The sequence below is a fragment of the Coffea eugenioides genome, chromosome 4 (assembly GCF_003713205.1).
Source record: "Coffea eugenioides isolate CCC68of chromosome 4, Ceug_1.0, whole genome shotgun sequence".
In the NCBI taxonomy this organism is placed as follows: domain Eukaryota; kingdom Viridiplantae; phylum Streptophyta; class Magnoliopsida; order Gentianales; family Rubiaceae; genus Coffea; species Coffea eugenioides.
Genome location: NC_040038.1, coordinates 38840300 through 38912388, shown reverse-complemented (window position 1 = coordinate 38912388; position 72089 = coordinate 38840300). Strand labels below are relative to the sequence as shown.

The window sequence follows — 72089 nt, the reverse complement described above, 5'->3', positions numbered from 1 at the left end:
AACTATAATTAATCCTAATAATACGACATATGTTTGAAAATTTAAGTATTGTGTATTGGTAATTGCTCTTTTTAAATTCTTCAAGTCCCTAATATTTTAAGGATTAATCTGTTTTACACTAATAATATATACACTAAAGGACTTTAATAAATAAAGGGCTTTAATTCATATCACATATGTAAAATTTAGAACTTAAATTCGAGTCACAAATCCCAAATATATAAAGGACTTTAATTCACGTCACATGCATAAAATTTAGAAGTTAAATTTAAATTAAGATTAATTGTCATGCATTTAACCCATAGTCTTTACACTGTCGACGTAAACAAAATAAATTATGTATTAAATCGTTTTCAAATCTCATCTTATCGTATCTAAATTTCGTCCATCCAAATAAAACTAGTATTTTGATTGCTTAAAATACTATTTGGGCAATAAAGTTACTCGTTTTCTTTTTGTTGCTTTCCTACTATTGTCAAGCAGATCATATGCTGGGACCAAAGGAGTATTATTTGATTGTCCAATATTCCATTGTCATGTGCAGATGGATCTGTTCAATCTTTATCACTTGCATGCCTTTTCCATTTGCTAAATACCAAGTTTGATGAGCAGATTAGCACGTGGGGCCGGTGCATTTATGACTCTCATAATATTTTTGGGGCAAATTCCATCATTGCTCTCAATTACATGATTCTAGTACATTTCTTTTTGCCCTCGAATATCTATTTTGCAAAACGTTATTATTTATTTATTTATTTCACAATTTTACAAAAATAAATATCATACATATGTTTAGAGAATAATATTCGTATGTAATTGGTCATCACTGTTCTCTAGCAGTAGTAAATTCTTCAAATCTCTAATGTTCTAACTGAATTCAGGTGTCACGATAAATTTTAGCTAAGGACTATACTTCCTTCTCGTTACCATTTAGATTTGTCTAACGATTGTCCACTGCCGGTTAGATAGGACTCAAGTGCTAAGTGTCATTTTTTTTAGGGTTAAAAACAAAAAAACCCCTTGTGGCATACTTAATGCACAGAAAAGCCTCCCATGATTTTAAAATATACAAAACGATATCTCATGTTTTGAACTAAATTGTAAACTAACAGAATTCGTTAAATTTAACGAAAATGACGATTTCGGCCGTTAAACTTACCGAATTCTGTTAAGTTTACCGTTAAATTTATCAGATTCCGTCAAATTTTCCGTTAAGTTTACCAAATTTCATTAAATTTAACGAATTCTATTAGTTTACAATTTAGTTCAAAACATGAGGTATCGTTTTGTATGCTTTGAAACCACGGGAAATTTTTCTGTATATTAGGTATACCACAAGGGGCTATTTTGCTTTTAACCCTTTTTTTTAAGGAAAAAAAAAAGCAAAATTAAATAAAGTAACTATAATAAATGTGAATACGTGCACAAATATGATAAGTTAAATGTAACTTAGCTATTCTACTGACCCTATTTCATTGGTGTAATTTGACCTATTGACAAAGGTTACTATGAATTTTGATTGACACAATTGGGAGTCTAGTAGTGAAAAGTTTGTAAATCACATGGCATGTTCATAAGTGGGATAAAGTTCTTCTGCATGGAGTCGTGGAGGACAGATTGGATAAAACAATAGCAGCCACAATTGTCGAGCAAGAATTAGGACTTTTGGATTTGTGGATTTCTAGAATCTGCAAAGTGACAATCAAATAGGGCATGCGGTGACATCTTGTGAGCTTTATGGCTCTGCGAAAACGACTTCAATTTAATCTATAAAAGTTAACTGTAGAAAGAACTACATAATGTAAAACAGAGCCATACTATGTACTTTAGTGCTCTAAAATGTTATTGATCATAGCATTCTAGATCTACTAGCTTTCAATGAGCTTAGAGGGGATAGTTAAGGCATGAGAATGACAAGCTTCATGCAAATGAGATGGAGGAATTAAAATAGGGAAAATCATTCAATGAGTTTAGAGGGGATAGCTAAAGCTTGAGAATGACAAGATTCATGAAAATGAGATGGAGGAATAAAAATAGGGAAAATCATTCAAAGTGCCTCTCACATCTTATTAAATAAATTTTGTCACTATTCACTTTTAAAAAAATAACTTTATATCCCTTATAAAATCAAATCAGTAAAATTTAGTTCACCTAGTTAGATCCTATTTGTTGTTAAACAAATGACCTGATTTATATTCATTTTTGTCCCAAAAAAGCAGAATCTTACCCAAACTATATTCACTTTTCCTCTGAAAATGTAGAATCTGGCTCAATTCATATTCATTTTCATCACTAAAAAAAGTTGAATATGACCTTTTTGTACATAAAAAATAATCGTATGTCAGTCACACGATGATATCATGCTAAAAGATAGTCGAAAACTTAAGTTGTGATCAAATTTTATAAGTTAAATTTGTAAGGGATGTAGAGTTAACAATTTAAAATTAAAAGATGAAAAAATTCATTTAACGAAATATGATGGATATTTTGAATGATTTTCCTGTAAAAATAAGCAGCAAGTCAAATGAGTTAGCTTAGCTTATCTTAGCCTGGGAACGCGGAAACTTTTTTGTTCAATCATTGAAGCACTATTCTGAAATCGGCGGATTATTTTTTGTCAATCAATTTTCAGTGGGTTATTTGAAATAAAGAAATTTTATACACGAAGACCTAATTAGCATCCTTTTCAAGAATTAAGCTGCATCGTTCTGTTTGCTACACGTGCTTCTAATTATTTATTATTATTACACATTTTTTCTCAATTTTATTAACTTAATAAATGAGGTATTCGAGGAATTTCTAATTTGGGTTAGTTACCTTTTTTCACTTGAATTTTGTGAATAATTACACTTTAGCACCTTGAATTTTAAAGCATAAATTTTACACCTCACGGACACTAGTTAATGTTAAAAAAATAAAAATAAAAATTAACTTCGTAAAATAAAAAATGGTCATAACAACGATATTCCCCTCGAGTTGTTGTAGGACGTACAACTTCATCTATTTTCTAGCGCAATAAGTTAATATGAAGACAAAAGCTAACTAGATTAAGCCTATGTTTTGTAGGTAGTCAAACTTAAACATAAACAAAATATATTTTAGGGTGATTAAGTCAATTTTATATGTATATTTTATTCTATTCTAGTGTCTAAAAATTAATTGTACCAAACACTGGAAATTAAGGGCGTAAACGAATCTAATCAAGCCGAACATTCTAGTATTCAAATTTGTTTTATTATTTTAATGAGTTTAAAATTTTGTTCAAGTTGATTTGTTTATTTGCCGAATTGAATTTGAAAGAATTTTTTATTAAATTTGAATGTTATTGAATTTAAAATACTGTTCAAATTTGGTTTGACTAGTTAGTGAATCAAGTTCGAACGAACTTTTATCAAGCCAAATTCAATTCAAGTATCGAGTAGATTGGTTCATTTTTCAACTCTATTGAAAATGGGATGGACATTCCATTCTGACATGCATACCAAACATTGGAATGAAAATTTTTTTTCCTGTATCATTTTGACTAGAAAGGCATTTTGAGTGAAAATTTTTTCCCACTCTTGGCATTCCGATATACCAAATGAGGGGATAGTTCAACGAGTGATAAGAATAAAAAAAATAAAAGGAAAAATGCATCAATTTCCCCCTCATATTCAGATGATGTTGAATATAAGTTTCTTACGTTCAAAAAGAGCAGTTTAGCCTCTAAAAAAAATAAAAGAAAAAAACTTTCTCTTTTAATCCCTGATCAACTTTTTTGCCATATTTTGATCAGAATAAGCCGCACACATTACATGCTATAGATTTAAAGGTATAATTAGCAACTTACATTACTGCTTATCCAAACCAAATTTAAGCTCCCAAATTAACCATTCTGGCTTTCTCCCCCAATTAGTGAAATTTGATAAACTTTAATCTACACCAGAGAAGATCAATTAAGGAAGAAAACAAAATGTTGAATTCACCATGTCTAATCCATATGTTAAAACAAATATGCACTAATCGTGCTTATTGTAATCTTATTTTTACAAGAAGAATTATCCATTCAGTCAAGAAACCCGTAAGCATACTTGAAAAGACTTACATTAATCTGGTATTGGTTCATGACTCCTCTTCATTATCACCTTCGACTCTCCCCAAAAATAGGTCTATTTCCTTTTTATTTTTTATTTTTCCTGGTGTATTACTTTCTTTATAATATAAGTGGGAGGATTACAATCTATGACATATCACTTACACTGTCTCCCTCGTACTATCTAATCCATCGCTTTCCCTCCTATTGTATTACTTAAATTGCCGTACTTTGGTCAAAACTTTTACTCCTCCAGTAAGCAGAAATATTAGGGTTTATGAAAGAGACGAATTGAGGAAGTTGCATTCGGTCCTTCGTTTTTGTTCTTATTGATGGTTGATAATTGCTTGTGAAGCATTCGTGATAAATTAGGTTAGAAATTATGTGAATTAACAATTTTACACTTTGAAAGATGATCAAGGACGAAAGGGGATAATGTTGATTCGTAGAGGATTAAAATGTTTTATTTTGAATGCGAGAGGCTAAATTTTAGTAATAGCCAAATGTGAAGAAAATTGGTGTCACTGTCCCAAGATAAAATATCTATTTCTATATACTTCAGATAAGTGACGTTAATTATGATATATTGTCTTAAAAGAAATAATACCAGAAGAGCTAGCATTAACTGAAGAACTGCATGTAATTTCACTTATGTTCCTTTTTCTTTATGTTTTTGCTCTTTGAAAAACTATATGAGTTTTCTAGCAATAACTTTTTGGAAAAACTATATAGGGTTTTGAACAATTTTTCCTTTTTGATATTTTGTATGAACTACATTTTAACTTTATTGCTGGTATATACCATAAAATAAATTTATAAAATATTAAATGCAAAAGGAAGAAAAGGTTAAGGGAAAATCGTTCAAAACGTTTCTCGCATTTTACAAGATGACTTTTTTCGTCCCTCACTTTTAAAAGTGCAATTTTACGTCCCTTATAAATTCACATTGACCAAATTTGGTTCTTACCTAGATTTCTGACAATTTTTTTGTCGGAATCCACCACGTGACTTGTATGCGATCATTTTTTAAGGGCAAAATTGTCAAATTAAAATTTTACATAATCTGATTCATAGTCCCTCATATTTCACAAAATAAATTTTTTTTGTCCCTAACATTTTACAAAATGAATTGTTTCGTTCCTCACATTTCAAAAAATGAATTTTTTCATCCCTCACATTTTTCAAAATGAATTTTTTCATCCCTCATTGATCATGTGTACGAATAGCTTTTTTTTCTATAAACCCACGTATATGTCTATTTGATTTTACCTAAATAATATGAATAACATATAATTTATCTCTATTGGATTTCATCTAAACATGCTAATTGTAGTTATACACATGCTATTCAATAGATATATATAGGGGTTTAAAACTAATAATTTTGTTTGAAACCCATGTATATATTTATATGATTTCACCATTTGAACCTATTCAATATTTGTGACCTTTCTCTTTTGGTAATAATTTATTTATTGAGTTGTATAATAAGGTCATCTAATTAATGGGTCCTAACTCGAATTCTATAATTGTACTAACAATTTCAGTTTAAATCTGAAATTTCTACTCAGACACTTTTATAACCAACAATTGAATTACTTGCAATGTGATTGTTTTAAAATTTAAAAGTGCCAATCACTTATTTCTTTTTTCATACTTTTCTTTTGTTTACTTTTTCTATCCAAATTTAATTCGATATAAACACTCGATAATATTTAGGATCAAATGTCATCTTTATTTTCAAATTTCGAGTAAAAGAAAATAAATATAAGTGAAAAACTAACAATTTTTTTAAACCCATGTATATATCTATTTGATTTCACTTAAGCAGTACGAATAGTATGTAATATATCTCTATTTGATTTCATATGCTATTAATACTGTTTAGGTGAAATCAAATAGATATATACATGAATTTAAAAAAATTATTCACACACATAATCAATAAAAGATGAAAATATTCATTTTGAAAAATGTGAAGGATGAAAAAATTCATTTTGTGAAATGTAAGGGACAAAAAAATTTATTTTATGAAATGTGAGGGATTATGAATCGAATTATATAAAATTTGATTTGACAATTTTGCCCTTAAAATATGATCACGTGCAAGGCACGTGGTGAATTCCTACCAAAAACTAGTCGGAAACCTAGGTAGGGACCAAATTTGATCAATATCAATTTGTAAGGGACATAAAATTACATTTTTATGAGGGACGAAAAAAGTTATTTTGCAAAATGTGAGGGACGTTTTGAACGATTTCCCAAAGGTTAATTACACTAGACACCATTGATAAAGTGTTATTACCCTCAAGGTTTAGGAGGCAAATTGTAAGCTACTTTATACCTTTTTTCAAGTAATATGTCCCTTCACTATCCTCTTATTCCAAATTTAGTATCAATTTGGACTTATGATGGCTTATTAAAAAGTACTTCAACTAATAGAATTTCTTTTATCAAAAAACTTATTAAATGTTTAATTATATTGCTTGGGTACATACTTGCATAATTGCTTTTTCTGTTTGATAATGTGTAATTTTAAATTTTTGAAATATATTTATTTCTTCAATTAGTTCAAAATTTATAATAAAATGGTTAAAGTTAATTTATTATTTTGTGAAAGATAAAAGTTGTTATGAAATCCTTAATATCAAGTCTGTGCTAAAAGTCTTTAGTGGCCAAAATTTTTACTCCTAAATTTAAAGAAATAACACTCACCAAATATCTTAAAAAGTCCTTTTGTTCCCTAAAAGTGGTTTTTTTTTTTTTTAAAGCAAAAGCACCACAATCCCAAACAGAATTAATAGCACCATAATATTTATATTGGCACAGTTCTAAGCTAAGAAACCAAATCACCATCTTGTTGAAATATCTCATCCAGTTACCTATCTTTGCATTTCACCCCATCTTAATATGCTCTATTGCCGTCTCATCAACAGGAATATTTGGGCAAGTTATTTATGGCTAATGGTGTAAAAAGGAAAAATGATTATGAGAGTGTCAAACCATAAAAATTTTGAAAGTCTTGTAGCAATTACTTTTTAATATATATATATATATATACATATATATATAACAACTAGATATTGTCAATTAGTACACATATATCTTTCTCTTTTTTTTTTCTCTTTTCGTCCCCATTGCCACCCTTAAGTTTGAGCTCAAATTTATATAGTTGTTTGAGCTCGAGTAGCACTGATAATGATTGAGGTCGAACTTGAGTATAGTGCTATTCGAGCTCGACTCAACTCGATAGTACTTCTAGTAGGCACATATCTTTCTCTTTTTTTTTTTTTTTTTTTTCCTTTTTTCCCTAATAAAATACTACTATATTTGGCCATAAATGGTGAGGAGATAGATCGATCTAACACCTTTAAATTAAGCCCCACGTATTGGTACAAGATCTAACACCTTGCAGTAGGGACAAATTCTAATCTTACCTTTAATGTGATGTCTTTGTCTATGATCAAGTTTTTCCTTACCTACTCTCTACCATTTAAAATGTTGCAGTGGATTTTTTATGCCAACAAATTGATGTTACTTAAATTATACTTATATGATACTTGGATAATCGCCAGATGTAAATGCACATAACCTTGATTATCATTGGTAACATAAAACACTATATGCCTCATTTGTTAGAGTAACGCATACTAGTTCTTTGTTGAGAAAGGTTGGCAGCATAATACCTAACAAGAATTTTAAAAAAAAAATTCAAGTCAATTCATTACTTTATCTGCTCCAACTGTGCTAGCATAGCTTACCATCTTCAACCTACTTTAAAGTTGCTAGGGCAATGAGTTTGTGACTTATTCTTGCTATTAATTTGTCGGGGAAAAAAATGAGATTGTGACCAAAAAGCCTGAATATTATGCTTGTCCAAGTTTGAGTTATTGAACCCATTACTGTGACGACCCGAAAAATTATTTTGTATTTTATTTTATTTCTTTGAATGCATTTTCTTTACTTTACATTATTGCCTTAATTTTCTTGATATTTTTATAAGTAAGTCAAGTTTTTAAAATCATTTTCCTTGTATAAGTTAGTTCATGTTAAGTTTGAATTACATTATGGATGTGGGACCCGCTAATACGGTAAGTGCGATAAATTTTTGAAAATTAAAAGGAGTTTTGTACAAAGGAATATTATTTTATAAGGTGTTAAGGGATAATTAGAGATTGACAAGATATTTTAGTGATTAGAAGACAACAAGATGAGGATTAATCTTGGCTAAACACTTGTCACAAAATTCTTGGATCTTTGACTTTGACTAAAGACTTTCTTACCTCTTTAATTAATCAAAAATTTGACCAAAAACACTTCACTTTCTTACTCCTCTTGGCCGGCCATATTGAGAGAAAAAGGGGAAGGAAAGGCTTCAACTTCAACCTCCATTTCTTGCTTGAATCTTGAGTTTCAACATAAACTTGCAAACTACTCCATAGAAAGTAATAACTAAGGAAGATTAAGGGTTTCGGTGGAAAGATTTTGGAAAGAGAAGCTCTTGGTTTCCATTTCTTCTTAGGGTTTAAGGTAACTACATCAAGAAGCCTTCTTTTCTTTTATTACTTGCATATCAGGAGATTTAGAGTTTGATTTTGGTAGTTTACTTGGAAAATTTCATGGTTTAAGTGGTGGTTGACAAATTTCAACTTTTGTGAAAAATTTCAGCCTTGGTATGATGGTTTGAGTTTGGCTATGATTTGGTAGCTTTGCCATGTGAATTTTCTAGCTTTTATAAGTTTTTTTGGCTTACTTATAGAAAATTTCAACTTGTGATTATGAATTTCAGCTTAGGGTTTAATTTTCTAGCTTAAGTAGGTGAGAGTTATATGCTATTGATATGCTTGACTTAGTGAGTTGTTGGCCTGGTATGTATATGCTTGGTTTGAAGTTGTTTTGTGATGAGAATGAAGCCTTGAATTGGCTGGAAAAATTGGTAAACACAAAGGAAGTGCTGCTGAAAATTTTTCACAGGAAACCTTGAGCAGTTTTGGAAAAATCTATTATATCTTGGTGTAGAAAAGTCAGAATTGAGTTCCGTTTATTGCATTTGAAACTAAATTTAGAGTATTTTGTACCGTGAAAATTTTAGAATTTTTCTCAATTCTTATGAATATTTGTGATTTTCCAAATTTGATTGAATTCCATTCCTGTTCTGTCTTTCTACTGGATAAAGCAGCCTCTTGAGGTTGGAATTTAACTGACTTGTGGACAAAATCTTATAAAGGTGTCTTCTGGGAAATTGTAACCCTTTGAGTCTATTTTCCAACGGCATAAAGTTTATAAATTTTGGACTTAGGAAACTTGAGTTATAATTTTTCAAATAGCGCCGCGCAAAACTGAAAAAATTCTGTTTTCCTAAAACTGTTCTTACTTTCATTTCCAACTTTAAAATTAGAGTTGGTAAACTATTTTGAGTTTGGTTTACGGGTGGAAATGAGATTTAAATGAAAGGAAATAAAGTTTTGGAACCTTAATTTCTTCATGTATTTTAGTTTTATATTGCTAGTCTTTTAATACAGTATGTGGCCACAAGACTCAAGAGTGTTCAAGAGAACCAATCAGGGTTAAAATGAAGGGTTGCAATTGATTGGTGAGTGTTTTAAGTGCATGAAAATATTTATGTAGAATGTCTCCTTGCTTGAATGACATGCTTGTTTGGTTAAAATAATTGCTCTTGAATTGATGACTTTTGGGACGAGGATGTACTTTATCATACTCGATTCTTTGTAGTTAACTTCTTGATATTGATATGAAATGAATTGTTTTACTTGTACTTGACTTGTTGGTCTCTCGGGTGATTATCCCACCAACTTTCTTGCGTGCTTGGGACACGTGTTACATGCTCATTGTTCCTCAAAATTGCTAGGTACTTAATTTATCGTCTCATAGGCAAGTGTGTACTTTATCGCACTTGATCTAGTTCGACTAAACATTTGATATTCTATTAAAACATGCACTGGCCATTTTGTTATAACTGAAATATGGCTAGAATCCGGCCACTTTCTTACCTGATTTCCGGGCGAATTTGAGGCAATGAGACTTAAAATTTCTTTCGCCTTCCTTGTCAATCTGGCCTTGAATCCGGCCAATATTTGATTTCTTGTGGCCGGATTTGCTAAGAAAATTTCTGATTTCTGCAGTTTTCCTCCAATTTTCTTGTTTGATCAGGTTTTCGTAACCACTCGATTTTCAACTATTTGGACTTGAAATACTTGAAATGCTTGAAACATGATATACTGAGTTTATTTATGACTTGAGCATGTTTAGACGAGTGTGTTCTTACGTACACTCAATTGATCTGACTTGACTAAACACTTGATATCTCATTTATGCATAAACAAGTGACTTGATTTGTATGTGACATGTATATTGATTTGAAATAATTGAAATGTTTAAGAATGTGAATTGTTGAACATTACTTGTGACTTGATCATGGTTAGGTGAGTGTGTCCTTATTCGCATTAGACTTCCATGAACTTAAATCCATTGATCCTGTATGTGGACTTGCATATTTATGTGCATAATTGTAGACTGGCTGCATTTCTCTTGTGACGGTTGAACTGTAGACCAGTTGCATTTCTCTTGTGGCGGTTGAATAGTAGACCGGCTACATCCTTCTTGTGACGGTTGAATTGTAGACCAGTTACATTTCTCTTGTAGTGGTTGAACTGGGCCTTGGACCTTATCCGAGACGTCGGATAAGTGAAATTTAGAGTTACTCATGTGTATGCGTGAATGTAGGTTGGTAACGGCTGAACTGAGCCCTCATTAGATCTCTTACTTTAGACCAGTCTTAGAGCGGTCGGGTAAGTTGGGCAATCTTGGGGAAAGGACAAATGCCTAACCTGTTTACTTTTGACTGGAATTCATCACTTGCATACTAATATTAATACGGAGCGTTAAGTCAACTAACGTCTCCAATTATTATTGCGTAAGCATTGGATAACAGCCAACGACTCCACTACTGAATACTGAATATTTGGGGCCATAAGTCAGATCCTAAATTACTAAATATCTAGGACTATAAGTCCAACTCAGGGCTAGTTGGTAGAATCGAGTCGGCAAGGGTTTGATCGAGGAGATCGACGAACTTTGGGTACTTTTTTGGTGTTCGGACACTGTAAGGTGTATGTTTGGTGAACGAAAATTGGTATAAAGTAGTGATCTATGGACATTAAAATTCATGGTTGACGAAGAGTCAATAGACCTTGATCAAGTTGCAGTGGAACTTGCTCCTAAGAGCGATCTATGGCTCCGTTTGAATTGCTTGTTTTTGGGGGGTGTTTTTGAAAAACTTTACTGTTGCAGTTTTTTAAAAACACTCATTGTCGTTTGGATTGTTGTTTTTGAAAAACTCCGATTTTTAAAAAAACACATGCGTTTGGATTGAACTGTTTTTGAAAAACAGCTACACACAAATTATTTGAAGGGTCCAAATGTGCAATTGGCCAATACCTTCAGATCATTGCAAATGTTGGACAGCTCAAAAATGTCCCCTCCCGCAATTGGGAAAAATGCCAAAGGTTGACCATAACACCCGTCAAAAATATGCCGAGAACTTAACTCGTTCATGACTTATTCGTACGCATCCATTCACAAACACATGAACTAAACCGGTCAACTGAATACTTATTGAGGTTGCAGAGCAAAGTACTAGTCAGCAAATATAATACAGAATTGCAAATCCTGTTCAAGCAATAATACATTAACTGTAGCTAAATTAAAAGTAATCGTTCATTCACAACGAATATGAACCAAATAAAAAGTACAAACTACTGCCAATTTGGACCTATCGATCCTAGGCCAAGCACTGGAGTCTAGTTATTAGCATTCCAATACATGTGTGCCGCCATTGCTCGCCGATCTTCATTCCAGTTATCTATGCTCTGCTGCGACATATCGATAGGGTAACCCATCTGCACTTGTTCCCCTGCTATGTATGCATCTGCAAAGGCTCCATTTGTCACTTTTTCATTGAAGTACTCGTCATTCGGCACATAATCGCGCATAAAATTGTGCAAAACATAACATGCAAGCATAATATTATTTTGCGTTGCTATCAAGTAGTTCTACATTAGCCCTTTGAGTATTGGAAAACGCTTGTTAAGAACTCCAAATGTGCGCTCAATAATATTCCTAACCGATGCATGTTGCCTATTGAACAGAACTTTAGCTGCTCATTCATGATGCGTGCCCCGTACATCCTTAAACGGTGCCATAAACCCCGGTATATTTCTGTAGACAGCATCTACCGCATAATATTTCTCTGTTCATTTAACGACATAGAATTCATGTAAGGCCCCTACTCATTTATATGGAAACAAATGCAAAAAACGGTCACAGAAATTTGAGATTATTTCCTACTGCCTTGTATTATAAAAGTATTTATTAATCGGGCATATTAAAAAATGTGGTGTCAATTAAAATACCTTGCGGTGGCATTGGAAATTCCGAGCCCGGATCAAGCAAGATTTCTTGGAGAATTCGGGTATCATGAGCACTACCCTCCCAACGGACTCGAACAAAGACAAACTGTATATCATGATCGCAGGCAGCAAGTACATTCTGGGATAAGTCGCCATGCGGATTTCTGAACCTCTCTCTTACCTCTGCTCTGTACCAAGCGGATACGTGGGTCCCATCTAAGGCTCCTACGCAATTCTATAAAAGTTCGATAGTTTTAAAAAAAATTCCAAAGTGCATAAGAAACCAACTTAAAATGCATATGAATAAAAATGACATACATACCCGGGATCACAGCATGAGCAAAGCATTGTTCAAAATCCTTGGATGAGTGTTATCGACGTTTCTTAGCCTAACGAGATCACGACCTAGCCGAACCAAAGCTCGTAAGACACGACGAACGTGTTGATCAATCGTCTCCGTTGAATGCTGGAACCGCTCGGCTAGCACCCGATGCCTTTCATCATGGGTCAGGCACATTAGGGTTAAAGCAACGGATTCATATACTCTCACTCTTTGAGAAGGATATGCATGCCAGTAACCCCGATCAACCAATAAATCGTACAGCAGAAGGAATTGAGGAACATCCAAGCGCATATTCTCAATAATTCGGTCTTCATGTTCGTTTATCAGCTCAAGCACATAATCCCTCCCCGAGAGCGCACTATCTCGTACTCTTCTTCTTTTGGGGACCTGCTGATTTATATCCTGAAAAAGAACATGAAACCCAATAATACGGCGTACATAAGGACATTGTCGAGCTCCTCATCATCCAACTCGTCATCCAGTAAAGCTCCTTGAATGTGCCACTGATTGTCTATCTTCCTTGGGCAATAACTTTGAACTCTGCAACTGGCCAAGTGATTAAAGTACATTAAGCACCAAAATAGGTAAACAATAGCTTAAGAATATCAAAACGCATATTTAAAAATATTAGCACAAAAAGTTAGCAACAACGCCATACGTGAACAAGTAAGCAATAGCAAAAAACATGACTTGTCTCATTTAACTCAGCACAAGTTCAAACAGCTTATACAACTAAAATTGAACTTTTATCTACAGTCGATACTGTTAATGATCGCCGAAATGACAGTAGACTGATAGATTTAAAGGCGCCTCCACGGAAAATATTAACTGGTTGGCACACATTCCAAGCAATTTGTATATAGAAAAAATGTCCAATCAATATTTATAAACACACACAAAGAAATTACTGAAATATCCTCTATATACCAGAAAAAAAGTCTATCTGGAGTACATAACCGGAAAATAAGCACATAATCTCGCGTATGTTAACTCACAACCACATGAGACAGGAAACCTCCACGGAAACCAATATAACCATTAGTGAAATCCCTAACAAATAAATTCTGAAAAAGTATCCTCCATATAAAGAAAAAAATTAGTTCAACCCTATTACGTAAACAGGTGAAATTACTCTCAATTTAAGTTCAACTAATTATAATATAAGTTAAATAAGTTCATCCAATTATAAAAAACACTCACAAGTGAAATAAGTAAATATCCTAACAAGTATAGTAAATAAGTTCAAGCAATTACTATAAACACTCACTAATCATTACAAATAAATATTCCCAAATATATTAAGAAAAAAAATAAGCCAGACAAAGTCCAAATGTTAACTAAATCTAACTGCACAAAATTAATATGGCAACTCCAACAACACAAAATAATAGCCATTGCCCTTTTTCTCAATAATTAATTGTTAATAAACTACTTCAACCAAAATTTATAACCTCAGCACAAATAAATTAGCAGACATTCCCTGTACATGAACGAAAAAATATTAACTGGCCCAGGTCCAGTTATATGAGAAAATAAATAAATAACAAAGTCCAATATCACCTCACTCAAAAATTAATATGACAACTCCAACTACACAAAATAATAGCCATTGCACCATTTCCTAACAAGTAATATTTAGTAAACAGCATCAACCAGTATTTATAACCTTGGGCAACAAATAAATTAGTAGACATTCCTTGAATATGAAGAAAAAAATTAATAACTGGCCCCGGTTCAAATCATGTGAGAACAGAAATGAGACGCTGTCCAATATTAACTGCTGCCAATAAAATTAATTTGGCAACATGGCAGAACAATATGTACGTCAGTGCACTATTTCCTAACAAATAATATATAGTAAACTACTTGAACCAATATTCAGAAGCACACACAAGGCAAATTAGCAGACATTCCTTGAATATACAGAAAAAATAATAACCTGAACCAGATCCAAATGGTCAAAAATAAACAAACAAACTTCAACATCAGCTCACAAAAAAATGTAGAGGCAACTCTTGTCACACAAAATCAAAATCCTTGCACTATTTCCTAACAAATAATGTATCGTAAATTCCTTCAACCAATATTTATAAGCACACACAAATTAATTATCAGAAATATCCTCAACTTCACCTCACATCAAAAAAACTAAGGTCCGCGGTACAGTACAGAAATGAATAACAAAGTCCAATGTCAACTCGAACTGCATAAATCCAAACGAGCAGTTGAAATTTTAAGGTATGGGGAAAAAGGTAGAAGGCTGCCGCAATGGTCACTGGCTGGACAGAATGAGGTGCTAAGCGGGGGAAAGGAAGCCCTGATGTCTCACGAAGGCAAGACGGTCTTCGTCGTTCACGCATAAGAACCAAATGAGACGCTCCTCACGATTCCTTAGCAGATCGGCCATCTTGAGGCGCACAGTTACGTTCAAGTGAAGACCGCTCAGGTCGGCCAAGGCAGCCTGTAGCTCCTTCTCTTCATCAACTGGAGGCTTTTTACTCTTAGTGGGAGAAGAGACCGAACTGGTCATCCCAGAGCTCATTTTACCGTTCAATCGTGTCTCGATACTGTTTAAAACCCGGACGTACTTCTGGAATTGGGGGGAGGACGGCGCAAAGAAAGACTTAGTTGACATGTCCCCCGATTTGCGCTTTCATTTGCCCTTCTTCACATTCTCTTTCCCTTTCTGGGTCACATGAATGGCATCTCCTTCGTCTGATAAATCGACATCGACAACCCCCTTGCCACTACCACGTCTCGTAGCATGTTTCATTTCCAATTCGTCAGCCAAATTGACGGGAGATACCACAAAGCCGGAGCTGAAATCCCCACTGGCCTCCTGATTCATGAAGACTTCTTGAAGCAAATGGAAGACTAGACAAGAGCGGTTGTAAAACCTTTTGTACCCCGGGTTCATCTACAGAAGAATAAAATAGGTTTTACAAATAAGCAAAATGGCGGATTAAGAAGGTACTTATCAGCTTTTAGAAACAAACAACTTTTACAAATAAATAAGGGAAATTCACAGCTGAACAATATATACAATTAATAATGTGGAAAAAACTATCTAATTCTGTGGACAGCTTATAAAGAAAATATGTAAACAAAACAGGAAAAGTATTATACCTGAACTAGATGACTCCATCGCTCATCATCCATCATGAAGGTGTAGTTTATTGAGTCCCAACCCATACCAGTGCCACGCTTCTTGAACGAAATGTAAAGCCTAGTTAGCTGCTGAAATGCATAGTACTTCGAACGAATACTATCCCAGGGGAACGAAACCCCGAAATTCTGAGTGAGCATCCTAGTAATCTGAGGGATAACATGGCTCCCGATAATCTGTGATGATATATCCCCATTCCTATGCATGTTCACAAGCTCATGGGTAATGGCAGTTTTTATCTCCGGTTTGAAAGTGTTACGTTCCTTATTTGGGCATCTTTGTTTTCTTTAGGAAAGTCAAAACCAGAAAAAATGCTTAGGGTGGACTTAAACATGGGAAATTAGACACATTCTAAGGGAATATTGGGACACTTATATAGAGAATGTTTCCCCTAGTAAGTTCTAACTCACCTTGAAGTAGTTTGTTATACAAAGATGCAAATTGTTTTCTCCCGTAGCTGAATTAGGTGAACAAATGTTAAATCCTCTAGTCGTTTGCAAAGCTATAAATAAGGATGTTAAAAAGCCGAGAACTACAATCGTTCCGGATCAAGATTTGACATAATTAATTGTCACAATAGTTGCTCCTTACCCTTCGAAGCACTCCGAGTCACAGGGGGCATCACAATCCTAAAAATATGTACACGGAACCACTGAAATGCTATTAGCAGACCAAGCGCATAAACTATTAACGAAATATCATGCAATTTCATGTTTGAAGCTAAAACAACAGTTCCACCGACATATCGAAGTTCATTTCAGATTATAATATGCTGGGAATCACATACACAGGACCAAAACAGCCTCACACAAAAAGCAGATCAATTTTCCCCTCTATACAGGTTATACGTCTTCCATTGAAAACGCAACTACAGCTTCAATGCATAAATTATAAAAAATCACGGTAGGAGTAATTAAAATTTACCACGTGCCACCTAATACAATTGCAAAAAGCAGAATAGCATTGGCTCAAGTCCGATCACAAGGACACAAATAAGATCAAACCCAACAGTAACTCCCAAATAAATGCATACCAGTCACATGATGAACAATTAATATTTCACAGTAATCAAATTGCAATACCCCAGGGAAAATAGCAAAGGTGCTTAATATTCCTAACCAAGTAATCAAATTCCTTATCCGAAATATAAACGTAGCAACAACACCCTACCTACACACATATCGGGCAGAGAAAATGATCAATTTCAGCGGCAACAAGAGCACTAGATGACTCCATCAAATATCTAATCCACAAAATAGCATCAATATTAAAGTGCAATTAACAGGGTACACGTATACCATGAGCTTAGCAAAAAAAAACTCGCATTTCCTAACCGAACTAAATGAAGCAACCAAGCGATATTATCGGCTAATGTGGTGCCACTGTGTACCCTCTCCCTCTTACTAACAATTAATTACCCCATACTGTGGACACATGCGGGGAAGAGCACAATAGCAAAAAAACGGTGAAACTGAAATTGTGAGTTGCGCAGTTGAGATGGCGAACCAGAATTTACTAATTTTGAAAAATGGAATGCCGCACAATTACAAGCAAAGTACTAGAAGCATGAATGCCAGTCCAAACAAGGCAAATCAACATCAGTGAAATTGATCCTCTGTCTGGACTATAAACTATCCCTCACCAATTTTTCAGAGCCGTTGATTAAACGGCAACCACATAAACTAATTACTGTAGCCTTAATTCATATGAATTAAGGCCCCAATGACCTAAACAGTACAAACTCACCTCGGCGGATCAACAGCTGAGTAGCAGCGGTGAGACTCAGTGGCCGCGACTTCGAAATAAGGGAAAAAAGCTTTGCACCAAGCTTCTCCGTGTGTGTTAGTGGCCCTGCTGCCTCTCCCCCTGCTATCTGTGCACTGTGATGTCAGCTACAAATCGTGTGTTATGCTGAAGATAAGCTGCAAATTGTGGAGGGACAGGCTAACTCAACACTTGCGGCGACGACTACAGCAGGTTACAACCAAATCTGCTACGGTAGAACCAGTGATTTGAACATTCAAGTCACTGCTCTACTGTTGATGTTGTTTAGAAGATGGAAAGTGTAGAGGTATCCGTTTCTGCTCGATACAGTTTAGCAGAAGAAATAAAGAGGAGAAACGGGAAGGAAGCTTTTAGTCAAAAACTCATCTTAACAATTAATGCTCCTAAATGGTATCGTATAACAGGCGCGGACTGTAGCATTTAAAAAATAGCTGGTTGACCAATAGGTGTATTTTGACTACAACCACAGTTTCTTCCAAAAACAATTGATCCAAACATAGCCTATATCCTTTGCCATGAATGTGTTTTTTACTGTACACTTTTACATGATCTATATGGCTATTTGCTTAACTATATACTAGATCATGATCTATTTGAATTTGACTTATTTTTTTATATTCGGTGTATGGTCTTGCATGTTATATTACCTGCCTGTTTTCTTGAAACCTCACTGGACTTGTAGTTCATTCTATGAAATTTGTTTTCCTTATAGGAGTAAGAACGTGAGAATGGGAATGGAGAAGACATAGACTGTATTTAGGTTTTGTTAGCTGCTCACGTGAGCACTTCATAGATGTCTAGCCAACTTGTTTGGTTTGATTGTTTTTCAAACTCCTTGGTTGTATTATAGATTGTGGGACATGGGAGGTCCATGAGTGTATATATTGAAGGTTGTTCTTAATATCGCTTTTATTTTGAGGTTATCATTTGTAAATTTCATGAATTGTGACTGAGTTCTGGCGAGAGATGGACAAACGGTCTGCTAAACCCTTGGGTACGCGCTAGGGAAAGGTGGTACTAACACAACTACCTTATCTAGCTTAAAGGTCGAGTCTCATTCTTTCTTTGATAAGAAGGATTATTTTCTATTTCATCTTTCTCCAATTGTCAAACGAGAGATTTGATAAAAATGTCTGAATAGTTATTCTTGTCCAAGTTAATTTATTGAATCCAATAAAGAACATGACCTAATCTAGCTTAAAGTTTGAGTCTCATTTTTTCCTTGATAGCAAGGATTATTTTTTGTTTCTTCCTTCTCCAATAGACAATTCTCTCTAGGCTTGTCTTTCTCTTCATTTTTGGGGATTTCTTCATTAGAAATTATATATCTATATAATCTTAAAACCAGATCATTAATGCTACCATAAATTTTTCTTGTATAATTAATGGATTGAAACATTATGGGCTCTTCTATATTTTGCAAGGGTGAGATTCGGTACAAATTCAATAACCATAGTACATCGAAATCGATACATGCAATTATTTCACCCCCTAAAATTCTAAATCTATTTTAAGCTTGCAAGTGAACCAGGTTCATTTCAATTTCGAATTAGTAATGAAAAAGGTATTTACCATTTTCAAGGGACAAAAAAACCTAAAAATAGAAATTTTTTGCACACGACCCCACTAGAATTTATAAATTACATGTGTAGATTTAAACTTTGCTCCCACTCTTGGCATATATTGTCTTTATTACCCTTAACAAGGTATTTATCTAATGTGCTTCTTTGTTTGTTACTTTGTCCCTACAAGTCAGCACACTTGAAAGAAAAACCATTTCATCCTTCATTACTTGATCAAAATCAAGCAACAAAGATTGAACTTTATTTTTAAACCAATTTGGAAATTCTTCATAATAATTTTTTCTCCATACGTTGAAACTCAGAAAAAATTTCCTAAATCTTTCTTCCTTTCACCAAAATAATTTTCTAAATCTTTCTTCATTTCACCATTCGAAACATACGTAGAGAATTTATCGGGGATTTGAGAGAAGTGGAAGTATCCTTTATTATGGATTTGAAATTTAGATGTAGTGGTGAAGAAATCCTTTATTTTCGTAATTAAGTAGCATAACTGACCTTGCTCAAAATTTGGTAGAGATTAAAAAAAATCTTGTATATATGCTTTTAAATTTTGATTTGAAAGATCATTTTCAAATTTTTTTAACCTCCCACCTCTCCTTACCCCCAGATTCAAATCTCAAACCTGGCAGTGGAGAGAATTCTAAAGTGGCATTTGGTTAGAGGGTTTTGGAATGGAGAATTGGAGTAAACCCCATAATTATTATTTTGATTACTACTATCGGAATTGGGATTTTGGAATCATACCTAAAAATTTGGAGTTCCCCAATTCTCTAGGAACCTGGAGGGTTTTAGACAAAATCCAAGTTTGATTCCTATCTATTTATTGACAACTAGGGATGGCAACTGGGCTACCCGGCCCACGTGGGGCTAATGGGGCAGGGAGGAATTTTTTCCCCTATTTAGAAACAGGGCCCGCCCTACCACCTATTAAAAAAATCAATATATAATTATATACATGTACATAAAATTATATATAATATATATATTATAATAATAGTAATATTATTATAATATTAGTATAATTATTATAATATATTTATAATAATAAATATAAATATAATATATTATTAAATACACATATATAATATATTATACTAATATATAATATAAAAAATATATTTACAAATATATAAATATATGAATATTTATATTTATATATTATAAATATATATTAATAATATGTTTAGATTATTTATAAATATATATTATATGTGTATATAATAATAAATATTTTTATAATTATAATATACTATATAATTATATAATATAATTATAATTATAATATAGTTATAATTATATTTAATATATAATATACATTATAATTATTTAATATATTGGTATAATTAATATTTATATATATTGTATAATTATAATTATAATTATATATATTTATATTATAATATTAGTATAATTATATTTAATTATCTATATAATATTTAATTTAATTAGTTACAAAATTATAATAATGATATCATTAGTTATATGTATTATATAATGTATATTAGTATATGTAATATAATTGATATTATTAATATTATCAATTATACTCACAATTATACATGTTTACTAATAGAAACTATTAATTAGTTATACTAAATTTATTAATACATTAATTAGTAGAAATTTCTTATATTTCATTTCAAAAGAGCCAACAAACCAAACATCAATTATAGTAATGATATACATTCCTGGTACTGAACCAAACAGATGTATTGGAATGACTGATTCCATTCCAAATCTAAGATAATGATTCCAAATTCGAATCCGATTCCAAAATGCTAATCAAATGCCACTTAAGAGTTCTCTCCTGACCACTGGGCCAACTCCAGTGATTGGAGAGATCATTTTCAATAACGAATATAGTAAATGATGAATTGCGCAATTGAAGGGGAAGTTTTTGGATGAATAATTTTTAGGGTCTGTTTGGCACTCGATTTTAAGGGTGTTTTGAAAAAAAAAAAATCGTAAAATGCCATCTACAATAACACTCTAAACGCTTATAAATTGAAAAAAAAACAAAAATATTAAATAACGACTAGTTATGGAGGTGGGTAGCAGAGGTTGCTAGTGATAAGTGGTGGGCAGCCGAGGAGGGGAGCGAGTGTTAAAAGAAAAGGTTATTTGGGACAAATGCTAATATGTTTTTTTAAAACAACTGTAGCAACCAATAATAAAATTTTAGATAAACACCTAATAAAGAAATATATTTTGGATCCTTCAATTTTTCAAAAATTAGTTTTTCAAAGTAGTCTAATTTTTTTTTTAATGTTTAAAAAATATCCCAAAATATACTCTAAAAACTCTGTTACAGTAAAAACTTTCAAAAATATCTTCAAAAATAACTAATCCAAGCGGAGCTATATATTTCAAAAAGTTGAAAATGAAAAAGTTATGAAACAGTATCAGAATAAGAAGACACGTTCGGATTAATGCTGTTTGTGATCATGTGCTACGCGGTTTGTCAACTGAGATCCTGCTCCGACTAATTTCTAATTTCTATACTGTTATCGTTAGACTAATTTTTAGCCACTATATTATATTTCTAGCTCTACCATTGCTTCTGTATCGCTGCTGGAAAAGCTCATGTACTCAAATATGATGTGCAAACTCAAATGGAAGTAGAAGAAATCCACCCTTTGTTAAAAACCAAATATATGTTTTATAAAACATTCAAAACTTTTGCAATGTCAAGTATATACATACAAAAATATTGTTTAGTGATGAAAATTAAATCCCAAAATTTCTTGAATCATTTTGGTTAAGTTCTTGTTGAGGTATCCCTAAACTTAGCTAGGTCTTACAAAATAAGCACACGATTTTATTTGTCTATATTCTAACTTGAAATCACTATTGTGAACAGACATTTACAATAGAATCCCTTTAATTGCACCAAATAATAATAATAATAATAATAATAATAATCCCTCTAATTTTTTTCTCCAGATTCTTTGACTTACAAACGTTAAAAATTATTAGAAACAAAACCCTTATCAAATTGTTTCTCTATGTTCTTCTTACAAGAGTTGCTTCTCTCAAAATATATCATTTCTTCGTAGCATATATATTTATATGTACATTTACATATTTTTTGTTTATATACTACAAATGCATGCTAATTGTAATTAATTCTAATAAAAATTTAATGGAAGAAATAATTATTTAACTTTTTAATTATTTTGTTTGTAGCAAGGAAACCCTTTAGATGTTGGTCAATGGACCTGAATGTATTAATCATCTGAGAGCTAAGCGATTGCGTCATTTTGCCTCCAGGGAAAAAAAGAAATCTATTCGGCTACTCATGAAATTAAATGATTAGAATATATATACTATGATGGCTAGAATTTTATTTTATTTTATTTTTTGGTCAATTGTTTTTTTTTCCTGTTTTGAACCGCTTAGCTGAAATTGAACGCCTAATTTATTGGTGGACATACGTAATCATCAAGATGTCTATTTCTCATTTTCCTGTTAAGAAGGCTGTTATATTTTGCTTGTATCCTCCATTTCTCTTGAATATGGAACTTTAATATCATTTAGAAAATGTAAAACTTTCATATTAAACTTAATGACTAATAAAGATAACATGCAATATCGAATGAAAATAGTAGAAATTTGCTCTTTGATAAAAGTAATTATGTTTTTATTAAAAAATCACATTTATTTGCAATATCAAAGAGAAAAAAAAAACACATGCACGTGGAACTAAAATTTTTTCTGGACAAGTTGATTTTCAATGTAGTGATTTACTCAACTAAATGAATCTACAAGGATATTTATTCAACTTATGAGGTTTCAACATACAAAAAGATAAGGGAAATGTTGGGTTGGATGATAAGGTGGGATGAATTGTAAGTAGGAAGTTCTGGATTTAAAATCTCTTAATTTTTTTAAAAAAAGGGGAAAAAAACATACAAAAAATCATTAATAATAAAATAAAAAATCTCAAATTTCAGGCTTCAGTTTAACTTGAATGCTTTATACCGGACTATTCCCATATTTGTCAGAATTCGCTTGAGCTCACGATTATTGTAAATAGACATATTCAATGTGTTCGGACTAAAGAATATTTCAAAATTTCTTAAAAAAATTGATATGATTAAATTTCTATACACTGTTATTACAGTAACTTTTTTAGTACTAATGGTTGCAGATGTATACCACCACATGTATGAAAAGATCGAATTTTAAATTTAAAATAAAATTATATATTATACATTCAATATCCCTCGTATACGCCAACAACAGAACATAAAAAAATATTCAAATTAATGACATGTACTACAAGATAAAAAAGACATAAAAAAACGTAAAATATGTAAAAAGAAATTTTTGTTTAAAAAAAAGCTATTCAGACACATCTAAATCTCTGGATTCTTTGGCTTGCAAACATTAAAAAAAATTATTACAAACAAATTCACTCATCACTGTTTCTCTGTCTTCTCCTTGACTGAGTCACTTGCTCCTCTCTCTCGCTCTCTCTCACGCCTGAACAGCTCTATGCCACGTGTACATTAAAGAAATCAAATCAAAAAGCAAAAATCCAAAATCCCCAAAAAGTGAATTCTTACAGCAGCCTCCCTCCGGATCCGGACCCAAACCCGGTTCAGCCACCATGACCCGTCTGAGTTTTCCCATTCATTTCCCTTCTTTCCTCCTTCTTCTTCTTCTTCTTCTTCGTCTTCAACCTTTTCTCCAATCTCAGTCTACTCTTCCTTCTCTTTCCCCACGTGCCATCACGCCCCATCCAAATCACCAAATTTACACTAATCACAATCCAAATTCGTTAATTAATCGCCCTAATTAGCCATTTTAATGCCCCTGTTTAATTACTTATTCTTCTACATTCTTCAAAATCTTCTTCCTCCTCTGGAATTTTTTACCCTCCCCTCTCAAACCCTAAACCTAACCCTCCATTAATCTCGATCTCACTTCATTTACTCTTTCTCTCTCCCGGAATTAAGTTGCTCACTTCTTCCGATTGAATTGTGTGGAAAAGCAGCTGGAATTTGGATGATTGGAGGGTGAAGTTTTGTGAATTTTTTTGGTATTTTTGAAGTAGTTATTGAGGGGATTGCAATTGGGGGAGCTGGAGGATCTGTTTGGCGTGGATCATTGGAGGAATTGTGGAAGATTTTGGAGTAATTTATGTTCAGGGATATTGGGATAGGAAGAAGAGAGGGGGTTTTGGATTCGATTTGGGGGAAAACAGCGCCATTAGATGGCGCTGTTTAGACGTTTCTTCTATAGGAAGCCACCTGATCGGCTTCTTGAGATCTCTGAGCGGGTCTATGGTATAGTTTTCCTCGTACTATATCTTCTACATTTTTCGAAATATTTGGTCAATTTTGTAGCTCAATGTACTAGCAATATTGATTCTGATGACTTTTTTTTATGCTTAATAGTGGGATTTTTTTGAGTTTAAGTATGTACTTTTAGGGCTTGCTCATTTGAATTAGCTCATTTTTTGAGCCTTAAAGATCTGAATTTGTTCGTCTGAGCACTTCAAACTGTGTGGTTAAAAAATGAATATCCCATTTTTGTTGAACTATCGCCTGGTTTTGCTGGATTATGCAAATGTAATGGTTGGATTGTGGAGTACTATTCATCTTAATTTTAATTTAGCTGCATTTGGACTTGTCTTCTATTTTGGCTACTTTCTTTGTTGTCTTTGTGTTTTTCATAAGTAACCTTGCAGTATTCGATGTTTGCGACATATTTAGCAGAACTTTGAAAGTGCATTGTGGATAATGCTTCCGTATTAGTTTATATGTTGTGAGGTAGTTATGCTGTAAATTTGGACAAAGCTTAACTGCTCTTAACATTTCAAATTACATGGTGTTAAAGAAATGGGTTTCCATTTGGTCTTTTTAACTGGTGCTTTCTTGTACAGGGATATATTTGCAACCGCTTTTTGGTCCTTGATTTTGTCTTCTCAAACTGTAGGTTTGACTTGGAGTGCTTTGTACTTGAACTTCAGAATGTTTAGAGGAGTGCACGTAGTTTAAATGTGAACCTTGAAATTGGTTTACCTTTAGAATTGGGATTTTGAAATTGTCTTTACTTCATCTGCAGTGTTTGACTGCTGCTTCTCCACTGATGTTCTCAATGAAGATGAGTACAAAATCTACCTGGGTGGCATCGTAGCTCAGCTACAGGATCATTACCCTGATGCTTCTTTCATGGTCTTCAACTTCAGAGAGGGTATAAAGAGGAGCCAAATATCTGACATTCTGTCCCAGTACGACATGACAGTCATGGAGTATCCTCGGCAGTATGAGAGTTGTCCACTACTGCCGTTGGAGATGATCCACCATTTCTTGCGTTCTAGCGAGAGCTGGCTGTCATTGGAGGGCCAACAGAATGTGCTCTTGATGCACTGTGAAAGGGGAGGATGGCCTGTGCTTGCTTTTATGCTTGCTGGCCTTCTTTTGTACAGGAAACAGTATAATGGTGAGCAGAAGACTCTCGAGATGGTATACAAGCAAGCGCCTAGGGAACTTCTTCATCTTTTGTCTCCTCTGAATCCGCAGCCTTCCCAGCTTCGATATCTTCAATATATTTCTAGGAGAAATATTGGTTCAGATTGGCCACCATCAGATTCTCCTTTGGCATTGGATTGCATCATACTTAGAGTCCTTCCTCTGTTTGATGGTGGAAGGGGATGTCGCCCGCTAGTTCGTGTCTATGGTCAGGACCCTTCTTCAACAACTTCTACTAGGAGCTCTAAGCTTTTGTTTACTACTTTAAGGACGAAAAAACATTCCCGCTTCTACCGGCAGGTGAGGCTCCTCTTTGTAAAGGTAGTCTGATAGTGAATTAACTTGAATATGAATTGCTCGTACTTCCTGCTGCAGGAGGAGTGTGCCCTTGTGAAAATAGATATTCACCGGCGTGTTCAAGGAGATGTTGTGCTGGAGTGTGTCCATTTAGAGGATGATCTTGTAAGGGAAGAAATGATGTTGAGAGTCATGTTCCACACTGCATTTATACGGTCTAATGTTTTGATGTTGACACGTGATGAAGTGGATGTTTTGTGGGACGCAAAAGATCAATTCCCTAGGGATTTTAGAGCAGAGGTAGGGTTTTCTTTTACTTGTGTCATCTGTTCTTTCTCCAAAGCTTTATGAGTTGAAAGCATACTCATATGTGCATCAGGTGCTCTTTTCGGATGCTGATGCTGTTCCATCTATTGTCACCACTGAAGTGGGGAGTGAAGATGGAAATGAGACTGAAAGCGCGACACCAGAGGAGTTTTTTGAGGTAGAAGAGATCTTCAGCAATGCAGTTGATGGACAGGATGGAAAGAGCGACATCGATACCCATTCAGTTCAAGAATTTAGTCAGGATAGCGAAAATGATGAGGTAGTATGGAAGGAGGAATTGGATCATCACTCTTTTGAGGACTGTACATCAGATGAAGGGAGTCAGAGACAAGGTAGGAGGGGGGATTCTAATAGGAATTCTTTGAGTGACAATGTCTTGGAGAACAGAGAGGATTCAGTAGCTTCCTCTGGTGAGTTCGAACCCCAGAATGTTAAGCTCCAATTCTTAGATGGTGGTTCTGGTGGCAAGTCAGAAGAAGGCGAGAACAAGCCTGACCAAGAAGGCACTGTAGTACAGAAGAAGGCAGATGGACAAGGTTCACAACCTAAGTTGGCCTTGCCCAATGACAATGGTAAACAAAAATCTGAAAAGGCACTTACTTCCACGTCAAAGAAACAGCCAATATCCGGCACAAAACTGGGAAACGAGACTATGGGTACCAAATCAAAATCGAAGCAGCAAAGCTCAGGCCCTCAATTAAGACAGGCAAAACCTAATGCAGTTTCTAGATGGATCCCTCCTAACAAAGGGTCATACTTTGATTCAATGCATGTATCATACCCTCCATCAAGACAGAACAGTGCTCCAGCTGCATTAGCCCAATCAAAGGAGTCTCAAGCGGCAGGAAAAGCTAAAGCTCCTTCGAGCGCTAAATCCTCAAGTAGTAGCAGTTCTGAAGCACGTTTTTTGCCAGAGAAACACTTTTCTTGTCCATCGTTGATAGAAAGCTCATCAGCCAGGCGGCCACCTACTCCCACAATCTCTTCTCCATCACATACTGAAAGTCAAGCTCCAGAGTTGAATCAACATCAGCCTTCCCCATCCCATCCTCCTCCTCCTCCTCCTCCACCACCACCACCACCACCACCGCCACCCCCCTCTTGTAATTCCTTGCTGTATAATTCATCTTCTAAGCCATTTTCTCCTGTTGCATCAAGTCTACAGGACTTTGGCACTAACTTGTCTTCTCTTGTAAATTCATTTAATAATGAAAATGCCCCTTCTGCATCACCATCACCACCACCTCCTCCACCTTCACCCCCACCCCCACCTGTACCATTCACTCAAGATGCATTTTTTGCTTCTGATGCACCTAAATTTCAATCTCCACCCCCACCGCCACCTCCACCCCCACCCCCACCATCATCCTCATTATTTACAGTTAGTGCAGTTTCTGCTTCTAAAATTTCTTCACCTCCACCTCCGCCTCCACCACCACCCCCACCCTCGGTATCTGCAGCTTGTACTTCTAATATCCCTGTACCTCCGCCGCCACCTCCAGCTCCAGCTCAGTCTCTACTATCCATTCGGATTGCAGCATTTGCTTCTGGTCAATCACCTTCGCCACGACCATATAATTCTGGGGTCGCTGTTACTTCTCCCCCTCCACCTCCTCCTCCACCTCCTCCACCAGTGAGCTCAGGGACAACTGCACCAAGATCTTCTCCGCCACCACCTCCGCCTCCGCCTCCCTTTTCGTCTAGTATACATTATGCTAGTAAAATCCTGCCGCCTCCACCTCCACCGCCTCCTTGGTCCGCTAGTGCTTCTACACCATTTGCTGGGATCGTGTCAAGTTTGCCACCCCCTCCACTTCCAAATGCGTCTACTGCCATAACATCGATTCCTGTTTCTGTGCCCATTCCTCCTCCCCCTCCACCTTTACCTGCTACACATAACACACATCCTCCTCCACCACCACCTCCAGTTAATGGACCTCCTACTATATTTTCAAGAGCTCCTCTGCCTCCGCCTCCTCCTCCCCCTCCTCCACATGGCACACCACCACCACCTCCATTTCTCTCAAATTGTGCTCCTCCTCCTCCTCCACCACCTCCATTTCTCTCAAATCGTCCTCCTCCTCCTCCTCCACCACCTCCATTTCTCTCAAATCGTGCTCCTCCTCCTCCTCCACCACCTCCTTTGAGTGGTGCTTCTCCACCACCACCACCTCATCCAGGTAGTGCTCCATCTCCTCCACCACCACCAGGGCGTGGAGCCCCGGTTCCTCCGCCACCCCCAATGCACGCAGCCCCAGTTCCTCCGCCACCGCCTCTTTCTGCTGGCCCATGTCCACCTCCTGGAGCACCTCCTCCGCCACCACCTCCAGGAGGTCGTGCACCTGGACCTCCTCCACCACCAGGGCCTCCTAGACCTCCAGGTGGTGCACCTCCCCCACCCCCTCCATTAGGTGCTAGAGGACCTGGACCTCCAAGTGCTGCACCTCCCCCACCTTTAGGAAGAGGGCGTGGACTTCCACGTCCTTCTGGTATGTCAGCTGCACCCAGAAGATCTACATTAAAACCACTGCATTGGAGCAAGGTAACCAGGGCATTACAAGGAAGCTTATGGGAAGAATTACAGAGACATGGAGAGCCTCAAATGTATTGCACTTTCCTCAGAGTCAGTTTAGTTAATCAAAATGCCTCTTCTTTATATTTGTCAAGTAACAAACTCTCCCCTTCCCCCCAAACCCCAACAACCAAAAAAAAAAAAAAATTTACTATATGTCTGCTGAGAACATTTGAAGTCTTTGGTCATTTGTTGTCTTGTCACTTAAGAATCGGAGCATCAACATGCCTATAGATGAATATAATTTTGCTTGCATATTTGATAGTACTTTTCTGTTTGTGTACTTCTGAACATGCTTTCCTTATTCTCATGGATCATTGATTTTTTTCTTTTACCTTTCAGTGCACCAGAATTTGATGTCTCGGAGATAGAGACTCTCTTCTCTGCCACAGTTCCAAAGTCAGATACCAGGGGGGGGAAATCTGGAGACCGGCGGAAATCTGTTGGATCTAAACCTGACAAGGTTCATCTGGTAATGAAATTGAATTTACTTATAGTAACAATCAAACAATTTTGTTGTCTCTTAGTCAAAGTGAGACATACATCCCTTGTCAAGGATTTTGCTCTCACTTACTTATGTACCAACGCTCTCTACGGCACAAAACTACAGAAGTTATCTTCTGGACATTTCTCTAAATTGGCAGGCTAGTGTTATGAGGAGGTTAACTTTTCCAATCATCATCTCCAACTGTACGTGTAACTCAAAACAATCATTTTAGCATAGGCTAAGCTCCCCACCCCACAAAAAAAAAAAGAGGAGGAAGAAGAAGCACTGGAAAGAGTTAGGATATGAATATAATTCAGGGAGTTCAATTTGATATATTTGGGCATTCAGAAGTAAACGCAGAGAGCCTGTAGAGAATGCTTGTCTCTTTTAGTATCATTCCCACCTTGGGTGAAAGGGGGATACTATGGTGGAATTAATTGAGGGGAGGAAGGGGGGGGGGAGATTCATTTAGTTTCTTGTTTCGTCAGCCTGAGTGATATTTTTGGTCAGAATCAGATCACTCAGTATGTTTTTATATCTGGTTAAGTCAAAGTTTGCCTTTGCCTTGTAAACCGCATGCTTTTAAAATATTTGTAAGTTAGATATGTCAAGTTGCTGATGACCTTTAATCTTCTGCAGGTTGACTTGAGAAGGGCCAACAACACCGAAATAATGCTAACAAAGGTGAAAATGCCACTTCCTGACATGATGGTGAGTTGGACAACGCTCAACTACAAGTACCCCACCTCTTTCCCACTTCCTGCCTCCCCTCTTCCCCCACCCCACTCCAGACTCCCCGCCCCGCCCCACCCGCCCTGCCCCTAAATCCCCCCAAAAAAAAAGGACCGCTTATGGTGAGTTGAACGTCATGTTAGTAGCTGGTCATCTGGGTCACAATGACCTTTGTTGTCTCCAATGGGTTGTACCAAGTTTTATTTCTTGGGATTCTAGTATTCCCAGGATATTTGCCGATGAGGGTGTCCTCAACCATGTTATATGTTGAACCTATGATTCATGTTGGTAGCTGGTCATCTGGGTCACAATGACCTTTGTTGTCTCCAGTGGTTGTACCAAGTTTTATTTCTTGGAATTCTAGTATTCCTAGGATATTTGCTGATGAGGGTGACCCCAACTATGTTATGTGTGGCATCTTTCGGCCTTATGCGAAAGTTGATGGCTCTGTTCTTAAAATGTTTTTCAAATTGAATTCTGATAAAATGGTGGACTGAAATACATTTAAAACAACAATTGATAGACCCTATTGGCTCTGGTTCTTCCCAATGTGATCTGCCTCTCAATCCAGAACCTTAGTTTAGAAGACATAAGGCTTATTTTCCAAGTTTATCTTTCATTTTTCTTTCTCCTTGTCACTCAAATAAATCCTACACATAGCTTTTAGGATAACTTGAGGTTGGCTATGATAAATTTCTTTCCCAACCCTGATGTTTTCGTAATTTTCATGTCCTGAAGCCCTCAAAGAATGAAGAATGGGCCACAGCCACAGGGCGCTGCATGCATTGTGGAGATCCATTATGTGTTCTCGCAAATGCAATGTCAATCTTGGTTGTCGCTTTTACAAGATGCTAACGTGTTTGCTCTTCAAGACTTAGTTTGATCTCTACCACTGAAAATACCTATTTCTTTTTGTGTTTGGAAAATCTTCTCATAGCAGCCATGAAAAGAAAATACCTTGCTTTCCACTTTTGTACAACGTGGTAGGAGCTCTAAATTTGTTTGGTGCATAGTTGATTCTTTGTGCATTGATCATGAAAGAAATAATTACTAGAAGTTGTCAGTATCTGAGATGCTGATAGAACAAACTATTTTAGCCTCTTTCTTGTAAAGCAATGCAGAAGAAACCATTGAAGCATCCTCTTTGTACCATCATGATGAAAGCTAGTTTCCTTGATGTTCCCCTTCAGTAGTCATATTATAAGATGTTTTATCCTTCAATAGCCAACTGCGCTAACTTCCCCCTTATGTGATTTTATCCATGTTAACAGGATTCATAGCTTTGAAAATCTGTGTTAACTGACTCTCAAGACAGATACAGATCTTCATTTAAGCTGCCACAATTCCCCCAGTTGATCTTCTTAATTATTGCACCGTTAACTTTTCATGTACTTGTAATTATAGAAAAAGTGAATTTTTTTGACCTAGTCATTGAGCAGTGCTTGAAATGCTTTTTGCATTATCTTGGGTTTCTAACATAATTCGAGATCATCTTCTGTTTCTTTATTTGGAGACTCTCTGGTAAAGTTGCTCTCATTGATGTAGATGATGATGCTTAGATTATCCATATGCTAGTGGCATTTAATTTTTCAAGAATTCAATTAAATATATGAATATATGTCTGCTCCTTTTTAATTTTTTATTCTTGAAATTTGCTAGTTTCCTCCTCTGATTGCATGAACTTTATTGAAACATATACCTCTTGGACCCTTGGACCACAAATGAGGCACTACTGGGAGCTCAGATTACTTATTGGTTAATACTGGAATATGTTTCTTGAATCATATCATTGTATGAGATATATTACCTTACATAGTGGAGATAAAAGAGGATAGGACAAACTGTACATGAGGCTTCAGGGTATCTCCAAGGTTTGGGGAGGCCTAGTTTTATTCATTCTTGTTGTTCTACAAGTGAATATCTTGCCTGCGTATTTATGTGCTTGAACTGTCCAGGAGGATTTTGTCAGTGAAAAAGTCAAGAAAGAAAAAGATTTTGCTGTAATAAAATAATTTTTACATTTAGTGATGAATGATGACCCTCATGTTTATTCAATTGAATGAAGTTTAAATATGGGAATAAGCACTGTTTAGTGTAGAGGGAGGACGTTTTGCTCTTAATCATTGGGGCATATCCACATGTGGCACATACTTAAACTCAATTTTCTTTTAAAAGGACTTGGCTGTTGAATTTGCCATAATCTCATGGTGAATGTTGACACTGATCAACTTTGACTTGAGAAAATTTAGCTTATATAATTTGGTGCTGGAATTTTTATCTTTGTCCTTATAATTCTAACCTTGTTAGTGCTTAAATTTCTCAGGCTGCTGCACTAGCAATGGATGAGGCTATCTTAGATGCCGACCAAGTAGAAAACCTTATCAAATTTTGTCCGACAAAAGAGGAGATGGAAATGCTCAAGGTGAATTTGGATTATTTTTTCCGGTTAGAGATTCTATGTCTCATAAAGCCTTTGTTTTTCTTCCCTGCACATTGAGTTTCTTAAAAGGATTATTCTTGTGATGATTACAAATTCTTGATTTTTGTTGTCTTTTCCTGTCTTCTAACTTGATATGGAATTTTATCTGTTTATTGAGTTTTGCCATTTTCTTGCCTAGAATTACAATGGCGACAAGGAAAACCTGGGGAAATGTGAGCAGGTATACAAAATCTGATCCTATTGGTTATTTTTCCTCTTTTCTTCACTGGCTGTGTTTGTGGGATATGATTTCACTCGTATTTATGTCTATCGGTATTTTGCTGCATTATCTGAACTCGTTACGAGTCTCTTTGATGTTGCTGGATGTATCAGTGTCCTTGGTTCATTTGCTTGAATGCTTAACCGTTATTCACTATCAGCTGTATGCTTATAAAATGAATGGCATAAATAGGTTAAATCTGGTTATAGTTGTACCTGCATGGATGTATGTAGCGCTGAATTAGGGGTTTCGGCACAAATTAAGAGAATAATAAAATTATGTCATGCAATGACCGATACTTGAAAGATTGTCTTTTCCTGATTAACTGCTTTATTCCTGTGGAATAATGGTTGTATTGTTGCTCCTCTATGCCCATGCCTGATTTTTCAGGTGGAGGTATCAGTGAACGATGATTGTCTATCCAATGTGAAATATGTCCAAATCGAGTATATCTAATTGTTGAGTTTTAGCTAATATCTAAGTACCTCTTTTCGTATTTGGTAAAATGTTATGCAATAATCTATTACCAAATTTTGAGGAATTGTATTATTCTATCATCACAATTTGTTACCATTCTCACCATGGAGTCATTGGTCAACCCCCAGAAAGGATTAGGCAGAGTTTTGCTTGTGATGGTTTATTTCATTGATGAAACCTTACCTGTGATGTCATTTGCTAGTATAGCATGTGTCAACGGTACTCTCGTATTTGTATCAATTGTTAACCACTCAATGTTGGCCAGTAATTGGATCATACATATTTCTTTTATCTGATTGTCAAAGCCCTAGTAGAATCATGACCAAGTGTTGTTTATTGTTCTTATGAATTTTATTTTCATTTTCTGTCGCTTTTTTGCCCCTATTTCCTAATACTATTCTTGGCTTTACTTATCTTTTGTTTGTCAGTTCTTTCTTGAGCTTATGAAAGTTCCACGCGTGGAGTCTAAGTTAAGGGTGTTTTTATTCAAAATTCAGTTTAACTCTCAGGTATATTTTGCATCCATCAGTTTAAGTTCACTTTGTTGACCAAGTTTTCTGAAGTTAACCTTTATCTCAGGTTACGGATTTCAAAAAAAGTTTGAACACTGTGAACTCTGCATGCGAAGAGGTATCTTAGCTATCCGATGAGCATGTTCTTTTTTTTTTCCCCCTTACATTTTTCTGTTTGAGTTATATTTTAAATGACCTTATCTTGCTGCTGTTTTATTAGGTTCGAAATTCCTTCAAATTGAAGGAAATTATGAAGAAGATTTTATATCTTGGAAACACATTAAATCAAGGAACTGCCAGGGGTAAGGACAAGTATAGTAACCTGTAATGCTCAAAAAACCAAGTTTTGGAGCACAGATATAAAAAGGAAATGATGCTTATTTGCACTTTATTTGATACATTTGAATCACCTTCAGATTCTGAATTCATGTCCATGTCAAACAATTTTCGTGTGTAATAGGCTCTGCTGTTGGATTCAAGTTGGATAGTCTTTTGAAACTCACAGACACTCGTGCTTCCAATAGTAAGATGACACTCATGCACTATCTTTGCAAGGTACATGCTACTTTTTCATTCTGGTGATACTGTTTCAATGGCCATGAGCATGCTAAATGTTTAATCCCAGTACCTAAAAGATGTTTAAGGCAGCACAAAGGTTCAATCTTCTAAAAACAAATTATGTTTAGTTGTTAAAAATGTTTTTAAGTTAGCCTAATTACATTGTGCTGACTTCTGAATGTGGTCTTAGTTGTGGTCCTGTCACCTATTGTATACATTATTTTTTTGACAAATCTAAGGACTGTAAGGAACAATCTAATGATTGCTGGTGTCAGTTCCTCCTGACTTGACTATTTTAGAAGTATTGCTTAAAGAATATGAGGTGTGTGTTTGTCTAAGCTTGGAGAATTCTTGAGAGCATCATTGGTCAGGATTGGTAGAAATGTTTCTTTTCCTTGTGATAGATGCAAAACTGCTCCAATGTCCTTCAGAGGGAAGATTGGTCTACAGAATAAAATTGATGGGGAAATTGCTCTATGCTTAAGTAGATTGCATTTCATTTAATTGCAATCTGTGCCTGTGTTGGAGATAACTGTCGACTTGTAAATTATGCATAATCTACTCCATGTTTGTTCTCCGTACTTGTTACATATCACTGTAGTGTTCATGTTCCATGTTGCAATTTTATCTCTTGCTTGTAGATGCATTTTTTGGGAATTAAAAAATACTTGGCTGTAATAGGTAACTTGTTGGAAATGATTTGATTTTACCAGCATTTTTGGATAGAGATAACAGCAAATGTGACCTTCGCTGAGTGCAACTTGCAACTGGTGATCATCCAGTCTTTATAATGATGATTACCAACATCACGTTTGCAGTTAAGCTGATGGTAGGGTGAAGTTAAATGCCTTTATGACAAAAATTGACCTAGATAGTTGAGTACTTGGCATAGATAGTAGGGTATATGCTCATAGAATTTTGTACATTGTACATTCCTTTATCCATGGGAGATTGATTAGTGACCTTGTTTGGGTTTCAGTAATTAGTTATAGTGTATTGAACTTCTGCTTCTGGCAAAGAAAGTTACTTGGAAATCGTCAAAGTTGGTCCATCAGTTCTGACTGCAGATAAAAAGTCTTGTTGACTGGATCAGTGGATTTTGTTTGTTATTTTCATCCTTGGACTCATGGTACCTTGGCTGTCTGGTTTTTAAATTTTTTTGCCAACTTTGTCATCCTAAAGCTGACTTGTAACCCGGCCTATGGGTTGTATTGGTATCATATACTTATCAGCTTTTCCTTCGTGCTTCATACTTGTATCTCTTAGTAGTTTGTGTTTGTCCTTTAATTGCTCCTTTTGGCCCATTCCTTTGGCCATGATTACTACTGTTGTCTGCACCAAAGTTATAATTTGAAAATTCAACGAAATATGTAACTACCTTTAAAAGTTTGAGTTTTAAGAATTCTAGGCAATACCCGTCATTAATTTGAAGGGCAATTATGTAAAGAACATGTTCCCAACTAACGGGTCTTGTCAAATTTGACTTTTGTGAAACTGGGGACTGTTGACCATGACTGATAAAGTGGAAGAAGTATCTCTGGGATCATTCCAGTACATTGCAAAAATATGCCATGTTCTTTTCTGTATTTTTTTAAAAATTTTTGAAGGTGTAAATTATGTATTTGTTGGTTATATCTTCCATCTTTGGTTCGAGCCACTGCAAATTCTTGTTATTGTAGCTTTTAAAAGGCCAGATTTTCAATTTGTCACCTGCACTATCTTTGGTGATCCAGTTAATTTTGCAGCTTTTGAGCACTTGTTTATCTTATGTATGTAGATATAGAATAAAAGATCCCTGCTTAAGAACGTTTATGATTCTCTTTATGAGGATGAGGACTCATGTTAGGAAAAGGGTGTTTTGTTACTTATCACATGTTGCTGGAAAAGTCAGTCTGGCTCCCAGAAGAACTGGTCTTGAATGGTTGAATTCTGATAGCACATTCAGGAATTTGTATGCATTTTGTGATTAACTTTATTTCTTAATGTTTATTGAATAATGTTGCGTTTGACACAACTTTGTACCCATGCTCTCATGACTTGTTTGTCGTGTTTTCTCTCATACTATGCATAAAGGCTCTAATATCATGTGTATTGGATGAATGTTTACCACTTATCTTCTCTTGATAACAATCTGCATGTTTTGTTACTTATCACATGTTGCTGGAAAAGTCAGCCTGGGTCTCAGAACTGGTCTTGAATGGTTGTTGAATTCTGATAGCACATTTAGGAATTTGTATGCATTTGATGATTAACTTTATTTTCTTAAAGGTTTATTAATTAATGTTGTGTCTGATACAACTTTGTACCCATGCTCTCATGACTTATTTGCTGTGTTTTCTCTCATGCTATGCATAAAGGCTCTAATATCATGTGTGTTGGATGAATGTTTACCACTTATCTTCTCTTGATAACAATCTGCAAGTTTTGGTGTTGTGCTGTTTCAATAATGCCTATCTCTTTTTCTCCCAGGTTCTTGCGTCTAAGTCACCCTCTCTTTTAGATTTCCATGGAGATCTTGTTAGCCTGGAAGTTGCATCAAAGGTTAATGCAATTGCTTCTTTGCCTGTTTTCTGGTTGTATCTGATCTAATATTAATGTAATTCATTCCAGGTTTCCAAGTTACGAATTTCCCTGTAATAGCATTTGACTTGAAGCTTCTTGCTGATAAAGTAGTTTGCATTGAAATATTGAAAGAATGACTATAAGTTACACTCTGTATAATAAGAAGTTATGTTCGTAAAAGTTTAGCGAGACATTATTTTCAAAAGTAGAGTGTTTTAGTTGGAAAACTAATGTGCTCGAGCTTCCTGCAGATTCAATTGAAATCTTTAGCGGAAGAAATGCAAGCCATTATTAAGGGATTAGAAAAGGTGAAGCAGGAATTGAGTGCATCCGAGAATGATGGCCCTGTATCTGAAGGTTTCCATAAGGTATCCTTGGCATCTGTTAAAAGTTTCTGCAGATATTAAAACTTTGAGAGTTGCTTATTTAGCAGTAGCTGGACCTATTTAAAAATTCATTTCCACTATTAAAATCAAATGATACTGTGGAGTAATATTGAACCATCATGTGAGGTAGGAATTGTGTTTCTCACCTGGCTACCGTCATCTAATCCAGTTTTTTTCAGCTGCTTGTTCTTGTGGCTTTTCCTATTATATACGACTAACTGATTATACCATATATCTGCCTGACAATTTTTTTCCGCTCCACATCTTCCTCTACAAAGACACTGAAGGAATTTGTTGGCGTTGCTGAGGTAGAAGTGGGCTCTGTGTCGACTTTATATTCAGTTGCGGTAAATATCTCTATTCTGATGTATTTCCTCACTCTATGTTATGTTGTCAGTTGTTTTTCTCTAGTGATTTATCTCATCTTTTGGTAACCAGGGAAGAAATGCAGATGCATTGGCGCTTTATTTTGGGGAGGATCCTGCCCGCTGTCCCTTTGAGCAAGGTTATATAACTATGATTTATCAAATTCTTTTCCTTATCTCCTTATCATCAATTGGTATGCTAAGTAATACATGCATTTACATTCGTTATCCTGGAATCATATAAATAGTGGAGAGTTTCATAAAAATGACTTCCTACAGGTTCACAAGTTTGTTCCTTTTAAATATGGAATTCTGACCTTGTATTATTAGGGCCAAACTGAATAATCACATTCTACAACCATGCTGAACAGTGCTCATAATCCAAGGGTGAATCGTGAAGACCAGCCCTGAGAATTTAGTAGAGTCTTTGTATCTGTAATTTAATGAGATTATCTGTTGATATTATACAAAACCACCTTGCGTTAGTGTATGTGAAGAATATTATAAGGATGTTAAATGTTTGGAATCAAGAAATGGTAAGTGGGACAACTGATTTCATCTGGTTTTATTGCTTTTTCCAAACTTTTGATGTGCGCCAGCGGTTGAAAGACATGATGATTTGTAAATTCTCCTCATATGTGTACAGGTTAACTAAAAAAGATCTTCTGAATGAAGCTTTTTATTGTTTAGTTGGTAGTCGCATTTAATGACATTAAGTTACAGCAGTACCAGCTGTATCCAGGAGTATATGAGAGAGAGCATATATGGCAGAAGGTTTTTCTTTAATTATTTTCTCTGCGAATAATTTATAACAGAGGATTGTAGATTATTAATATGATCTTTTAGAGGATGTTATATAAAATTGCCTCATGGCAGCTCGTTCACCTTAATTGTTACTCGAGCAGACAAAGATGCCAAATCATTCTTAACTCCTTTTTGTAGATAGCCCTTTACCAAATGTATCAGCAAGTTGTTTCCTAGTGAGTTAAAATGTCAAGTATAACTCCCTAGATACAAATTTTCACAGCCTAAATGTTTTTATAACTCAGGTTGTTTAGGAACTAATCTTTTACACATTGAATTAATCCTGTCGTGTTGCATCATGTAGCATTATAGTAATAAATCTAATAGAAACTTCTGGTTGTTCAGCTTCACTGCTAGTTGCTTGAGCAGAATCCCTATCAATATCACCAACACCTTGATGAATGGCCAAATACTTTGCACATGCACTAGAATGTTAATATGCTTGTTGTGTAGGCATATTGGTTACTAGTTTTAGACTTTTCAAGGCATTGTCTGAGTAGTTAATTTGCTGCATGAAACAACGGAGTAATTTTGTCTGCGGTAAGTATATTTTTTTGGGGGTGAATGACCCTCCCCCCGGGGGGGGGGGTGTTTCATCAGGTTTCAATGTGGAGCTGAATTATGTCGTAGAACTTATGTGATGCATGCTGGTCAGTTGAAGTGGTGGATTGATTCTGATGCAGAAGTAGACTCGTGATCCTTTTTCATGAGGTTGGTGTTGACTGCTATAGGGGGTGGTCATGCTTGTAAGAAGAACAAGGCATTAGAATATAGGGTAATAATTGTGTCATTGTTGGAACGAAAAAGTAATGACTTTAAAAAGGAAATATTTTATGCCAGCAAATTGGTGTTGCTTTTTTATTTTGTGCAAATTTTTTAAATCATGATTTGTTGCTGCCATAGGTATTTGGTTTTCTTGTTTCCCTCAATTTTGTGGGTCTTCTGACATGCATGGATATTAAGAATTCAAAATGCCTCGTTTTTACTATTATACAGATGTTTGTTCACTTATTTCTTATTTCTTTATTTCTTGTTAACAAACTACATCTCATTGTGGACATTTATGATACGCCTGTGAACCAAACTTTTTAAGATGGATGCATTTTATCTTTGAAGAACCAACCCTTTCTCAGGTTACATAAGGTGCTTCCAGTGTTTATTTTCTTCCTCTGTTTATTGGCCAAAACAAAATGATGTATTGATTACTCAAATACAATATTTTTGAAGTTTTGATCACCTATGTCTTCAACTGTATCTTTCTGTATTATTGCTTGTGAACTTCTACTGATGTGTATGTATTACTACCTTATTCTTAATGCATGTTTGTATCTGCAGTTACTGCGACACTTCTGAACTTTGTGAGGTTGTTCAGAAAAGCACACGAGGAGAACTGCAAACAAGCTGAACTAGAAAAGAAGAAAGCTGAGAAGGAGGTTGAAATGGAGAAGGCAAAGGGAATCAATCTGACAAAGAAGGATGTGAAATAGTTTGGAATCGCTTGTTTGTTCTGGCTACAAGAATTGATGGTTCTTCTATGTGGTCTGCCTCAGCATGGTTGAGATTGTTGGACGATGACATTCTTTTGGGGTGAGACCAGAATCTTCCAGCACAAAAATGTATTGGCTTTACAAAACTCAAGAATCAAGGCGAATTTGCTAATTGGTGCGGTTGAAGATTTGGCTGTTATGTCAGTGGCTCAGCCGAAAATGAGCGAGATGGCGCACCATCCCACTGCTCGGGATCGCGGGCAAATGATAGGATGACTCCTGTTGACTGCTTGGTTTTGCAAGCTTTTGACGGTTATTGGCATTTGTTGAGCTTCCAAAGCTGTACATGGACCGAGTGGAAGAAAGAATTTGTGATGTCTGTCTGATAATGGGAGAACATGTTGAATTCATTTGAGTCTGTTGAAGGGGAGTCGGCTCAATTTCAGTATTGACGGTTGTTTTGGCATTTTTAGCAAATCGTGATGGTGACGTGGGCATTTTAAAAGTTGAAGACTAGGATGTACCATGAAACTTGTATAAAGCTCTAAACTAACCATGTATGTAGATTTTAGTTGATTCTTTAATTTGTAACATAGAAATGGGTTCCCTGTTTAGGTCTCAGGTTTTGATGGGAACCTATTAACAATTTGTTGTACAGATGTATTCAGAATTAGCTGAGAAAATAGATGTTAGGCTCTTTTTAGGGGATAGGGATGTAATGAGATATAGGCTGCAGGTTTAGGAAATAGTTTATTCCTTTAGATTTGATTCATTTTTGGAAGTCACTCACATATTCATTTACCAAAGGAAGACTTTGGTTTCCCAAAAGAAGGGTGTGAGGTGGAAACTCCTAAAATATTTTTTTGAATACCTGTTGTATCAGATTGTACATTTAACGATTTTGAGATATTCATTCATGTTAATTGGTTAGCGTGCCCTCTACAGTTTGAATATTGGAAAAGATGGTTAAAATATAGGCATCTATTATTATACCATGTGACCATTTTTCTCACGAGAAAACTGCAGTTTTGGTACCAAATATCTCAGCGGTAGTTTCAGTTCCTAAAACTTGGATGAAAGTAAATCTAGTATCAAATGTTTAAATCTCTAAACACATTTAGTTTTTTTTTTAATTGTCAAAACGCTTTAGTATTATATCTTTGAACTTGATAATACAAGTCTTAACTACAAGGAACAATTGTCCTATAATCTTTTTGTGTGAGATCTTTGATCCACATTGGGAAACTAGTATCCAATTTGACATCATTAACTAGCCTAATTGCAAATTTAGCTAGCCAACGAAAAATATCATTTCTTGACCTATGAAAGAAAGAGAAATTGCATTGATCAAACAGCTCTCTCAACTTTAGGATGTCTTCTAGTATTGTCTCAATATTGCTATCCTTATTGTTACCTGATATGATTTTCTCTATTAGCCTTTTACTGTTCGATTGGATTTCAAGTCTTCTCCATCCATCTTCCAGTCCCATCAGTAGTACTTCCCTTACTGCTAAGGCTTCTTCAGTGAGGGGCTCACCTCATTTTTTGCTCCTGCAGTGCCCAAACCTTCAGCAAATCCCCTTTTGAATCTCTTGCTACTATTGGTTTTCCTGTTTTGTTCATTTGCACAGCTATAGCAGCATCATTGTTGACTCTAATTATCCCTTACTCCGGAGGGGCACCAGTTCCTGTTCTGATGAGGTTGAATTGTTCCAGCAATACATTTTCTGTCGTATCCTTCCTCAGCTTCCTTAAACTCCAATCATTCCTATTGAGCCATCCGTACACACCTTAGTTCCTCCCATGCTTGTTGGTCATGTGTTACTCTATTCCTATCTTTCCAAATTTGTCAAAGGATATTGATTGTCAGGTCAATGTGATCTTGACCCTCAATCCCTTCCTTTGTCTGTAAGAGTTCCTCCCACCATCTCCAGAAGTTGGCCTGGAGGTCAGTTAGACCTTCCCAGTTTACTGGAGCTAACTTCCAGATTCTTCTTGCATATTCACATTCAATAAACATATGTTCCGTGGTTTCTATTCCTTCCCCACATCTGTAGCAGTACTTGTCCCCCTTTCCAGTTCTCCTATTGATCACTTCATTTACAGGTAGACAATTCTGCAGGCACTTCCACATAAAATGCTTCAGTTTGTGTTTTATTCTAGATCCCCAGAGTTGTTTTCACACACTTTTCTTTCTTCCTTGATAGCTAGTTTAAGGCTCATTCTGGTCCTTTGAATTCCTGCTTGTTGCCAAGTCCTTGGCCACTACATTAGCCAGATTTAACTGTATATTCTCTTGATTTGGAGAACTTCCAGAAGCATCTGTCCTTTCTTTTATAGTGGCTAAAGGGGATGCTTAGACTACTATCTGCAGTCTAATTACTGAAACATTTTGCAATTAGCTCCTTATTCCGTTTTTCATCAGTTGGCTTACCCAGTGTATATCTGTCTGCTGACTCCTATTAGGTTCAATTTTGCTCTCCTTCGTGTTGGGAACCCATCCGTCTTCCCAAATTTTTACTGATCTTCCATCACCTATCCTCTTCTATAGTCCCTTCATTATTACATGTTTTGCACTGAACAAGCTCTTCCAAATATATGATGTTGTTGATGATGGCACCCTGTTGAGAGCATGATCAGTTTTCATGTATTTTCCTCTTAAGGCTTTGCTTACCAATAAGTTTGGTTTTAACAAAATCCTCCATAGCTATTTTGCTAGAAGGGCTGTGTTAAAATGTTTTAAATCCCTGAAACATAGTCCTCCTCTTCCTTTAATTTCAGTTGCTTTACCCTATTTTACCCAATGAATTTTCCTTTTTTGGTCATCTTCTCCCCACAAAAATTGGCAATCCTCTTACAGATGTCCTTGCATATTCCTTTTGGCAATCTGAAACAGGACATTGTGTAATTTGGTAGGTCCATTACCACTACCTTCAGTAATACCTTCTTGTCTTCCTCTCAATCCCTGAAGTTTGGAAGTGACACAGCTTTTTAGGAATCCAAAAACCTGGTTTTTTGACTTGCCAATGACCATAGGAAGTCCCAAATTCCTTCCATTACATGCTTTCTTCATATTTCTTAACAGTTCACAGATCTTTCTTTTGCAATCCAGATCTGTGTTTTTGCTGAAGTACACAGTAGATTTGTCAAAATTCACGAGTTGCCGTCTGGTCCAAAATGTCTTTCAGTACCTGTGCTTCTTGAATTGTAGCTTTACAACATAGCAATGCATCAGCTGCAAAAAACAAATGAGACATTTTTGGACAATTCCTACCGACTTTTAACTCCCATAATGGACTTGTTTGCTCCTACAAAATTTATCATGGTGGACAAATCTTCAACACAAATAAAAAATAAGAAGGGGGATAGGGGGTCACCTTGTCTTATACCCCTACTAGGTTGGATGTACCCCACCCTATCACCATTTATATTAAAGGAATAAGTCACATAAGACATGCAATTCATCACCCACTTGATCCAAAGGGGGCAGAAACCCATTTTGAACATCATTCTGCCTAAGAATCTCCATTCTACCCTATCATATGCTTTGGACATATCAAGTTTGATAGTCATAAAGCCATCCTTACCTGTTCTCTTATTTCTAAGAAAATGCATATGCTCATGTGCCAACATAACATTACCCAAGATTTGTCTACCAGGAAGAAAGGCAGGCTGGGAGTTATTAATGCAGAAGAGTAGGACCTTTTTTAACTTATTTGCTAAAATTTTGGAAATGATCTTAGAGAAGACATTACATAAACTAATAGGTCTGAATTGGGACAAGTTAATAGGGGCAGCAACTTTAGGAATGAGAGTGACTAAAGTTTGATTAACACCTTTGAGCATATAGCCACTATGGAAAAAACTATTGATAGCATTTACAACATCTAACTTAATGATATGCCAATATTTTTGAAAGAAAGGGGAGGGGGGGGGGGGACATGCAATCAAGGCTGGTGCCTTATTTGGATGCATTGAAAACACTGCAGCTTTGATTTCCATTTCCTTCACGGGTTTGATTAAGTTCTAATTCATCTGGTTGGAAATTTTGTAGGGGACACCTCTTATAATCTCATCAAAGTTATGTAGTTGAGATGAGGTAAAGATGTCCTGGAAGTGGTTGCAGATTTCCTCAGATAAGGTAATTCCTTATCATTAGGACACTAGTTTCCATCTTTCTTTTGTAAACTTGAGATTCTATTTTTTCTCCTTCTTGCTCCTATTGATGCATGAAAAAAGGTTGTGTTTCTGTCCCCTTCCTTTGACCACTTTACCCTCGCTTTTTGGCACCAGTACAATTCCTCATCTTTGTATGCCTTGCTCAACTATTCTTTAAGGTGTGCAAAGGTCCCTTTAGCTCCAGGATTGCTAGGATTTTTTGCTTCTGTGATTTGGTGTTTCAACTGTCTTAGTCATTGGCCTGAGTTATGTATCTTCTTCTTGTCCCACTCTAGTAAGGCCATTTTGCAGGCTCTGATCTTCCTGGTCACCTTATACATTTTTTATTCTTGCTGGTGTTCTGACCAAGTTCTATCAATGCCTTCAGTTGCTTTCTTTCCTTGTGCCCATCTTTCATCAAAACATAATCTTTTCTTGTTTCTCCTATTTCTTGAGTCTATATTGAGCATCAATAGGCAATGATCTGAAGCTTCTTTGTGAATGTGTAGGCATTGAGCATTTGGGAAGTGCTGGGTCCATTCAGTACTCCCTAAGCTATCCAATCTCTGCTTCACTTTCCCTATGCCTTCCCAAAGATTGCTCCATGTCTAGTGTGAGCACCCAAAATTTTCATACCTTTCATTTGGGATTACTTGCTTGTATATATAGTGAATGATAACGAACAGTTGTACCTTATTGCTTGTTTTAATTGATTGCCTAACGTTTTGTGGCACGAGATATTTATGGCAAGAAAGAAATTTTAATACAAGAGATTTCAAATCCTAGATTTGACCAAGAAAAAAAAAGATTTGTTCATTTTTGCTCACTTTTAGATGTTTGCAAGTTGTGTTGTGACCCGATAGTTAGTTACATATTTTCTTTGATTTCATTTACTTGCCTTGAATTCTTGGTTGTTTTATTAGTTGAATCATGATTTTGACCTATTTTCTTATTTTACTTGGTGCATGTTTCATTTGATACATGTTAAGTCTCATAGTGCATAATACTAGATGTAGTAGGCGTTGCAAACCGGACGGTACACAACTTGGTTTTGGAAGATATGGCACTCAAAGTTGTAGAGCTGGTCGTCTTTCATATCGAGCCATTGAAGCAGTGTGTCGTGCTATAATCAGACATTTCCATCGTGTTATGAGCGGGCAATTCCGAAGAAATGGTAAAATATGGGTAAGAGTTCTTGCAGATCTCCCTATTGCCGGGAAACCTACAGAAGTAAGAATAGGAAGAGGAAAAGGAAATCCTACGGGTTGGGTTGCTTGTGTGTCCACGGGACAAATCCTATTTGAAATGGATGGTGTGATTTTGTCAAATGCTCGACAAGTAGCTACATTAGCGGCGCATAAACCATCTTCGTCAACCAAGTTTGTTCAATGGTCAAAACCTAAGTGGATAAATAGAGGGATAGAGGATTTATGAAAGATGAAATCCAAGTACTAAAGCACGAACCTCTGACCCAAAATTTTATCTGCATTACTGATGGACAAATCTGCTTGGCTTTTAAAATGGAATTATCCCTTGACTCGATCTTTAATGGAAGTATAGCATTATTAAAACTGTTTCAGAAATTCAATAAGTTTCTCAAGGAATTTGAGAAAACCCGTGATGTGTACAACAACCTTAACCGCACAAGCCTGGGCTGGGCCTACCTCCATCCCTAGAGGAGCCTTATGAGGCGGAAGCTCCAAGTACGGTTAGTGAGGGATTAGTGTGTAATACCACGATCCACAAACTGACACATGGGACTCACTGATTAGTGAGGTGTGTGCAATAAATTTGGAGGATTAGAAGGAGTTTTGTGCAAAAGGAATTATATGACAAAAGGTGTTAAGAGATGATTGGAGGAGTAATAGATATTTGAGTGTTTAAGAGAGACAATTAGATAGACTTCACTTGGATTTGTGCCACTTGTCAAACACCAAGCCAATCTTGACCCAGACCTTGACCAAGATTAAACTTAAAACTTATCCAACTCAAGTCAATCACCATTTTCTTCCTTTGCCTTCCATGATGGATGAAATTTGAGAGGAGAATAAGAGAAAAATACTCCATTTTCAGCCTTGATCTCTTGCTTGAATCATGGAAAAAAAAACCAAGGTCAACCCTAATCCACTTCAATCAACCTTGAGATAATCTTGAGGGGAAGCTCTTGGAGAAGTTTTGGAGGAAGAAACCTTGAGTACTTCTTGCTTGGCTGTCCATCTAAGTTTTGGAGGTAAAAAGGAGAACTTTACTAGAAATCCTCCCTTATCTTTGAGTTTCTTTGATATATGATGTTATAGAAGCTAAAGGAAGGATTCGTATGGTGGATTTCATGATTTTCAGGTTGTGTTGTGATTTTCCAGCATTTTTTTTGTGGGATTTAAAAGGTAAACTTGATAGCCACCTTATCTTTTCCACTTGTCTTTGTATCTACTTGATGGATGATACTTTATAAGGTAAAAGGCATGACTTTTATGATAGCTATCATGGTATTGTTAGGTTTGGTGAAATTTCCAGCCTTGATGTAGTTACTTGAAGCTCTATTTATACATGGAGTTGTGATGCTTAAATGCTTTTCTATATGCTTGATTTAGTGAGCTGGTGGCTAGGTATGTATATGCTTGATTTGAGACTATTTTGTGGTGAGAATGAAGCCTTGAAAATGGTTGGAAATTAGGGAAAATAAGGGGAAGTGCTGCTGAAAATTTTTCCTGCAGGAGACTTTGAGCAGTTTTGGGAAATCTGTTATATCTTGGTGTAGAAAAATCCGAATTGAGTTCCATTTATTGCATTTGAAACTAGACTCATAACTCTTTTAACCATGTAAAATTCATGGGTTGGTTCACTTTCTATAAGTACCAGTAAAATTTCAAAATGGGCTGAAAATCCAAGACTGTCCTGTTTTTGTACTTAGTTGAGCAATGAATTGAGCCTGAGATTTGACTAATTTATGGGCTGAATTTTATGAAGGTGTCTTCTAGAGAGCTGTAGTCTTTTGAGTCTATTTTCTAATGGTATAAAATTTATGATTTTTGGACTTACAAAACTCAAGTTATGAGTTTTCAAAGAGCGTTACAAAAACTGGAATTTTTCTTACGAAATGACAAAAAACTTGGAAGGGTTTTGGAAACATTTTCTGGTTTTTAAACCTAATTTTCTCGATTAATTGCACTCCATTTCATACTTGGATCATGAATTTATTATGTATATGAGTTTTTCAGCTTTCACATGGGACTTTCTAGTTTTGATATAACATAGTAAGCTTTGAAATGTGATTTTTAACTTGGGTGTAGGGATTTCCAGCTTTGAATCGAAATTTCCAGCCTTGAATTATAATTTTCCAACATTAGTTTGTAAATTTCCAGCCTAGGGTTTAATTTTCCAGCTTAGATGTATTATGTTTGTATGCTAGAGATAAGCCTAAATTAGTTGGTTTTGTAGTCTAGTGTAAGAACCCCTTTTTTCTTATGAGTTGTGGAGTTGATTTGGGTTGTTTTGCCATAAAGTTTAGCTTGAAAAATTGGAGAAAAAATTGAAGGAAGAATAGGGGAATTGTTGTCCATTTCATTTCTTGAAGGATAAGTGAGTAAAAGTGGACATGGAGGTGTACTTTGTAATCGATTTGGACTTCACTTCTTTAGAAATGTTTGAGTTAACCTTGGAGGTGATATGTAAGCTGAAATTTTGCCAAAATTATGTATTTTGTAAGGTGAAAGTAATGACCATTTTAAACCATGATTTTTAGTTGCGTATGTCACATTTTAAACTTAAAAGTTTCGATCGTTTTCTTTCTAAAACAAAGGCAAGCATGCATGTATTTTGCTTGGGGTTAGTAAGTCATGAAGTCTATATATATAAGTTCTATTCACATGATCTCCTTGTGATATTCACAAGTGAGGGTTGGATATTTGGAAACCCTACTTGATTGTATTTTGTTATTCAATATTTGATTGTAGATTTAGAATCCGGCTAATGAGTTAGGCCTCAACCTGATTTTTCCTAAACACTAATCATTGGCGAGTGTTCCTTGCATGTGTATGCTTTAAATGACTATGTGGAATGTTGTGAATGTTGTCTAAATGTTAAGTCTTTTTCAATGATTGCTAAATGGATTTTCGAAGGGCGAGTGTGTACTTTATCGCACTCGACCCACGCAAAAGTGAATTTTCAATGATTGAATGCTACTTGTCCATGAATGTAAGTCTTTTGGCTGAATTGGGCCCTTGCCCTTTGTTGCTAGTCGACTCGAGCCAGAAGCGGACTCGGTTGGGCGGCTAGTGACCCTAGGACAATGTTTGGTATACTCGAGTATTACCACGAAATCTGGTGGAGAACTGACCAGTGAATTCAGTGCAATAAAAATAAATGAATGAATGACATGAATACTGAAGAAGTTTTCACTTGCAGATGTTTTCTAATGTCGAAGGGATAAGGAAAATGGTTGGCGAATGAATGAATGAATGGCTCCAAATGAGCATGTATCCTTTCAATAAATGAATGATTGATTCTTAAATGACTGCTTATTACTATGCCAAGTGTGCAAAGTGATAAATGTAAATGTTTCCGTGTATGCCTGCTTGATTACTTATTTGGGAATCTCACCCAGTTTTTAGCTCATTTCATTAGTTTGTTTTCCTTACAGGGGTGGAGCCCGGAGCAAGTAGGCGTGAACTAGTGTATATAATCTCTTGTACTTGTACTTTTGTAGATGAGGTGTATTTGGAATCTTTAGAATGTAATCCTATGTTTTACTTTTGGTTTGTAAATTAAGTTTGAATTGTTGGTTGGAAATGGAACTTTTATGAGAATTTCGAGGCTTGAAAGGTTATTTCAAGAACGTTAGTAAGTGAGTTCTGGCGAGAGTTGGGTAGGCAGTCTGCCAAACCCTTGGATATGCCCTAGGGGGTGGTGGGGTCGTCACATCCAGGGCATTGCTTCATATCCTAAGTCCACCAGGTTATTGTCTTTGATAAAATTCTTGAAATCTCTAAAACTGCTATCTGGTCTATCTCTCTCTCCCCATTTTTTCTCATTTGATTCTATGTTATTCAAGTCTCCAGCAATGATCCACATTTGACCCCATTTTTCTTTATCCTATTGGATTTTCTTCCACTGCTCTCTTCTTTCTTTATCATCTACACTAGCATATATTCCTATGAAACATCATGTGCACTAATTTTGCTTGTCATTAATTTCGACTTCAATGTAAAAGCCAGCACCAGTCACACTTATCACCTTGAGTTCCTTATTCCAAAAACAGTAAGGCCACCTGATTGACCTCTAGAGTTTACCACATAACAGTTGTCATATTTTATTCTTTTCCTAACAGCTTCCATAAAATTTTTTTGGTTTTTTGTCTCACATAGGAAAATTAATTCAGGAGAGTGGAGGTTTATTACCTCCTTCAATTGGGGAACTACCAAGGGGCCTCCTGCACATCGACAGTTCCACACCACAACCCTTATTCTGAGTGTGGAGGCATTTGGGGAGTAGCCTCCATTTTCCCCTCATACCAGCTTTGTCTCTCAAAAAATTTCAACATCTTGCATCTTTGCGCATCAGATTCTTCATGATCCATCTCCACATCCATTTCTTTCACATTCACCTTTCTTTTTACATGTTGTACTTGCTGAGAGTCCTCTGTCTTAATGTCTGCTAACGACTGCCTCATTTGATTAAACAATTGCCTAATCCTTGTAGCTCTCCTTATTTCCTTATTCTTTCCTTGACTTTGAGTGTTTTCCTTGTTTCCCTCTATTCTCTCTCCCATTTGATCTCCTCTTGTGTTGGAATTGTCCTGCATCTGCTGTGGTTACACCCCTTTATTTTTTCCCTCCCTTGCCTTTCCTCTATTGGTATTTGTTTCTAGCGCGTCCAATGCCACCACTGTTTTCTCATTGCCTTCTGAACTCCTAACCTCCCCATCCATCTCAGGGGTTGTCACTATGCTTCTTTCCACTTCCATCATCTAGATTGCCTGTTCTTCCTTCTTCTTTGGTTCTTTCCCTTGGTCTTCTTTTCCTTCTTGGTCCCTATCCTTGCCAACCCTTGGGCTACTTTGGTAAGTTATGTTGGTATCTTGGATTTCCTTCTCCTTTTTTCTGTTGGCTTCCCCAGGACTAATATTTTCTTTCCCTTTCTTCAAAGTCAGCACCAATTCCTTCCTTTTGTTATTTTGCTGGATGTTGCTCTTGGTTCTTAGTGGAGATTCCATTATGTTTCCAGCTTTCATCCAAGGTCCAAATTGGTGTTCCCTTTGGTTGCCTTCAACAGCAATTTCAAACTTGCAGGATTTGTCCCCATGGCCAATTCTTCCACATCTGTACAAAAGTTTGGGCATTTTTCATACCTGAATTCAACCTAGTGCTGTGTCCTATTCATCTTGACTTTTGTTCTTCTGGCTAGTGGTTTGGATATGTCTATTTCTGCTAAGATTTTCATATGTCTTCCCTCCTAACCTCTCCCAGAAGGTATGATTACTTCCTTCATTGAGTTGAAGACTTCCCCTAGCTTAAATCCCACAGCCTTGCATAGCTAGTGAATTGGCATATTCCAAAATTGAATCCACAAATGCACCATGTTAAAAGCATTGGGATCATTTCTAGCTTTGCTTCCCATTGTCTCGCAACTAAGATCTAGTTATCTAAAATCCATGGTCCCCACCTAATACTTTGTCTTTGTCCTGGCCCTTCTTAAAATGAAACTGGTACAAGTTAGCTTTAAGCTCAGTTACCCTTAGATTCCTAGGATATCCCTAGACATGCGAGGCGAAGTTTTTGACTCCAGTGAAGTTTGCCACCTTTTCTCCCATAATTTTTCCAAGTAAGCTTAATCTGCAATCATCTATACCTTTTTCTATATCTTCCAAACTCAGATCTATCCCTTCTTTTTCTACTTCAGTTAAATCAAACCTTTGGAAGGCAGTTGTTATATCCTCAGCCATATTGTGAGTATCCAAGGTGTCTACCGCACTATTCCCAGAGATGAAAAAATCCTTAGTTAGACTTGCAGATGATACAGACATAGCAAAAGTACAGTTTTCAGTAAATGCTATGAAAGAAAGAAAACATATAACAAGATAGAAGAAGCGGTTGTGAAAGAGCTTAATGCATATTCTGTTGAAAGGTACGCTTCATATGTCCAAACAATAACTGTCACCGCAATAATACAGCTATCTAGCAACTAAAAAAAGGGACTTTACTAATAAAGGCTGTCGAATCTAGCATTTAGTGAAGAAGGTTTTCTAAAAGGCTTGCAATTTAAGGTCTGGAAGTTGGTGTTTTGCTGAGATTCAGGTTGGAGTTTTTGAAATTTGAAAGTTGAAAAGTTTGTGTTGGGTTTGCCTCTCACACCGAGGAGAAGAGCTCTCATTTAGAGAGAGAGAGTCTAAGCACATTTAGTTCAATTGATCAATTTTGAAATCCAGCCACGTGAATAGCACATGCCAATAGGTAATTTTTTTAGAAAAAATTATAAAAAGATGAAAAAATGTTTTGGCCATAATTTGTAATTAAAGGACATTTTTTTTGTTCCTTTTTTCTATTTGTTTTTTCAAAATTTAGTTGTTGGAACGTGCTACTCATGTAATCGAGTTTTGGTAGCAATTGGCTAAAACTAGTCAATTGGACTAAAAGTGCTTAAAAACTAGAACATTTAGGACTGAATTTGCTTTTGTCCAAATTTTAAAAACTAAAACTATCGATGCTCCAAAATTTGGTACTAAAATTACAATTTTCTCTTTTTCTCAATTTAGAAGTTGCAGTTTGCATGGACTTGACTATTTAAGGAGTAGAAATTTGCATTTTTCTCCAAATGCCTTTCTCAGTAAAATGGAGTTTGATGAACTCTACATAAAAGACAAATTGGAGTGCACTTTTGAATTTTGTTTGGTAATGATTGTACACGAGTGGCTTCATATGGATTAGGTATTTTTAGGAATGTTTTTAAAAAATTTGACCGTAACGGTATATGTGAAAAACTGTTATTGTAAATGATTACGTGTTTTTGAGAATGTATTTTAAAATATTTTTAGAATTTAAAATATTAGTGGGTATCTTTTAAAATTTAATAACACCGTCATCACCTATCACTCCTCACAGCCCCTTTCCCTCTCTTCTCCTCTTTCTTTCCCTTTCTCTCCTTTCTCTTCCCTCTTCCTCTCTTCCCCTCCCTTCGCCAGCAGTAGCTCTTCTCTCTTTTGTGACCAGACTGGGGAGAAGTAAAAAAAGGAGGCTGTAGGGAAGGAGAAGGAGGAGGAAGGACAGGAAGGAGGAAGAGGAAATGGGAGGAGAGGGAGGAGTAGTGGTGCCGGTGACAGTAGCGGTAGAGGAGAAGAAGGGAGGAAGGGAGAGATGGTGGCGGTGGTAGTGTATGTGGGTGGTGTGTGGTGGAAGAAGAAAGTGTTGTAGGATTTGGTAATTTTTTGTTATTTTTTATTTTTATTTTTGTATGTTGTATTTGACATTGTAAGTATTCTTGGAGTTGTTTTTGAAATTATTATTGTAGATTCCACAAAGAAAAACAGTTTTTTAGAAAGATTTTCTGGTTGGTGTAAATGCAATTAGCACTTCAAGAATTTAGTAAAGGTTCTATTACTAATGGTTCTATTTTAGCCCTTTGATTTACTTTTGTATCCAGATACCCAAATAAAAAAGAACTATTTTTTTTAACCCTTCTACAAAATAGATTTTTTAGCCCTCCTATGGATTTGAACAAAACTTGATAGTGGTGAAAACCTTTAAAACTCTTTCCTGACCATTAACTTGATTCCAATGAAAAAAATAATACTTGTAATGTATCAACTAGAAATTTTTTTTTCCAGTTATGTAGTGGAAAGAAGAAGCATAAACCATTTGTGCTAAGGTCTAATAGAAGAGTAAAGTTTTAGATCATGATGATATCCAACTTTCTTAGTTCAACTTAGTCGATCTTTCCATCACATTGCATCAATTATAGTTGGCAAATGTTTGAGCTTTCTGATCAAACATTGTTCTTAGACACAACAGAAAATTTTTCTCAAAAAGAAATTCCTTCCTTGACAAAAATGCCACTAGTTAGTCCCTTGAGATGGCAGAGTTGGTGTCATACATTCCTATCAACCCGGGTTCGAATCTCTCTTGGGACATCTGCCCGTCGCACAGGGCTTACCTAGTGCATCTTACCTCTCCATGTGGTTGGCAAACTATTGTTTTTTTTTTTTTTTTCCGGAAACGTTAGTGTTGGCAAACTATTGCACGGGATAGAGTTTACCTAGTGCACACTTTCGAGTAGCGGCTGCAGGTTCCATTGTCAACAAAAAAAAATGCCACTAATTTATTAGCAAGTGCTTCTTTCTCAAGTGGAGGGATATTGGGTATTCCTTCCTTTATTAAATATTTTTTTGGGAGACAGAGGAAATGGACGACAGATATGCTACCAGCCAATATTGCACCCTTTTCTAGGGTGTGACCTTTTCTATGTTTTCTGTGGTGTTACAGAATCCGATGTTGCTTTCTCGGCATCTCTCTAGAGTAATCGGAATCAGAGCTGATTCTTTCAAAGATGAGGTTGGGGCTATGAGCTATGCCTTTCTCTTTCTATACGGCTAATGACCCACTCTTTGCGCTAGAGAGCCTTCTTTTTCTCATAGCCTTTTGTTTGCCCTGATTCATATTCATTATGAGTGAACAAACATTAGCAATTGGCCCATTTTTCACTTCTTTTTATCACATTCCATTGAGCATAATTAGAAATATTCAAATGAAACTTGTACTATGTTTCATTGGTACTTTCCTTATGCCAACACAAGTTATCTTAATTAGTAAGAATGGGTTATTTCCTTACAAAAGATTGTATATTTGAGTGCTGCCGCTGATGTAAGAAGCATATTGATTGATGATCTATTAAAAAACCCTTGTAAATGACCTATGGTCTTGAGGGCACGCCATGACTCATGGTGATGATTGGAGCCAAATTCATCCAAAGTTTTAATGACCAAAAATAAAATAAAATCCTTGTACCACTAGTTTGAGTTGGGCATTGAAACAATCGAACCATGTGACTTACTATTTTTCTTTAGTGCTCATTTTGACTATTCATGTGGAAGGAGCCAGTGCAATTGAAGGATTCCCTGATGGATGCCCAAAACTTTTCTACAAGTTGGTTTGGATTGCTATTTTCTGGTTTTTTTGTGGAAAATATATTATAATAATTTAATATATGTGAGGTAAAATGGTGATCAACAAATATGATCAAGAACATCGTAAAAATTTTCTTTAGAACATTGCAATCCAAATTTGAGACAAACACTTAACAACATTTTTGCTTGAAAATTAATTGCACTTAGGAGTTCAATGCTCATAGCGTGAAATTGTTACAACTATATACAACTTCTTTTCTAACAATTGAGTATGTTACACGGAAAAAAAAAAGAAAAAGAAAAAAAATTCAACTGATACACTCACTAATTTTTGCATGCCAAGGATCTACTTGTGATTAGCAATCAGAGGTTTTGTTGATACATACATTGTTACACAAAGGAACGCATATGATGGCTAATAGCGTACGGAGACATGCAACTCTCTAGCTTGAAGATAGGAGAACGGCAAGTTCTTTGACCTTTTACTCATTTGACGTGGATGAATTAAACATCACGCTTCTTTTTCTCTTCATGGATCACCAATCTATACGTCAAGTTTGCCTCAACATCCATTGTTTTTTTTTTGTTTTGTTTTGTTTTTTTTTTTTAATTTTCCATTTGCTTTGCTTCTCCGTTTTGAGTTCTCAAAGCTTCAATCGCTTTAAAGATCATAAACTTCATTCTTGAAAATTGTTCTTGTCACTGGTTGAGAGTCGTTTTTACTTCGTGTTGCAAAAAAATTTTGCTAGTCCATTTGATTTGAGTTATTTGAAAAAATATTTTTGTGTATATTTATCGTAACGCTTTCGTGGGGCAGTTAAAAATGTAATTAGAAAATAATCAAGACAAATTTTTCCCAAATAATGAATTACTTATTTCTTCCTTCCCACCAAGAAAATAAAAAGAAAATGAACAAAAAGCCCTCCCTCATCATTAGGCCCTCTGGACTTTGACCTGCAATTTAATAATTTTGTGACAAACGTAGTAAGACCTATGCATCTTAGGCTGCATAAGAAGTAGATAACCTTAGTGGTAAAGTCTAGCACACAGGACCTAAGACAGATTTTGCTTATTGAATGGCCAAGTCCAATTTGCATTGAACTTCTTAGGTCACTAAGAAATAATTATCTGTATTGTTTGTTCCAATAGTATTTAGAGGTTCCTCGTAGCTGCTTAGTGTTAGTTCAACCCCCACTGGTATGACAATCATTGAATTCTTGTGGCATTTTGTTTAAAAATAATAAATAAATAAATAAACTCCCACCTCCTTCAAGTGTAGCGTGTCTGGCAACATTTGCTGGCATCACATTGCGGGCCAGTATAGCATCTACTGATGCACTTCCCAGTTCCCACTAATGTGTTTGACTCACCGCTACAAATTAATTTATGTTTTCTTATATTTCTTGAAACTTTCTAAATGCTGCAATTGTCATAAAAGAGGACAAAAAAAGTAAAACCAAAGAAAACTCAGATGGTGTCAAACTCTCAAATACTCTTTTGCAATTGCCCCAAAAAAAGAGAAAAAAGAAAACAAACAAAGAAAATAAATTCTGGCCTTGTTTGGATTGCCACCTTTTAAAGAAATTTTTTTTTTGTTTTTCATAAATATTCTTTCTACACATTTTTTAGTGATTTTTTTACTTCACATACATCACGTCTTAAAAAAAAATGCTACACTAATTTTTTGCCAAAATATTTTCAAAAAATATAATCCAAATGGGCTCTTTAGAAGGTGCCAAAACTCAAAATTAATCTTTTTTTTTCCTCTTTCTACAACCCCCCCCCCCCCCCCCGGGGGGGGTCCAAAAAAAAACAATAGGATTAGAAGTTCACTTTCAATTACTCAAACCAAAATATATCTCACAAATTCCAATTTTACATTGCTAAGGTGCATTTTCTCTGGGCAACGAAATCAATACTTTCAATTGATTGAAGTGTTTTGATTTTTCCACTTCTTGAGAATTCATCACAAGATCAACCTTAAATTAACAGCTGATCAGGAGAAAAAAAAAAGAAAAAGAAAACTATAAACTAACAGCATTCTTGCCTCAAGTATTTCCAGAGCCGTAGAAAGAAAAATGGAAAAAAAAAAAAAAAAAAAAAAAGAAGAAGAGGAGAATCAATAAATAGAGAATGACTTGGCTTTGTTGCCTCCAATGTATCTTCAATCCTTCACTCGTCAGATCCAGAAACATGTAAATCTCTGTACCAGATAATGCTAATTAACTAGAATTTGCTCTATGAACAGTAAATAATTCTGCACATACTTTTCTTTGTTACCGAATCCATGTGTGTAAATGAATAGCAGCAAAGAATCCTGTTTCTTGCCAGGAAGAGAAGTACTAAGCAAGATCATCTAACGCCTTCGATTTTGCAAAATAATTGACATCCTCATCTTCAAATTCAATCAGGTAACTATGAGAATATCCATTCTCTTGATCTATTTGAATTGAGGCTTTACAGCTTCTGTAGAGCACACAACCAACAACTGTATCCAGGACAAGGAGAACTGAGTACAGGTAGGCGATGAACATTCCCTCGAAAACAATAGAAGATACGGGAGATTCAGCATGATGATAAGCTCTAACTACTCGATACTGAAACAAAGCTTCAATTGCAGCTAGGGCCATGTTGATGGGCAGAGCCAAGGATAATGCTGTGGCAGATCTTCCCCTGATCAGCACACATGCCTTGAGAATTGCAATATATCCACCAGTGTTTTCTATTCCTGACAATATCAGTCCTAAATTGCAGATAATGAGGGTATTGGCAAGAATGATGGAGTAAAGAACAGCGCCTGTAGCTGAAAAGAGGAGGAGCATTTTTGGGTTCAAAAGGCCTAATCCATCAAGACAATTAAATGCAAAGAATAGGAGACAGAAGCAGGTTGCATTTGCAGAGATGATAACTAGCATGTTGCAGATTTGTGTAAGAAAAAGAGGACTATATAGTGATAGAAAAGAGGCAAACTTGGGTTCTGCAGTCGGTTTATGGTTGCAGAAGAATTGAATTATGAATGCCTTAGCAAAGAGAAGGAAGGTCAAGGTGAAAGGAACAACAACAAAAGATGTGGCAATAGTCTGAGAAAGCTTAAGGTTAAGGATGAAAAAGAATTCTGAGGATCGCGGGAACCCTGCAGCATTGAAGAGGGATTGCAAGCGTTTCTGGATTACCTGAAGAAGAGAAGAGGAGGGAATTGAAGCTTCCGAGAGGAGAACAAGTGCTGCAAAAGGAAAGGCAAGAAGTGCAGCAGTTGTGGTGAAAAATTGATACTTCTGAAGGAAAGTATAGATGGATCTTCTCATAATCCTCACTGTATTTGCCATTGGATATCTTGGACACTGTTCCATTAGTATTTTGGGATGGAAATCAAATTGGTGTTTCAGAAGTAGTAGGCTGAGATATCAAAGGGAGGGACTGTTGTGGTGGGAACTGAGGTTTCAATCCTCCTCTATATCAGTTCATCTTTCCCCAGTGGAATTGGTTGCCCTGTCTGTAATGGTAGTTTGGAAGAGTTTGGAAGTAGGTATCTTGATAAAGAATGGATGGATAGGCCAACAACTAAAATCTAACAAATCCCACACAAGTGAAATTGTTTGAGCTTTGGTTTCACCTATGAATTTGTTGGAACTCATTGTAAAAATCTAGTCTTCGTGATCTCCCGAACTCATATTGATTAGTTGGCTAACTTAGGAGGTTGGAAAGACCACCTTCTCATGATTAAAAAAAATACTAGCATTATGACATGTATGACCGACCCTATTTCACTGCCATGGCATTTTCATGTCTTGCTTGCTGATGAAAATTTGGCCAATTGTGATGACTTATTTTACACTCCATATTACCATTTTTTTTTTTTTTATAATGCCATGCACTTTTGATGTTGGTAAAAAATTTGGCCAGGATCCACATCAAGCAAAGGTGAATCATGTACTTGTATAAACAATTCTCATTTCTTTTTTTGTTCTACACCTCTTCAAGAAAGCAACCTCTCTCAACCCAACTCACCATATCCCAACTCTCCCTCCTCCTTTAAGTGGGTATTAATGACAAAAAAAAAAAAAAGAAGTTCAATTACATCATTTAGTAAACAATAAGCATGAAACTGAAACAAATGTGAAAAGGGATAATTACACTTTCAGTCCCAAATGTTTGCACAAACCCTTAACTCTTCCCATGAAAATGAATCAGTCCCTTAAGTTTTCAATTTTCATAAGTCTCACTGTTGAAGACCAACAAACAGCCCATGGTTGACTTATTTAATTAACTAGCTTGTACCCTAATTTCTGTCCAATTTTCCTAGCTGAAATTATTATTATTACTAACCAAAAAATGAAAGAAAAAGAATAGTAGTCATAAAGTGACACGGTTCATGTAGCTTTTTTTTCCCCTAGTAGATATTAGTTAACATGCATAAGCTTTTTCTTGAATTGTCAATATCTGTATTTAGTTAAAGAACCACCAAAAGCAATTCTTGCAGAATTTGATAGTGAAATTGGTCAATCATCTTATCCTTGATGACTCAAAAATGCAATTAGCCCTGTTGGAAATTTTGCATGTGCTGTATAGCTCTAATTACAATGGCAATTGTCGACCTGCATCATGAAAAATGCCAAACTTAAATTATACCATCCACTTAAGAATTTTCCCAATTTTGCTCATGTGATTTTGCCGTCCACTAAGCTTTATTTAGAAAAGGGACTTCAACAATTGCATGGGGTTTCTCAAAATCCTTATGTTTGTGGAAAGGCTTTGCTTCTTGTGGATACATCCAAAAGTAGTTTTATTACTGCTTTTGGGATAGAAAACTTTTTAAATGTTAAAAAAGAAGACTATAACTCTTTTTTATTTTTAAACAACCACTAACTAAATCACATCTATACTATGAACCACTCAATTTGATGTTTCTATAATAAATTAATCAATTGAGTTGTGGGTTTTGTTAGAACTTATCTGACACTACATAGTTTTGCCTTAATTGACTAATCGTTCTTAATTAGAGATCTGATGCTGTTTTAGTACCAAAAATGAAGAGAAATCCACTATACTGGTGTATGATAGGGCGACTGTTGGGGATTCTTCAACAAATTGTCATTATTTTAGTTAATTACTAATTGTCAACTATTTAAAATATTGCACAAACATAAAGAAATTGGATTATTTACCACTTCAGAAGACTGTGATATCGAATCTTTTAATTTTTAACCTAAAGGATGATCAGTCTCATGAATTGTCATTATTTTAGATAATTACTAGATGTCTAACTATTTAAAAAATTGTACGAACATAAAGAAATTGGATTATTTACCACTTCAGCAGATTTTGATATCCAATACTTTAACCTAAAAGATGACCATTCACATGCAATACACATATTCCCGGCGCGTACTATGCCAACAACGAAATTTAATCCTAGCCTCGTTTCAAAACATAAAAACCAATTCCAATGTTCTAATTATCAGATAAAAATATTCATTCCAATGTATTTTGATATCGATTGGAATTTCTTTGCTTGCAAGGAAATATTTCAGACAATCAGCAACTCCAAATGATTGGGCAAAAGGAAATGGCAGAGATGCAGTTTGAAAATATCTATAGCTAGTTCAGGAGTTTCAATCAGATATAGTAGATAGCAACCCTCTTACCATCTAATTGTATTATTTAAATTACGTAATTTAATCATTTAAAAAAATTAATCATGCCTTGGTGGTTTGGAAATGGAATTAATGGAGAGTTTATTTAATTTATACAGTATTAGCTAGGCCGTGGTCCATTAAGAAGATAGTGAAAATGAGGCATCATTCATCATGATGAGGTTGGTCTGCAGTTTGTGATCAAAATATTTAGATAATTATTGATTAGTTAAGTGTCCCTTTCTCTCTCTTATGAGGTTACCAAATCACTTGATAGCTGATTAGTTAAGAATCCACAGCAAAGTATCCCTCTCTGGGGTTGTTTACGTTGAAAGGAATGTGTATAGGGCCACACTGAAAATTCTAACAACTAAAACAAGAATAAGGTCAATATACCTCATGATCTCCCCAAACAGATAAAGATCCAAGTCAAACACTGAAATGCATGTGAAATTTCACATGTATGTAATTTAAAAGTCTACTGGAATGCTAGCTATTTGACAAATGGATTATAATCTAATAGCTTAAAATTATATTTTGGCTCTGAAATCATAAATGCACTTTTACCTCAGTTGTTATGGATTTCATTGTGAAATCATAAATTCTATAGTGTTCTCAACTATAAAACCTATCATACTTCAATCCTTCTATTTCAATTTCGAACACTTTACTCTTGTAAGTAAGAAATTCATCACACTTCAATTCTTAAATTTTGAGCATTACTTGCTACTATTCCGTTCGTTTTTATAATTTTTTACAACGAATTTCATATTTTAAGGGGCAAATTATCTAAAATTGAAATTTAAGGTCTAAACTAATATCCTAAGAAGCTCAGAACATGTAGTTAAGACAATACAATCACAACAATCTTACTACCATCCAGCTAATGCTTGGAACCTTTTGTTTGAAATATACCCTTTCTCATGCTTTTGGGTGACCATACATTTCATTAGTCAAGTACTACAGTTGAGATTTTTTATCAAAAACAAAAAGCGATAAAAAAAAAGGTGCTATAGTTGAGATTTGCCTCAGACGACCAATCGAGTATAATTAATGCAGCACACATGCACTAGAAGTAAACTCTTGAAATCCTTTTTTTTTTTTTCTTTTTTTTTCGATACAGGAGTGTCCGGGTCAATCCTTACGGGGCTCGACTAATCCCCTGCGGCCCGGGCCTTGGCGCCCCAACCCGACCCAAGCACGGTAAGTGCGCGGAGGAATCCAGCAGCGCAGGGACTCGAACCTGGGACCTAGAGGTTTATCAGGAGGAAGTGCCGCCGCTGGACCATTCACGCGGGGGCTAAACTCTTGAAATCCATTGATACACATTCTTATCAACAACTCAAAGTAGGTGGACCTCGTGTGGTTTGTGCAGTAACCAATGATCGTAGGTTTTGTGCCTTCTTGTCTAAAAATTGTAGTCAAGAATTAGATTAACAATGGGACGATGTCGATGTTTTTCTTTCTTTCTTCTGTTTTGAGTTTTCAGGTGTTCACATATTTATTGTCTATGCCAAATGAAGCCAAAAAAATGCCTTAGAATTTCAGTAAGGGGCATGACACTCTCAAATTGGAAATTGACAGAATTGTAATTGACAGAATGACCATTTGTGATATTCTCAAATGGGAAACAGACAATTTGGTGTTTTACGGACATAATAGTATAATATTACATATTTGAACTTTGTCAATTACGTCATACTCACAATTGTCTTTTTTTTAAAAAATTTTTTTAAAGTGTAAGTAGCAGATATCAAATCCGAAACCTCTCACTTAGGTTCCCCCCATAATTGGCTTTGTTTAAATTATATTCTACTAACAATGATTGAATAGTTTAGGATACTTTGTCCTTGTTTTTCTCCTCTAGATAAAACCAAACAAGAAAAAAAAAATTTAATGGCAATGCCATAATTAAAAAATTGGTAGTTAGAGTCGGTTGCACGCAAGATTTTAAAATACCATTTTGTTTCCCCTTGAATATTTTCAGACTTTCACTTCTAATTTCTAATGGATTATATTTGGCCTGCTAAAGTTTCAAGGCCCCCAGGGCATAGTTCTTGTGTCTGCCTCCAATAGCTAGCAAACTACTATGCAAGTTTCTTGTAGGTTGTATCACTGAATTAGTACAGGGCATTACTAAGTGCAACATTTTAAATTTTTCAATGTAAACTTCCAGCAATATCAACATCAGTTGTTTCTATATATATATATATATATTTTTTCATTAGGTGGCTTGCCATTTTTTCTAATCAAATAAAATTGTGTATTGGTTGATAGCCAAATTGTGCTATCTTATTGGTTTTGTCCTTTACATATATATTAATCCTGAACCAGAACCTACCAATGATGTAAGGCAAATATATGTATGATAATCTCCTGAAAAGAATTTGTCATTAGGATAACCCCTTTTGCATATAAATGAAAACAACTTTGAAGTGTATTTGTATTGAATTTTATTTTATTTTTTATTTTTGGTAAAGATGAAAAGTATGTTGGATGTCCGTCTCAATGATTTGATCAATTAAAAGACCACAAATAGAGGACACATTGAAATCATGAATAAATGGTATCTTTCGTCTAATTGATGACAAATGTATTATGTATTAAGCATGTGTAAAAATTAGGGATAATTTCAAAAACCTCCCTTGAGATTTCTGACAATTTCACTGAGAAAATTAAACCTATCTCCCTTGATTTGATAGTTTTAGTAACAAAACCTTAAAATAATATTGACTTGGTCAAATTTTTAAATGAATACCCAAAATGCCTTTGTATAATGAGTTTTAATTTACTTTCCTATGTAATTATAAGATTATATAGTATAATTATAAGAAAATGTGCCAAAATTTTTATGCTCATACCTATTATTTGATAAACAACTATAATAATAATTTTATCACTATGATCGAATACTTTTGATGGTATTTTATCATAGATTTAAATTTATAAGATAGAAAAGAAATGTTGAAATAATTTATTTAGAGTTTATGAATTTTTTGAGTAGTGGGATCATCATCATTTAGTAGTGATTTTAGGCCATTTCCTTTTGATTTATTGTTAATTTTAATATAAAAAATAGAAAACAAAGATCAACAAAAACATTGGATTGCATATAAAGTTAATTCATAAAAAAAATCACTAGTTCAACATTTGATTACAATAAAAACTAGAGGTAATAGTGATAGTTCTACAGTTTTATTAGCAAAAAGTTAAAAAAAAAAAGGAATAAGAAAGAAAAAGAATAAAAAAATAATTTTAAAAGTCATTCTAAGTATAAACATACCAAACAAGGGAATTTTATTAAAATATTTAAGGATAGTATTGTCATTTTAAATGACAAGGGAGGTATGTATAATTTTTTAAATCTCAAGGGAGCTAAATGAAATTGTTAAAAACCTCAAAGGGAGGTTTCTGAAATTATCCCTAAAAATTATTAAACAAGAAAGTAGTATGAACATATAAAACACTTAACTTTATTTTATAGGTTACCTCCTGAAATCCATAGTAAACAAGAAGAAGATGGCACCTCCAACTCTCGATTTTGTGAATTCGTTTAGACAGGGAAACAATGTTGCGTTTGTCTTGTTCGTTCATTGTTTTGCCAGTTGTGGTTGATTTTCCCATTTGGGAACTCTTATTTATTAAGAAAAACTCTTACTCAACTATGCACTAGTGCATCATGAATGCTTTGGAACAGCTAAGTCAAATAACAATAACCAGCATATTATACTGCGAAAGTCTATTTTATTACATGAGTTAGTGATTTTTTTCCCATTTTAAAATTAAGTGTCTTCCTATTAAAGGAACCTTGGCAACAGATTCGTATTTGAATAAAATTTGACGAAGAGAATTTATCATCTAATGCGTATGGTTTTCATCTATCTATATCGTTAATGTTAAATGTCTATAACATGCAGTGACGGAGCCAGGATTTTTTCCTTGGGGGGGCCAAAATTTTTTCGAACAAAATTACCTTAATATGTTATGTTTAAAATAATTTTCATTTATTTAAATATATGACATCTTAAAATATTAAATATTAACTTTAATTATAAATGTATGTCTATTTCATAAATATATAACATAGTCATAACTAAAATTAAGACAAGAAATAACCTTTGATTAAATATCTTATAATATCACAAACCACCTAAGTTGCACATTATGAGAAAATGCTCCAATATGTCACTTGTACAAAAACAAATATATAACTATTTTCAATTAAAAAAAGATAAAAGTTATGTTAGCATACCTTGAAACTTCATCCTCTTTTATTAAAAATAAATTGAGATTTACGTTCTTTTATAGAATTAAATTCATGTATAATTGAATCAATGCTAAATTTTCGAACAACTTCCTTTTTTTATGTACATTGTTGGGCAATCATTCAAGAAATTATCCATTATCTTGTTTTGGAGTTTTGTTTTGATTATCTTCATAATTGAAAATGTCCATTCTATAGACTATAGAATGGAGCCAGGATTTTTTCCTTTGGGGGGGGGGGAATTTTTCTGAACAAAATCATCTTAATATGTTATATTCAAAATAATTTTCATCTATTTAAATATATGACATCTTAAAATATCAAATATTAATTTTAATTATAAAGGTATGTCTATTTCATAAATATGCAGCATAGTCATAACAAAAATTAGTATAAGAAATAACCTTTAATTAAATATCTTATAAGATCACAAATTACCCAAATTGTACATTATGAGAAAATGCTCCAATATGTCACTTGTGCAAAAACAAAAATATAACTATTTTCAATTAATAAAAGATAAAAGTTATGTTAGCATACCTTGAATTTCAACCTCTTTTTTTAAAAGTAAACTGAGCTTTACGTTCTTTCATAGAACTAAATTCATCTATAATTGAATCAATACTAAATTTTTGAACAACTTCCCTTTTTTTATGTACATTGTTAGATAATCATTCAAGAAATTATTTTTATCTTGTTTTGGATATTTGTTTTGATTATATTAATAATTGAAAATGTCCGTCATAGTTGCAGTTGATATAGGAAGAGTGAGAACAAATGTAATCAATCTGTCAACAACAGAATAGACACTCAATTTCTTGTTTTCACAAAGCCTTCAAGTAATTATTTGTACATTTGTATATGAGTCAACATGAGTATAGATCACTAATTTTAAATTTTTTATCAATTAGGTTAAGTTGTATATTTGTATATGGACCAATAAAGTAATTATTTTTATTTTAGCTCATTGATAATTATGAATTGAGTCCTTTATTATAATATATAAAATTGGGTCAATTTACTATGGATTATCAAATTATATGTTTAATTTTTTGAATGTTAAATAATTAGCACAATAAAAAAATAAATAATTTTTTTTAAAGAAAAAATTAAATCAAAGTTGGCTAATTCATATACACACACAGAGAGAGATATATATATATATCTATATATATAAACTCTCATAATATAAACTAAAATTGTAAAAAATTAGGGGGGGCCAACTTTATCTTATACATATATTTACATATTGTGAATTAAAATTTTCAAAACTTAGGGGGGGCCATGGCCCCCCTCTGCCCCCCCTTGGCTCCATCATTGATAACATGGGAAGATATTTTCGTTATTATTTAAATATTTAAAAGTCAAATTTAGTTACCTGAACCAAAAAGTGTTACCTTTAATGATATTAGAACCCAAAGTTAAGTGGGTGACATATTTTTGCTGGCTAGTTTTGACAACTTTTAAACCAAACACCAATAGAGTTTGTTGTGAAGGATAATCATGAAAGGAATGGAACATATTTTATTCCTAAAAAAAAGTTTTTTAGCTGTTTTTTCTAAGGGAGACTTTAAGTTTTAAAGTAGAAAGGGGAAAGGATGAGAGACAAATTAGGATTTTGACGATCATTTGAAGAAAATATGTATTATTTTACAACATTGAATGGAAGAAATTATAGAGAAAAAAGAATTATAAAAAGGATAATTCATGTTGTACCCTAAGGGTTATTTTGCACTATGCTGCTTAATGTTATTTCTCTTGTACTTTACCCCTTTAACTGATGGTCATATGCAACTATGCCATAAATTTTTGTCAATAAGACAAATTTATCCTAAAGGTTAATGATGTGGAACATTAAGCCTCGAGGAGAGGAATCCATCCATAAAGCTGTCCAAAATTCTTTTAGGGCTCTTTAATTTGGGTAGTGGCCATAGGTTTCTTTAGTATTTTAATTTATTTTTCTTATATTTCTAATCCAGTTTTTAGCAATTTCGTGTTTCCTAAGTAGTTTTCATTTCCATTTTTGCATTTCTTTATGATAGCTTCCATTAGTTTTTTTTACTAGTTTTTAGCCTATACATTGGCTTAATTATAATACATTATTAGGAGACTTTAACACAGTTTTGTGATCCTAAACGCTTTATGTTGGTTGATTTATTCAACATTTCTTGAGTATGTTCAAGGTTTTAATTTGCATTGATGGAGTCGGCGGTTGTCTTATGGTGCAAGCAATTCTTAATAGCATCGACATTCACCTTGGTCGTTGCGATGCTTGTTTCGATCACAAAGTTTCGTCTTCTTGATAAGCCATCACTAGGGCTTAAATCTCCAGGATGTTACAAGAGACATGTACATGGTGAGCATCCAGATGAGACTTTCGCTTTTGACGAGCCTATTGGTTGTATAGTCCCTTTATGCTGTCATAGTTATAAGATCTATGAGAGTAGATATTAGATCTATCAGAAAACATATCAAATTCATGAAAAGAGGGGGAGAAGAATCCTAAGTGCGAGGTTTGGAAAAGAATCCTATAGTTTCAAAAACTATACATGATCTCTTCATAGTTTGGATTAATGTGTCAAAGTGGCGGAAAGAATATTCTGTAATAGAACTCAAGAAAATGTCGAGAATATCGTTGTTTAAAAACTAAAATAGTTAAAATGACCAAAATACATAAACGTAATATGTATGACACTTTAATGCTTCATGGTTTTGTATTTTACTACATAACCCCTTTATAGTTTAGTAGTTTACCACATAACTATGGTTTTCAAAATATATACATAACCCCTCTGTAGTTAATTAATAATTTTCAATTTTATAGAGGGGTATTTTTGACATTTTAGTTGATTCTATTATGAAATATAAATTCTATTACTTTGACATTTTAGTTTAAACTATGAGAGGGTTATACATAGTTTTTCAAACCATAAGAGAGTTTATGTAAAAAAGTGCTAAATTACGGGGGAGTAAAGTGTATTTTACCCTTGAATTTATTTTTTATTTGTTGTTCCTATTTTTGGAAGCTTGGCACTCAGTTTGGAGTTGATCAAGCTACAACTCTTTGAACACTGACCTGTTTTATTTTACACATTATTGTTGTTGAATTGGAAAATTGGTGTCACTCTAGTTCAACTCTTTCTTTACTTTTTTTTCTCTTTTTTTTTTGTTATTTTTGAAAAGACCTAGAAAAGGAAATGTATTGTATAACAACTGTTGTATTCATCTTTTTACTGCACAATATAAATAGCCTAGGAACTCAAAACATAGCAAGAATGCAAATCTTGAATGTGAATAATTTCAAATAAAGGGTAAATGATTTCAATAGTCGCTCAACTTTTACCAATCATTTTATTTGGTCTCTAAACTTTTAAAAGTATATGTTAACTGTTAAGTTTCTCATTTATCAATTTTGGTTTTAAATGGTTCACTTAACTTAAGTTTTTCTAAGGATGATAATTTTCTCCTTACCCCCTAAGGTTTGATTCTATATCTATTTTCCTCATATATGTTTAAAAATAAGGTATATTTGCCATTTCCATAGTTTTGTGTATCAAGTACTTGACTAATTTGTATGGCAAAAAATGACAATACTATTTTTCTAACATTTCACGTGAACAAGAAGTAAAGAAAAAAAAAATACTCTTTAATAAAGTAACAAGCTTAATATTGCTTATATTTACAGAATTTTGGTGACATTATTATTTATGATTACTATTATCATCATCATTAGTATTTGATCTAAAGACTAATAAGTCAGAAACTACATATACAAGAATTAGATTAATCCAAACGGAGTAAAACTAGATTCATTTATGCAATTATACTTTTCCATGATTGAAAATACAAACATTGTGACATTTATGACCCACCCTATTTCATTGCCTTGGATTTTTCAAGTCTTGATTGCAAATAGAAATAGGCCAATTTTGGTAACTTATTTTATACTCCATGTTACCAGATTTTTATGATACCAAGCACTTTTGATGTAGGTAAAATATTTGGCCAGGATCCTGATTCCTGTACATGCAAAGATGAATCATGTACTTGTATTAACAATTGACACTTCTTTGCTTGATCTACATCTCATTAAGACAGCAACCTCAACCATATCCCAACTGACCCTCCTCTTTTAAGTTGGTACTAATGACAAATAATAATTGTTCAGTTACATCTTTAAGTAAACAATAAGCATGAAACTGAAACAAATGCCACAAGGGATGTTTGCAGCTGAGCAAGCTAATGCCTTAACTGTTCCTAGAAAAAAATAGTTAGTCCCTTAAGTCACTCTTAATTTTTTATGACTCTCACCCATTGAAGATAAATAAACAGATTATCTTTCAACTTTTTCACCGATACCCTAGTTTTTTTCTTCCACTCTCCAATTTTTATTACCAAAAAAAAAAAAAAAAAGGATAGTAGTCACAAGGTGACATGGTTCTCTTAAGTTTTCCGAAGAAAACAATTGTTCGTTTCTTGTAGACTTTTTCCTAGTGGAATCTAGTCAAAGTGATCCACAAGTTTTGTCTAAAATTTTCAGAATTGTATTAGTTGAAGAACCACTTAAAGCAATTTTTTGCAGGATTTGATAGTCAAATTGTTCAATCGTCTGACCAATATGGACCTAAAATGCAATTAGACCTGTTGGAAACTTTGGAAGTGCTTGTATGGCATTGATTACATTGACTTGCCCACCAACATCGTGAAGAAAACCAAACTCAAAGGATACATCCACTGAACATGGAAGCTTATATACACAGGAATGTATAGATTCTAACTACACACTACTAAATACTATTGAATACACAGGCAATCATAAATTAAAACACATACGAGGCAAGCCGAGTTTCAAAGCTAAATTCCAATTGAAAGATGTCTCTGCTAAACTCAAAGCCGAGTTTCTTAACTCTCCACAATTGATAGACCACAACATTCAAAGCCAATCTCCTGACTTGATCAACAAACGAATTTGAATGACAGTGCTCACTCATCCATTTAAGTTCTGCCTGCCAAGTTAATCTCCCATGGGCTATGAAACATAACTTCTGCCAATGTCAAACAAGCAAAGAAGAGATGTTCCATTGCTTTTTCTGCTAGCTCTGTTAAATAGTTCAGTTCACATTGATCATTAGACAACTGCATACCTCCCCCCCCCCCCCCCCCCCCCAAGCTTTGAGTCTGTCTTTGGTGGTCAATTTCCTGTGACATAGTATCCGAGTAATAAAAGAAAATCATACGAAAGAGACTTTGGTCTACTGGTTAAGGTTGAGGTCCCAAAACGTAGAGATTTTGGATTCTAATCCTCTTATCCCCTCCTCGCTTCTTAAATCCCACCTCAACCCTGCTAAAAGAATTTAAAAAATAATAAAAGAAAATCTCGGAACAGTGCCCTTTCACCGCACAAATTTATGCCAAGTAACCTTGTTGCCTACATTCCTGAGTGTTTGGTCATAACCGAACCTTGTCGCCTACATTCCTGAGTTTGGTCATAACTGATTTTAGTGTGAACTTCCCAGAACCGCTAGCGAACCAATATACCTCATCACTGCTGCTTTGACAAGGCATAAAGATGGTGTTTCTTGCATAAGTTTTTTCCACTTCAGCTGTTCTCCTTTCCCTTAGGCCATTTCCACTCTCCACCCTGTATAAATCTAGATACAGAGGCAGATCTGCAAAAGCCAAGGTTATGCGAAAGATTTTCAGAAAAATACTGGTAGAGGGGTCCAATGGGTGCCAATGATCGTACCAGAAATTGATTGCTTCCCCATTACCAACAACAATATATTTAATAAGGGGCTGAATTTCATCCCTCATCATCAAATATGCCCCTCCAAGACCGTGAGCAATCTGTAGGGATCTCAACTTCCCAGATTGTTAAACCTCGTCTTCCTTGGATAATCAGAAATGTTGAACCGAAAGTGTGTTACCACCTTTTTCTTTTTTTGGTAAGTGGGAGGTTTGGAACTTAAACCTCCTGCTTACGATCTCTTCCACCTTACCACCTAACCTAACTCTTCCCCAAGTATTTCAACTTGATGCTTCCTACTTTTCTTAGTACTACGACAAGTCGAGAAGAAAAGGCGCAGAAATTTATTTGCTGATCTATGGTCTCGCTCTCTGTGGCCGAATGTTAAAAGATGAATCCGTTTCACAAACGTTACGTCTCAATCTCTCTCGGTATCTTGATTAAGCAGAGAAAGTGCTTTTAGCGGGTCTGGCTTCCTTTGTTATCTAGTAATATTTTTTTAACCTTTAAAAAAATTAATACTTCTTTAATCTTTGTTTCTGCCACCATGCGGGATGAAACATATCCATGGGAAGATTTAATTAATGTTCAGAGTTCTTAATTTTCATACAGTCATCATCCCCGTTCAAGGGTTGAAATGCGCTGTGTGTTTTATGTACAATAACATTGAAAAAAGAATAAAAATGTCAAAAATGTTGATGATACAGAACTAACAAAGAGGAAGAAGACGTTGGAGAAGTAAAAAATATGGGCGAAGTATGACAGGTGCATTTTGGATTGTGTACGGCTCTCTTTTTGTGAACGTCAAGTTTGCTGCAGAATACACAATACTTACCTCCAAATGCCTCGTGTTCTAGCTCGAATTCATCTCCATCAGAATCTTCTGTGTCGTCCAGGAACTCATCCTCCGACTTCTCCACTGCGTTTACCTTTCCTTCATCATACCTGGTGTAACAGAACCTGTATCTTGGAAAAATCAGCAGCAGAATTCTTTCTACATGCTTATCGGACCAGTCCCTCCCTTCCTTGCAGACAATTAGTGGCCAAACGATAACTGCTGCTCCAACACCAAAACCCAGACCAGTGAATATGAACTGCCAATCAAATCCAGTCTCAATCACTGAATTCGCATCTACAGAGGAAGGCACCGGAGCATGGTTATTGCCCTTGCAGTTGAAGTTCAAAGGGGGGCCGCACAGCCCTTTGTTTCCCTCATAAGAAGTTTCGGTAAACGTTTGAAGCTGGCGCCCCCAGGGGATACTTCCAAGGAGTTGATTAAAGGATAGGTTCAAGGATGAGAGGAATGTCAGATTGGCAATCTCTACTGGTATCATTCCACTTAGCCGGTTCATTGAGAGGTCTAGTGATTCAAGCTGGGTCAAGTTCCCAATTGATTTTGGGATTGTGCCGGTGAGACCATTATGTGATAAGTTGAGAAGATAAAGTGCTCTGAGTTCTCCTATTGTCTCTGGGATGCTTCCTTCAAAAACATTGCTTGAAAAATCAATGGATGCGAAGATCAACAGAATTTTCCTAAACTCCAGCTCTAGTCCTTTGAACGTTACCGTCAAAGTTTCCTGATAGTATATGTTACTAAGCTTCAAGACAGTAAAATGCAGATGGTCCTGTGCTGATTGCCCATTTTCTACATGGCTAATCATTCCTCTCCAATTAGAGAAGCATTTAGGGGATAGAGCGCCACTGAAGTTGTTGAAAGCTAGGTCAATGATTTGAAGGTTTTGCCAGCTATCATCGGCCAATGAACAGCTGAGGTTTCCGTAGAACTTGTTGGATCGCAAAACTAGTACCCGCAAACTAGCCAAGTTCTTTAACATGCAGGAGAAAGTATCTTCAACTCTATTGCTGCCAATATTGAGGACTTCCAACGATGTACAATTGACCAGGGATCTTGGAACCCGTCCTTCTAGAACATTTTTACTAAGGTCTAAACTTTTGAGAACACAGTTAATTGGAAATTTATCTGGAATGATACCACCCAGTTTGTTTCTCCCTAGCTGCAGAACCTCGAGATTCTCCATTTTGTAGAATAGA

At 35.1% G+C, this 72089-nt stretch overlaps 3 protein-coding genes across 4 annotated transcripts in view; 1 reads left to right on the top strand and 2 right to left on the bottom strand.

The window, feature by feature from the left end:
- The first annotated feature begins 24081 nt into the window (after positions 1-24081).
- LOC113768003 (formin-like protein 20) lies at positions 24082-41054 on the top strand. 2 transcript variants are annotated; one of them, XM_027312214.1, is made up of 17 exons: positions 24082-24669; positions 25451-26157; positions 26233-26454; positions 26534-29085; positions 29396-29525; positions 30180-30251; positions 32596-32694; positions 32891-32932; positions 33877-33957; positions 34028-34078; positions 34181-34262; positions 34421-34515; positions 36988-37059; positions 37332-37448; positions 37745-37813; positions 37905-37971; positions 39971-41054. In XM_027312214.1, the coding sequence occupies exons 1-17, from the start codon at positions 24597-24599 to the stop codon at positions 40120-40122; spliced, it is 4683 nt and encodes a 1560-aa protein (XP_027168015.1). In that variant the 5' UTR covers positions 24082-24596; the 3' UTR covers positions 40123-41054. The 2 variants fall into 2 exon arrangements, 1 of the variants encoding a protein (XP_027168015.1); XR_003468048.1 differs by lacking the exons at positions 33877-33957; positions 37332-37448; positions 37745-37813; positions 37905-37971; positions 39971-41054 and having other exon boundaries at positions 34012-34078.
- A 15269-nt stretch (positions 41055-56323) lies between these two features.
- On the bottom strand, positions 56324-57967 carry LOC113768525. Its single transcript, XM_027312926.1, has one exon. The coding sequence runs from the start codon at positions 57742-57744 to the stop codon at positions 56737-56739; it is 1008 nt and encodes a 335-aa protein (XP_027168727.1). The 5' UTR covers positions 57745-57967; the 3' UTR covers positions 56324-56736.
- Positions 57968-70611: 12644 nt separating this feature from the next.
- The window catches only part of LOC113767440 (receptor-like protein 7), a 3694-nt gene continuing 2216 nt past the window's right edge, over positions 70612-72089 (bottom strand). Inside the window, exon 1 of the mRNA XM_027311542.1 lies at positions 70612-72089. This exon is cut by the window's right edge and continues 2216 nt beyond it. Coding sequence (XP_027167343.1) covers positions 70724-72089 — 1366 coding nt within the window. The 3' untranslated portion in view covers positions 70612-70723.

Coding starts and splice junctions, on each gene's coding strand:
- LOC113768003 (XM_027312214.1), top strand. CDS start 24,597: ATGGCGCTGTTTAGACGTTTCTTCTATAGGAAGCCACCTGATCGGCTT. Junction 30,252..32,595: donor TGCCACTTCCTGACATGATG/GTGAGTTGGACA, acceptor TAAATTTCTCAG/GCTGCTGCACTAGCAATGGA. Junction 34,516..36,987: donor TCATGCACTATCTTTGCAAG/GTACATGCTACT, acceptor TTTTTCTCCCAG/GTTCTTGCGTCTAAGTCACC.
- LOC113768525 (XM_027312926.1), bottom strand. CDS start 57,744: ATGGAACAGTGTCCAAGATATCCAATGGCAAATACAGTGAGGATTATG.